At 34.0% G+C, this 56,075-nt stretch overlaps 2 protein-coding genes across 2 annotated transcripts in view; one reads left to right on the plus strand and one right to left on the minus strand.

The window, feature by feature from the left end:
- Positions 1 to 7,654: 7,654 nt before the first annotated feature.
- Positions 7,655 to 36,655, minus strand: Smp_139600 (zinc finger protein, putative). The gene is made up of 13 exons (XM_018790359.1): positions 36,589 to 36,655; positions 33,797 to 33,948; positions 30,824 to 30,935; positions 22,466 to 22,552; positions 16,862 to 16,948; positions 16,317 to 16,403; positions 15,279 to 15,365; positions 14,321 to 14,407; positions 12,446 to 12,691; positions 11,434 to 11,742; positions 10,801 to 10,914; positions 9,581 to 9,667; positions 7,655 to 8,483 (listed from the first exon to the last, which is right to left on the minus strand). The coding sequence occupies exons 1-13, from the start codon at positions 36,644 to 36,646 to the stop codon at positions 8,239 to 8,241; spliced, it is 1,758 nt and encodes a 585-aa protein (XP_018646366.1). The 5' UTR covers positions 36,647 to 36,655; the 3' UTR covers positions 7,655 to 8,238.
- A 9,459-nt stretch (positions 36,656 to 46,114) lies between these two features.
- The window catches only part of Smp_139610 (hypothetical protein), a gene marked incomplete at its 3' end in the record, with an annotated part of 11,030 nt that continues 1,069 nt past the window's right edge, over positions 46,115 to 56,075 (plus strand). The window contains exons 1-6 of the mRNA XM_018790360.1: positions 46,115 to 46,202; positions 46,239 to 46,862; positions 46,906 to 47,118; positions 48,993 to 49,133; positions 51,242 to 51,269; positions 54,564 to 54,877. Coding sequence (XP_018646367.1) covers positions 46,503 to 46,862; positions 46,906 to 47,118; positions 48,993 to 49,133; positions 51,242 to 51,269; positions 54,564 to 54,877 — 1,056 coding nt within the window. The 5' untranslated portion in view covers positions 46,115 to 46,202; positions 46,239 to 46,502. The remainder of the gene's footprint in view (positions 46,203 to 46,238; positions 46,863 to 46,905; positions 47,119 to 48,992; positions 49,134 to 51,241; positions 51,270 to 54,563; positions 54,878 to 56,075) is intronic.

Below are 56,075 nucleotides of genomic sequence, written 5' to 3' on the forward strand. Positions count from 1 at the left end.
GACCCAGGTTTTCTATGGTGGTCTAGATTCAATTGACTCATGATTTCAACTATAAAATTACTAAAATCTCCACAAAAAACCCCTTCTGATAATAATCATATGCTCACTAGTGACTGGTTTCAAGAGATATTTCCTGGGGTCCTAGTAAGAAGCAGTGACCAGTGGAGTTCAACCAGGTCTATTCATATTTTGTCATCTTTAGATTTATTACGTATGGACTAGTGTGAGTTATTTTGTATTTGTTACAACAAGATTGTAGTTGTAAATGAAGTGCATAATCTAATGAATTTAGATCTAGTCGTAATACATATACAGAGATAATCATTATTTTCATGATAGCAATCATCCGTGGTTTAGAAAAACTAGCATGGACTAGATAAGTCATAAAAGAGTTACTATATTTATTATATGTCACTGTTATAGCTAAATCATTAAAAAGAACTTCTAAACCGTTATACTAGATTGATAAGAGTTAACTGACTGAAACACTGTGCTGAGACTTTACTTGATATTTCAATAGAGTACTTTGTATCTGACTGGGCGTACTAAATAAATACAAAGAATGAAGTCCATAATCTTATATAGAATAAAATAAAAGATTAGACGCCTTTGTCTTTTTGTGGAAATATTTTATCTTAGTTGACGTTATGAATGATTAATAACCACTAAAGCAACTCATTTTCCAAGTACAGGTTTATTCACTTAACTATGATTTATACTTTATATTTGGGGGCTAGTGATACTATGAGACTGCTTAAACCAAAGTAGGTGAAAAGAAGTTTGGACCTGATATCTAGTGGTTTAGTCAATAGTCAATTCGACCTATCAGTCAAACCATTCAAGCAAATATACAAGTATCCGTAACATTCATTTGATTTAAAAATCTTGGTCACTATTACGATATGGAAAGTATTTCAAAGAATTGTTTTATTTTCTAAACCGATAAATTATATATAAACCTATCATAAAATGCTTCTAATCGAAGATATTTAGTCAGATGATCTGACCTATCTATTGAAGTTACGTCGTCTTAGGATAGTTTTATTTAATGGATAAAAAATATAATCATCTGACTTCAATATGTAAGCAATTAAGGTAAAGTGTTTATAGTAAATGAATACCAAACATTTAACTAGATTCTTGCGTACTCAAATTTCCTTCATCAATAAAACTGTAATATCATTTCAGATTTGTATTAATGAATGTAAGCATATAACTATGTTCACTGAAATCAATAATATTTTCATCAAATTGTATTCTAATTAACAGTTTCTATTCAAATTCTTTAGAAAATAAAAGATATAAGAAACCAATAAATTCCAATCAGTATTTATGCATTTATACTATAGGGCTGATAACTAAATTCGTAGTATAGAAGGTCCGATCTTGCAGGTCAAAATTATGCATATATATCATATGTTTACTTCGAGAATAAGACCACATTATTGTTATATATAGAGAACCCTACTTTTATGTCTGGCGTGTCGTGATTGTTGTGTACGTATTGACTGTTGGATCCACAGTCTCACTGTTTATAATAAGTCAGGAAACAATCGAATTCCTTGATACTACTAGTTATGCTTTAAAATGAGAACTGTTGAAATTCCCATGACGTAAGTAAGAACACCAAACACTGGTTCAGTGGAGATTTATTAACTCTCCAAACATCACGTCACCTTTAGACAAAAAAATAATCATTTACATGCTAATTTTTGCACATTATAATGATATATACAGCGAGAAATACATGGGGTTACTGTAAAAACACTAAATATATTTCACCTGAACGGTTACAGGGAATGCAGTTGTCATTCTGAACAAAGTTCACACCTTCCATATTAAACAAAGTTTATACTAAATTGATCCGAAAAATATTGACCTTAAAGCGTTACACTGAACGAAGTTCACATCTGTCACTCGGGTTAAAATTCATAATGAATTAATATAAAATAATATTTAAATAAATAAGGTAGTCTTTTTATTACGTTATGTCAGTTGTCAAGTTCTTTACCATTAGTATTCAGGATTAACGAAGTTGTTTGATATGTATTGACAGTGATCATCGTTACTTCAATTTATGATGCACTATAGTTATTCAGTCAGAATTTTAGGAAAGTAAGTTGAGCCAAATGATCTAAGCACAGAAATTATTGTGTACTACTTAACTGATCAGTGAGCATTGTACTTGCTAGAACACCGAACAGTGTATTAGTGGAAAAATGAGGTTTTACACTACCGACGTGAAATTAATCTACTTTTCTCTTAAAATAAGTAAACAATGAAATCATATTATATGTTATGATGGTAACCATATCATAAAGGAATATCAGTTGTTCAATCCGTGTCGGGTTTAAGACAGTTATCCACCTCGGACAATGGATGATAAGTTGCGCAGAATTATGGATCGATTGAAGTTAGACATTAACATCGCCGGATGCCGACTCAGTGGTCTAGCGGTTAAGCGTTCGCACACGAGACAGGAGGTCCCGGGTTCGAGTCCTGCATGCAGGGTCGTGTATGCGCACTTCTGGGGAGTCCCATACGAGGACAAAATGGCGTACATTGCTTCTGGGTTCCTAATAATGTTTTAGCGTAGATCGACTAGTGATTTCAACTGTGAACACATCAAAATATTTGATGGGAAGTTTTGATTAATGAACTCTGTATAATAAAATTTAAGGAGAAACCGATTTTTTGAAATTCACTCACACAGTAGCTTCCATAAATTTAGTTGAGTAATAAAATAAACACAAATTATGGAAGATTTAAAATGCAATTAAAAAGTTAGCATGCACATCAAATAGCTGTTTATGAACATTAGAAACAAATCACTCTAACTTTGATGAATTATTCTTAACGTTACGTAACCAAAGAATTTTGTTATAAAGGTGTTTTCCAACAACTTGTTGTTGAGAGAAAAAAATGTCTTTAACGAAGTATGTCAGCTAGGGAGTTCTGTTTTAAAAATTACATATTGTTCATTCTAACATAAAATTCTAAAGAATATCATAATAAATGATATTCTTATAAATAAATTCACTTGTCTTTTTAGAGTAAATCACTGACAGGATTTGTCTGAGGAATTGAAGTAATAGTTTCGTAAATTTTGACAGTCATCACAATGTTACTTAATCAGTGTGAATATCCAAACACTCATTTTATTTCATCGATATGAGTAGAGAAATCCAAATTCAAAATACTTGTGGCGGACCAAAATAAATGGCAGTAAAGTTATTACGTCCAAAAGTTAATATAATAATATGCAACTTATAAGTTATGAACACAAATAAAAGTCAAGAGACGTTACTTAAATCTGCTGGCTGGTGCGTGTTCTGTTGAGATTGGTACCAGAATCCACAATTATAGGTAAATAATAATTCCCGTGAGATTGATATAGCTCCAGTAGTATAACCGAACGTAGAACGTAATGGGAATGTTATAACAGTATATAAATATAGATGATAGTTAATTAATAGTTCAGTTATCATATCCACAAGCATTGTAGAACTAGAGGCGTGTGTATAAGAGTGTATTTACTTATGAGCAGTTAACAATGTCTTGCTATACGGAATTACCAAAGGGAAGGAAGTGTTCAAGGTCATACACTCAAACAACAAGTACAACCGTTTAGTGATAAATGTACAGATTGTGGAAATTAACGAAATAAATGCTAAAGATATTAAAAACTATTTACAAAGTAGGTTTATTAAGCCTATCTCCATATACTTAAGTGTACTTTGTTGAAACATATTGATAAAATAGTATTTTGAATAGAAATACCACACAAAGATTTTATGTATTTTAATGGAATTACTGTCAAAATTAAATCTGAATTCGATCAGTGAATTTTCAAGATGTAAAAATGCTCTAATATGAATTGAACAAAAGATTTTCCCCTCAATTATTTACATAGAAAGAGAATTTAGATGATCGATTTCCTGATGATAAATAGGTTTCATAGTTCTTTCAGTGTCACAATCTTAGACAATAATAACAACAAAGAATTTCTTCTCCGTGCTTTCTTTTAGTTTTAACTGAGTATAAAATAATCTTCAATTTCTCGATTGTTTAAAATCTTGAAATTTTGAGTAATTACAAAAGTTTCCATAAAAAGAAACGGAATGAATATAACTAATTGAATAAATGACATTACAAAATCATTTTTTAAACTTAACAAGATCATGCTTCACAGTAAGTGAGCTTTATGTGATATAAGAAATGACAGACTTTTAAGGTTTTTCCACTTGGAAATGACAATTATTTCTTCTTTTTTTTTTTACGAAAATCCACATTTTATCTAAATGAATCATTTCAATAATACATTTTTGTTGTTAATTAACATTTTTAGTAGTATATAAATATATTGCAAATAAATGTTTGTAAGGATGCAATTAATGGACAATTATATTCTGCAACATTTTGACATTATTTCGGATAATAAAGAGAACAATGCCAAAGATAAGTATGAAGTATTTAAGTAGAGAAATTCGAAGATCCATAAAGATTTCATCATATCGAGGAAAATATTGAGAGAAATACACTGAGTGATGAAGGCCTATCATGCCAAGCAGTGAAGATTTCTATAACCCTAAAGCACCTACTTCCTTACTCACAATAATGTTATCCCTTTTTGGAGCATGAGCCATCGATCAGGGATCTCCAGCAAACTTCGTCTTGATCTCTTTTTCCTAATCGTTGCTGAGTCCTACCCATGGTTTTGATGTCTTTTTTCAATTACTGAGGCTATATGTATCACGCCTCGTGATGCGTTCATACTGATTGTTGGCCATGCTGACTTTCGCGTTTAGGCCCTTATCAAAATCGTTAGTCTTTTCCCGGACATTTCGCCACGACAAACTACAGGATCTCATACAACTAGTTATCATCAATGCTGCTATTATTGCTGTGAACGTAGCACTGGATGAGATTCGTTGTAATCTTCTCCTTTATTTTGAAAAAAACGAGCCATAAAATTATTATCCTACCAGTGCTTTTTGTGTTTCTCTGGATAACACCAATGCAACTCTTTGTGTGTGTGGGGGATTTTCTTCTTCGTGAACAGAATACAGTAAGTTCTTCTGAAGTTAGTCATTCTTATCCTGTTTCTCTTACTACAAGCGCTGCCAAGTTTTATATTCTAATTTCTGTGGTTATTCAAATGATCTGCGCTGTCTCCAGAATTGTCCAGGTTTTCTATGTCCCTATGCTTATCACTGTTCTGTTCTTTCAGCAATGCCATTAGCCTCACGGCTCTCTAAGAATCGAGGGTTTTACTGAAGCATCTTAACTACGTTACGAAAGCCATGAGGCTATTGGCATTGCTGAAAAAACAGAACAGTGATAAGCATAAGGACATAGAAAATCTGGACAATTCTGGAGACAGCGTAGGTCATTTGAACAGCCACAGAAATTAGAATATAAGACCTGGCAGCGCTTGTAGTAAGAGAAACCAATTGCACACAAACTCTCATTTTCCTCAAAATTACAGACAAACCTTGCTAATGAGTTAATGATATCCTAGGCTTTTTGTTTATTGCTTTAGTCTACATGACATTATTGAGATAGTTTGAATTTTCATGTTATAGGTATAAAAGTATGTAATGATTATGAAAACCAAGAAAAAGACAAAGAATGAATCCAAATGATGATTATGATTCATATAACTCAGCGTATTTAACAAAAATTTATGATAACCGAACTGATCTTAATCTGTTAGTTTACAAATACCATCAAGGTTTAATTCAAAAGTTAATAGCTTCATTAACCTAGCCCACACATCCTTGTTGGACTAACATACATAAATCTGACAATCACTAACTGGAAAGTGGTTTGATCTACAGCATTCTAAACACCATTCAAACAACTATACAGTTTTCCTAATTTGGATCCTTTCTTTAGGGCTATGAAAGTCTTGAGTTTTGTCTAAGAAAGCGGATCTTGCTTCCATTCGATATTACGCATCCATCTTAGGATGTCAATAACATTAAATTATTAGCCTACAGATTAAACGGATAGAGTGATCATCTATGAACGTTTATTTTTATTTTGAACTTGTTAAATGCACGCTATATAATAATTTATAGAACCCATTTCTTATTCAACAGATGTTATGTATAAGAGTATTTATTTGCTCTCTCTTGACAAACAAACTGCTTATTTGTTTATGTTAGTATATTAACATTTAAAACAAATAGTACTAGTGAATGTTAATTTAATTGCTAAACCGACTTATATTTACTGTCAGTCTGTACAAAAACAATTTAAATCTGAACGGTATAGCACTATCGTTACTATTGTGTGGCTTCAAAATCAGAGGATCATCAACATTTATTCGTTCTTGTGAAGTAACAAGGAAGCAACTATAATACATAATATTATATATCCAACGTAAATTTGCCACATAATTTCTCGTCATACGTAATGGTTTTTCAGAAATAAACCTACAAACGGTTTGAATTTTCTTTAGAATTTTGAGTTACTAGTTGCATAATAGTAAGTAGTCAGTTAATTCACACTCTCGATGACTAAAATTTGAACAAGATGTAAATTCTAGGAAATCTCGAATATATTGACGAAATAAATGGTCACTAACGATGTGGAACCTTCTGACCGTAGACGGATCCTAATTTACTTAATCATTATACCCCTGGAAACACATTTAATATTTACTTCAGTAAAATACACAAGACATTTCGGTAAAAGTATAATATACTGACGACCTTGTACGACATATCAGCCAGTAAGGAAACCTTGCCTTGTTTTGAACCAAGTAACAATTAAGAAAATAAAATAACAACTTTCATTGTAATAATTAAACATCACAAATCAAATTACCCCTTGTAGTAAAGAAACAAAGGCAAGTTTACATACATACATGCATAATAAGTCAGACTAGTGTTGTGAGTTACGTTTATCCCCCCATACAGTTTTCATTACCAACTGACGTCAGTTACAATGCATAAAGGTAGAGGTTAAGCATTAAGAGCTAAACTAGAGTTTTGAGTTTTCAACACGAACTGACATCAGCAATAATGCAATGCCTTGCCATCTTCCCGTTTACAAACCTCTGATACTTGGAGTAAGAGTAAAAAAAAGGGAGAATACTATCTAGCTTCACTAAACACTTGATTACGCAATGAACAATAATACGTGCTTTGATACAAATCCGCCTTAGGAGCAGGTATGTTATGTAATTTAGCCTAAGCACCATCTAAAATTCACTTTTTGGTTAGATCGTAGATATTTTCATTGATTTCAAACATTTTAAGAACCAAATACTGCCAATTTTCACTTGGTTGATTATGTCAGACACTTTATCTATCAGTGCACTTTAAACTCGGCGCAAAATACATGAGGCATTATTTTAATCATGACGGATAAACTCAAGGCCGTCAGTAAATTATACTTTCACCGATATTACTCCTGTTGTGATAAGAAAAAATGTAGATAATCCATGCAAATTTGGGCACTAATCAAATTTTACACTCACAAAATATTATTCAGCTGCTCCAGCAATTAATGATGCTGAAGCAAAGCAGTGAATATATATATATATATATAATATGAAAAAAGTCGGATAAAAATTTAATTAGATCGCAGGTAGTATGAGGTAAAATATTTTTTTCAGGAGAAGGGAGCATAGGAAATAATAGTTACAATACGAACTATTTATTGATACATAACAAAAAGAAATTTAACTTGTAGTGATGAACATGATGAGACGAAAAAAAAGAACAATGAATTATCATAACTACATGATTGTAAAATAATGCTCATTAGCAGTAATACTAGCAATATGAAAACCTTTGGAAAATTTCAGTGAGATAAAGATTGTTATTTGGTTTGAATAAAGAGTAGTCTGTAATACTGCTGCTAATTTAATGTTAAACGCTTAACAAAACAATGTTAAGCAATAATAATAGTAATAATAACAATAAGAATTAACGCAAATTTGCTTAAATATGCAAAATTTTTAGGGATACGAACGAGAATATTCACTTGATGAATATTATGGAACAATGCATGATCACAGTAGGGCTATTGCACCTAAGGAAAAAAAAGGAAACCAAACAGTAGACGACTCTTGATAAACAAAGATTAGCCTAATGAAAAAAAGAAGAAAAAATCAACCACATTATTGTATCGATTTTATCGACAAACTAATGAATAAAAGAATTAATTCATTTACATAATTATATACAGAAAGTAACAGTATTGATATTATTTGTTTATATGTTATCATAAATTATTTATATCTGATGTATCAACAGCTGTAACATCTGATCCTATTAGATAATGATTCATTTGTTCTGCTTTCGGTGTCATTTGTGAAGTTTGCGGTTGTCCTTCTATTTTTACTCTTGTTAAATCAGGTCGAACAGCATTTAAACATTCCCAGCTGATATCCAACGACGATCGACGTCCACGCATCCATGCTACATATTCTTCTAATTTATCATTGCCAATAGCAGTTGTTGCATTATCTTGAAGAAATAAATCATAATAGAAGATTAGTGCGGAAACAAATACGACCAAATAAAAATGTTAAATGTACCGGAGGATATTTAGAAAAAACCCAGTAGTTTGAGTTACATCTAATAGAAGTGTTCAGTTTGTTTAGAAATTACTAATGATTTTATTTGCTTAGATTTTTGTGCAGTTGTTTTTCTGGTTACTATTATGATAACTATAATGTGAAAGTGTATTAACACCTTAGAAGCTGTAAAGATGACACGCAACGAAGCTGTCTTTAGTTCAACCAATTGTCTATATCAATTATGAAAAAGAACAAAAGCTGCTATGTTCTCTGTTGTTACAACCTAGCTACGATTATTGATCAGTATTCATTGGACACTTTGCTTCAATCGACGAGTCCCCGAACAAGAACAGGAACGTAATTATGTTCTAAATAAACAAGATTGAATGAAAGTAGGAATCACAATAAGAAAAAGGTTAGTATATTTATGGTTTTACACAAGATTCTGGAGTCTTCTCCAAGTATCCGCCAGTGCTGATTGGCTAGGAAATGGCCAATCAGTGTGCTCCAATACAATCCTGCACAGGGCATGCTTTAATCCTATCTATATCACGCTAACAAAAGCATAGTACGAAAGTAGATTATGATATTTGTATACATAAAGATATTAAAGTCACTAGATCAAGCACAGACATTTTAGTACTTCATAGCAAAGAATAAAAAAAGAATGCTTTCTAATGTGATATTGTTTCAGACTTTAGTTAATGAACTCAGAGCTGTTGAAAAATTTCTAGACACTTATGATGATAACTAAGTATAAACAAAATATGACAAAGGAAAATTGGAACAGAGCATATAACAACTAAAATATTTGACCTACCGATGAAGGAATTAACTTAACCATGTACAAGACAACCTTCAGGAAAATAACAACACCCAGTAGTAACTAGGACGATGAACACAATACAGATTTTACTGCACGCAAACATAGCATTATCTTTATCGATATACTTGTATATTATCTGTGTTATTTTGATCAGAATTTTATCGTCATTTGAATATATATATATATCAAAAAATACAGTAACAAACAACTGAACTTACCATGATGAACAGAGTTCACATGACGATAAAAGTCCCAACGACGAACAAAACCCTTATGACATACATTACATTCATATGGTTTTTTATCTAAAATTGCAAATGACAATGTTACCATTAATATTACCATTTTAACAACAACAATAGAGAAAGCCGTTTGACAAAAAAACCTGTCATTCTTTTAAACATGACAAGACAGAAATGGAAAATAAAGATATTTCGTTGAATTTCATATTTATTTGTTTGCTCGGCTTGTCTTTCTAAATACCTTAGTACTCTGTTACATGATTATTTATTTTATTTTAACGAAGCTTATATTACTACTTGAATTTTATCTTGTGCAATAAATTGGCATGTTGCAAGTTTTGGTTTGAGTGAATATATCTGTGTTTTTTTTTAAGTTGTCGCTTACAAGGATTTTTGATGTAGAGGTCGTCAATTCACACCGTATTTTAGAAACATCTAAGAAAGATTCCACTGATTAGTAGTAAACAGATTTCCGATCTGTCAATTCAAGTACATTTTGAGTACGTTTATGCTAAACCATAATGGGATCAGTAATCCGACTTATTTTAATATTTCATTATTTATGCTATGTACAAAAAAAATGCAAAGATCGATTAAAAGTGTACTTTGTATTAGTTCGTTGTGATAATATACAGACGAGGTACAGAAAGATTACAATATATACTATGATCATTAATCTACGAGAGAGTAGAAGTAAATTTTAGCCTAACGCAATCACTTGTTGTACAGATGGATCTTATAATGAACAGAAAATGGCAATTTGGACTAGCTTTAAAAAGCTTGGGGTAAATAATTAGGATTTTTAAGAATATAATTAACTTATAACTCGGCGTACTAAGCTGTGGACCATATCTATTCTACGTAACCATGTAAACTGAATTAAAACATCAAACTGTGAGATTCAAACCAATAAATAACTGATCAAATGACTACATTACCATGTAAAAATCGTGCTCTATTGGCTTGTGTAGAACTCATCAAAATAGTTCTTTTTAAAGTAATAAATAAAATAACTGTATGTAAACATATTAGTAGTTTAATAATTCTAAGGTGCAATAAAGTTTACGATCAAGGGATGACATTATTTTGAACGATACAATTATTTGTGACAAGAAACAGTGTGATAAACATGAAAAACACCTTACAACGAGGGAATAAAGACGGTAATTCAAGTTCACTTTACAACAACTACTCACCTGTATGTACTTGTATTATATGAGCTTGTAAACTTTGACGTCGAGGATACACTTTGGAGCAAGTTGCACATTGATATTCTTTTGATGGTCTAGAAGGCGACGGAGTTGAAGGAGCTGTATGCAACAGAATAAAACTCCGTAGTGAATATGATTTTAAATAATCTAGATAGTAAGTTAATGACTAGAATATGTTGAGAATATTACTAAGTTGTATGATCATCATACTACCTAATATATATACAGATATACATTGGTTAATCAAACGTTTTTTATATTTACTGAAAAAATAATCGAATATGGATAAAATGACAAAAAAAATTTTAGGACAATAAATTATCCCCATAGCAAATCTTTGAGAAGATTAAACGAATAATTCTGAATTCACTTGAAACTGCAGTACAAAAATCTTATTCAGCAAACTCTGCATAATTATACTGTGCTCGACGGGTGTAAGCTAACATATTATTAGTCGATTCATTATCGTAGTGAATTATCACTGAAATGAGAACATTGGTTTTTATCATTCATTAAATTTAATAAAAACTTTTATAAAGTTATGAAAAAGGACTGAATCGTTTTATTAAAACATAAATATGTAAGATAAATGAAATTTATGGGCAAAACAAAAATTACCAGTAACAGCTATTTGTGTTGAATTAAAGGTTATCGGTTTCACAGGTAAATGACTAACACCAAAAGGAGAGGTGATGAATGTTGCTGAGGTTGTAGCACAATTGGAACGAAATAGTGAATTAGTACTTGTCGGGAGAACTGCTGTATGTGGATTCATAGTAATAGTATTTGCGAATGGAGCAGCTTGTTGTGGTTGAAAGAAAAATGCTGGCATAGGCATATTTACTCCAGGAGCAACCATCATTACCTGTGTACCAGAAGGCATTGCATTTTGAACAGAGCCAGGTGTAGCAATTATAGTGCCCATAGCTAAAATCAAAATAATAATGAACTAATTATCTTTTTTATTTTAAGCGATATAAATAACTAAAACATAAATTTATGAATAAAAAAATAAGATTTTTCAGGATAATTTAACATATGACAACAGTACAAGTAATTTTTTTGAATTTGAAATCAAATATTCCATTTGTTGAACTAAATCTCCTAATTATACGAACCAATATTTTATACACTCAAATAATATAGAAGTAATAGTAATGATCCTGTCAAATTACCTTACAGTATACATAGAAAACTAATAATTCAAAATTATTGCTGAACACATCAATAAGTAGAAATGTTTAGTTGTATTATTTTCTTCTTCTTTTCTTGACTTGAATGAGACAGCATCAAAGATTCTTCTGTATTAACATACTTTACACTGACGATTAAATAAAAATTGAATACAAAAATTTTGTAATAATACGAAAAGACAACTAAGTGATCAGTGACTTAAATAGTTCAACTAATTATCCATAAAACCAATACAAAAAGTTGTATGGAAATGAACGTTGATTTTCTAGTTCTTGACTTAAGATATATAAGTACAATTCAATTATTAAATCGAGGCTTTTCAAATCTGTAAATAATTGGAAACAAGTTATTCGTATAAAAAAAACAATACCAAACACATGAAATTCAATGTAATCATTAACTTAACCAGTTAATATATGCTAATGGCCAAACTTACGTAAGTTGACTTGTTGAGAATGAGGTTGAGTTTGAAGAACTGTCAGCTGTTGTTGTTGTTCCTGCTGATGATGAATTAATTGATGCTGCTGCTGTTGTTGTTGATGTTGTTCTTGTTGCTGCTGCTGTTGTTGTTGTAACATTTCTTGTATTTGTTGTTGTTCTTGTTGAGTTTGTAAAGTTTGGTGTTGTTGTTGTTGTTGGGTTTGTTGTCGTGGCACCATAAAAGATATTGGAAAAGGAGTCTCTATAATAACAGTTGAAATGACGAATAAATAAAAATTTAAAGTTATTTAAGGAAAACGAAACAAAACAATAACAACCTCTATGGACTAGGATTTTATTTATAATATATATGACTAGATGATTTACGAATGGAGAACTATTCACAGAGTTGTATCAAACTATATAATTTAAAGATAAATGATTGAGAAGTAAAAGCCATTGATTACAAATAATAACTGATGAGAGAATATTTCCAAAGAAAATTAGAAACGTTGTAATACTTCTCAAATTTCTCATTTCGATGTAAATAGTCTAATGACATTCAAAAGCCTAAAGTAGATTAACCACATATAATGCTTACGTAGGTTCCATGTTAAGTACATTATACAAAACGTCTCTAAATAAAGAAAAAACAAATCACATCGAATTCGGATGGTAGATCGATGACGTGTAAGGATGAAAAGAACGATGTACTGAAATAAAGGTCAATGTATCCACTATTTCCACAACAATAAATTGTCGTTCAGAAATGGACTATCATGAATAACTATTTCCACATTTAGATGAATAAAATCAGGAAACCTTAGATTTACTCATTGTAAAACGTCTGGGCATAAAACACATTACGAGTAACCACTTTAACATAAGCAGTTGTTGCCAACGTTGTTAGAGCTATTTATTACAAAATAAACTGACAAGTATCAATTAATCACTGAAATTTATTTATTACTGACATTTCAGAAAATGTGTGGATGAATAACAGGATATTCTGGAGAATACTTAACATCCAACTGATAAAATTGGTAGACAGAAAATTTTGTCGTATAACCAGCTGTTGAGGACCTTAGATCCCCAGAACTCATTTGGAAAAGGTCCTAATTTTGTAATTTTATTCTGAAAATTTGAATTTAATGTTCTCGCGTCAAGACCCGCTTAGTTGACCTACAGCTCACATTTCCCACTCGGAATTCCTTGACTGCCACTGGTTGATGGATTATTTTAGTACGCTATTTTGTGGCTCTCCCAAGGACGTTTCTATCATTATATAAATAAGCTTGATTTGTGTTCTTAGTGACCTCGTATGTTCTGGGTGCTTGTAGAATACATTCTTTGAGCTTCATCAAGACTTCTTGATCTGGTTAGCAGGGCCGGGGACAACGAATTGGAATAGCCTATTGTTAGCGGGAAATAAACCGGATTATGGCACATTATGTGCATGATCGAGATGGCGCACGCTGATTGGCTAATTCTGAACCAATCAGCTCTGACAAATTATTGGAGAAACATCTAGAGGCTTCTTATGCATATACTTTAAATATATGGACGTTTTTCTAACCATTGATTGTTGTTCATCTACCCTTGTTATTTTGAATACATTTTCGTTCCTGTTCAACGTGTTCTGATTCGAGGTCTTGTCGAGTGTCATTGTATAAGAATACTAAGCAATAGGAATAGCTGGGTCGTTTAGTAGCAAAACAATTATAACACCTATCGTGTCACTGTGTCTTTGACCTTCGTTCTGTTTACCGAATAAGGTGAACTCGTAATAGCATCAAGCATATCACCAGCTTAACACCGAAAAATAATTACGAAATACATGCGATTGAATGTAATGCACTCGAGTTAACTATATACATTAAGTTACACTTACTTTTATGGACAGAAGCCACATGACGCTCAAAATACCATTTCTGTGGAAACCCTTTATTACATAATGGGCACATGTAAGGTTTGGAATCTATGGCATACAAATAGATAAAATTCAATGATATACAAAGAAAAGAAACTAATGATAAAAATCGTATCGTACAAATAAACATTTGATAACGATGTTGATTAAAAATGGGCAGGCATATAGCTAACGATGTCCACAGCTTAACTAGTCATAGTATCACTGATGAGAAGACAGTGGTATCGCTATAAGAGGTTTATTTATGGGAATGATACTAATAAATTTGCTTTAGCATCAATTTTTCCACTCTGATACGTTAGATGCAACTTGACAAAGTGCCTCATTACCAATCTTGACACAATCATTTAAGAATAATTTGCAAACAACTGATAAATACGTGTACAAGTACAACGTCAAAAAGTGAACTGAATAAGCACACGTTTTGTTTTGACACTTATTATTTAGGTACTTTCCACACTGTAGTGAATGTTATAAATATAAGAACCCAAAAGACCGAATACATAAAAGGTGCAGAATGTGACTTAATTAATTCAGTATATTTGAAATAACAATAACATTTAATCATCTGTTTTTAAACCTGAACCCTGAATCTGATGCCTTTATTCCATAGTCATCCTGTTAACTCCTGTATCTGTCGGTATCTCTAGATAAAATATCAAATATAAAAAATATTCATTTTGATTATGGTCAGTACGCTGGTTCACAGAGTGGTACACCATTATGATTAAAGGCCTCTGTAATCTGTAAGATGTCAGAAGAGTAATAATAAATTTCGGTAGTCCATGTTATGGTAAAATCAAGTCTCATAAATCATCATACTGACAGTCGTAATAAGCTTTATCTGAAAGGTTATAATAATAAACGTTATAGCAAAACTGTTGCAGAATGCAAATGAAATTTGCAGTAGCTAACTTACCACGATGAACTGAATTTGAATGTCTTAACAAATCGCACTTCCGAGCAAACTCTTTAAGACAATCATCACATTGATGGGGTCGTAGACCTAACAAATAAAAACAACGCCATCATGACAGTAAAGCAGATTTTGATGATAAAAAAGAGTTTACATTTCATAATGTAGTGAAGACCTCAATGTTTAGTAACTCAGCTGTATTATCGTATTGCAAAACTTGTCGAAAAAATCTAACAGTATTGTGAACTCTATTAGATCGTAACATATTCAAAAAAGTCAATAAGAAAGTTTCCCCTTAAAAACCTCAACTTGTACTGAAAGTGATTTACGTTGAAAGGACATTGGGATTCCTAAATAATTTCCTCTAAATATCTACATCCATGTCTGGCATGAGGCAGTTACTCACCGAAAACAATGAAAGATGGTCACCCAACATAGTGGATCGATTGAAGTTAGAAATTAATGCGGTTGGATTCCGCCCCACAGCGAGACCAAAGGTCCTGGGGTTCGAATCCCGCGTGGGGATTGTGGATATGCAATGCTGAGGAGTCTTATACCAGGCACCAAGTGCTTCCAGGTTTTCAGTGATGGACTAATTTAGATTGTATTATAATTTCAGTGGAATCCTTTACATTCGTTCAGTAAAATAAAATGTAATGCCGCAATGTACTACGTACTTCAAACTATATTAGAGATGATTACAAGTCAACTGAAATGTAAAGCTCTAGTCCCTCCAAGATAAAAATCCGACAGTAACGCTTACCAGTCTAAAGGCAGCAAATGTAACATGTTAGTCAGATTTCTTCAACACAATTCCAAGAAACTGATATTCACAAGTAAATACATAGAAAAGAGTGGTAAAAAGATAAGAAACTTGACAAGGTGCAAAAGATGAGGGTAGTACTAATTTTTATTTAAGATTTTCCATAGTAAGACTTGGGAAGAATAAACTGAATTTGATGTTTTTTTCTAAAGAAAATGGACAACCACTGACAAAATATAGTGCTGAAACATTTAAAAGTAAAAGTTTTTAAAACCTACCTTTATGCAATGCATTTATATGCATCTGAAGATTCTTTTTTTCTGTAAACTGTTTTTGACATAGATTACAATGGAAATCTTTTTTCTCTATTTAAGAAAAATATAAAAGTATGCAAATAAATCTTAAAACAAGTTAAAGAAGGATCTATAAACTTAATGGTCTTATCATTTGGAAATAAATAAATTTTGACCAAATAAAAAAAACGCTAATAATTTCTTGACTTTTGCTGGTAAATGGCTTTTTTGAGCTATTATCATAAACTACTGAAGTGAGAAATACTTTGAGAAACATTAGGAAATAAACAGTTAACTTGACTACAATCAATCAATTAAATAATTACGTACTATACGGAGTAGGCTGAATTATAAATACAATCAGATTAATTATCCTATTATTGTAGTTCATTATTAGGTAGGAAAACTGCTTAAAATCGTCGTCAAACGCATCAACTTCATTTCCATTTCGTATAGACTTTGAATAATCTACCTATATGACTAAGACCAAAGTTAAACTAATATACATGAAGGAGATATTTTTAACTCACCTGCATGAACTGATTTCATATGCCTGCGCATCACAGACCGCTTAGAAAAAGCCTTTTGACATATAGTGCATGTCACATCACGAATATCTAACAAAGTAGAAAATCATTAAAAAAAATTAGACTTAAAACTAAAAGTTGGTGGTTGAGAAACTTTGAACTAATCGAAAATCTAAAAGATAAAAGGCATTATTAGATTTATGACTCGGTTCAGAAAATGAGTATTACGTTAGGGAAAACGTCTATCGAATATGAGTAGAAAGATAAGGACATGAACACTGAAGTAAATGGAGTATTGTTTTGCTATGAAGTAAGGGAAGACGCTGGGGTAAATGTACTAAATTAGAAAGATATTAGTCCAATAATCTCAGTCATATCAGTATTTGAGGAATTGAGTGGATCAGCAAAACAGAACTAAACACATAATCAGATAACTTAAAGTTGAGAGTAAAGACCACCAAAGTAAACACTCAAGTCTCTGAAAAAGTAAAATCACAAGAACAATGCTTATTAGATGATTGTTGCCAAGAGATTAATAAAGAGGTAATCGCTCTGAAGACTGATAAGAGGATAAAACAGTAGCTCGAATAAAATTTAGCATAATTCCAACCACTAATATTTGCGTAGTTTGATGTGTAACTATGCCAAATATTTACCACCTCAGTAACTGTTTGCACATCGCCCTACAAGCTCGGTTTAAAATAGCTGGGTAGAAACCAAAATACAACCTTATATAAAGAAGCTAAAATCTTACATTAATAATCTATCTACACGCCTATCAGTATTATTAACAGCGAATAACTACAACAAGCGTAACTTCCATACAAAAATTTGGGAAAATTAAAGCGTTTAAATCTTGTGAACTCTACCAATTATGGAACATCTCATTCTATGAATGGAACAGGTTTACGTCTGTCTATATCAAAAGAATCCTCTCAGGTGCGACACTGCATAGAAACAACAATGAAGACCTAAAAATACGAAACTACTACTCGATTAGTCATTTACTACGTACTAATATAAAGCTTGAACTTAGAATGATAGTATTTATAAGAAAACTTAAGAGATACACGTTACTATTCTACTTTGACGATTTAAACAAATTTATGGAACAAACTGACTGAAGTTTTCCACGTTTTCAATGTTTACCGTATTGTATTTAGTACTTGCAGCTATTTTCCCATCCATTTAGTGAGTGTTGCATATTAGTGCGATTCTCAACAGAAACTTCATTTTAAGCCCTAACTTTTACCATATATATGTCTTTCATCCTGGATTTTAGGCTGTGCTACTTTGAAATATTCAACAACTTGAATCGCTTGAAATAAGATCTTTCATGAAAGTTGCACTCTAGGATTTAGCACTCACCTACTAAATAAACAAAAAATGGATAGAATACATTCAGTGAAGATTGAAACCATTGCAGATACTCTCAGCTAACAAATTCGCTATATGATAAATTAAAACTTATTTGAAAATAAACTTGTACATTTTAGGAATTTCACTAATTAATAAACTGTAAGGAAGTTGGTTTTTGTGTGGTTAATACGCTAATACTGCTATAACAATTTTGAGATTATTCAAAAACTTCCATTCATTCGATAAGTGGTAGTTTTGATGAAACTCAAAAGATGAGCAATTATTTATTATATTTGTGGACTTATATTTTTAAAATGCTAAAGATAAGGATTAGAGAAATAGAAAATACTTAGCCTACAAATTTTATCTATAAAAAACTTTCAGAAAACTCTGCGGAGTGTAAAATATGATTTTAAAAAGGAGAAGGGAAAGTATAGAAAAAAACAAAAGCAGGTGTCAAATTGTGTAGAATTCAGCCTGACTACATGACGCAAACCAACTAATGAAAACGGCTACCGTAGATATAACCATAAATATGTGAAATTATCATACAACCTCTCGATTGAACTTTCTCATGTTCCCTTCCCGACGACTCTTGAGTCAGATCTCAGCAATTAAGACAAAGGTTTATCCCTTGCTTAAACCGAAGATTAGAAATTAGGAAATACATCAATATTTAAACATTTTTAGAATGTCCTGGGTAATTGACCATTCAGGTTGTACGTTTAGGCAGCCGGATTTTAGACTACATGTGCAATTACTACTGAAAAATCCTTTATTGGTTGGTCAATCGAACTTTTTAAAAATAATCCACTTCCAAACGATTTTGCCTCTGAAGTTAACCATATCACGATTTGCGCGGATTAAGCTGCAGAGGTATAATTGGCTGTCTATTACCATCTGTCCATCTTCGTCGTGAAAAGGATTTCCTTAGACGTAGGCACTTTGTTGGTCATTGAGTTATTTATCTCTATTTAGAAGATATGAAGTATACCCAGGGGTAATTGTAGTAGTTGTGCTTGTGCGTCGATGTATTGGACACGAAATTGCATATTTTACAGAATCTCATTAATAGGGGGTTGGCAAACAGTGAAGCATTATCCGAAATGACTATGTTCGGAGTGTCATGATGGCTGAAGATCCTGTCGACATTATGAGCAGTGGGAGAATTTATATCACAAGTCATTAGGATTACTTCATGCCAATTTCACTTCTATAAACTACGATCATATACATGATGCTGGTAACTAGGGCGCGAAGTTTCTACAAATGCGTTACCACGGCTTGCTTGGTTACTTTCAGAATAGTAGAGGTGTAATTCAGTATGATTAGCAGCTTAGTGATATCCACAGCAATTTCCAACTACATTCGTGACTTTCCAGTCTACCCTCAGCCAGTTTACATAACTTCCTGCTATTACTTTTCGTCCCCCCCCCAGTCCCAGGATGTCCAGAATGAATTAATGTACAGAAGAACGAAAGGATAAATTTACTACACGACTCGAAGACTACAGGCATTAAGTCTATGACAAAAGAACCGTCTCTTAGTTGATAATAGTTGGATAATTAGCCTTTAAGTAGTTCTGATGACCATAAGTGGTTAACATATTTGATTAATCTTTGCAATCGCTAATCATGTCTTGGCTCATTTTGATATCTGTAACATTTGCTAGTGTGGCTCGAACAGTGTCTATTAAGGAAATTTAGATTTCTTAATTAAATGAACTATATGACAACCATTTCTACTCACAACCGCCCGTGTTCATGAGGCATGCGTGACACCGCATCCACTTGATTGAAATACTGGATATGTCGGTAGTGAATCTCAAGGACGGAATTTAATAGGAAGGTAATCGCCTTGTTGAATAAACTAGGATTCCTATCTTGGAGCCCATGATAGTTAGCGTAGGATTGTAATCTGTCACTAAGCAGAAGTGTCTAGCACATACCATTTTATGAAGCTATTTATTGCAAACGCTAGAGTTAGTACCTCTTTTTTATTTCTCCGTAGCTATCTCGGTAGTAGATAGTCAACGGAAGACATGCAATGTGAGATCATAGCAGTAAAGCCTTTGCCAGAGAGTTGATGGAGATGATCATTCGTTGTGCATCAAAGATAGTTTGAAAATGAGTAGTTTTCTAACAGTTGTTGAAGAGCATGGTTTAATTCTGATGGCCAGTTAGTCAATCATAAGCAACGCAGAACCTGACACGTATGTACATCGATTCAAGTTGTCATACGCCATTAACAAAGAAAGATGAAATTGTCAGGCCAAATCTCAGAATAGTACAGGCAGTAACAGAATCAAAAGTGACAAAAATGATTAGGCGTCGAAGATACGATTTAAGAAAATATGAATTAATGGAATAAAATATAAAAAGTTATGAGGAATCCAGCATCTCATGGGAGACAAGGAACGGATGCACCTGAACCGTTGCAAACGATTTTGAGCCACATAGTTCAAAGTCACTAGCAACTCGTTACGATGATCACGCCGACCCCAATCAGGTAGTCTACATTCATCTATATGGCAAAGTGAAATTGCCAACTTCCCTTCAGCCTACTTCTACACCAGGAAACATCACCCGTCGAGTTAGGTGGTGGTTTGGCATATGTAACGCATGTCCCAAACACTTCAGTTGATCTGGATTTACTACCGCATCAAAAGACTTCCAGCGTTACCTAGTACACTATTCCTAACCCAAACATTGCTTATTTCGTGGTCCCAAAATACACAAGCAATGCTTTGAAGACACTTATGATCAAACACCAGTATACTACGAATATCCTTTAACTCTAAATGACCATGTTTTCCATTCATAAGGTGGGACAGGGGGAATTACTGAGCAGTAAACTCGTCCATTAGTTGGGAGGTGGATATCTCGCCTACACCACAAGTGGTGCAAGTTGGCAAAAGCCAATCGAGGCCTCTGAATCCGTGCCGAGATTTCGTCAGAAACCAAAATATCAAGATTGATCAGACTCCCAAGACAATTGAAGTGATCGATGCGTTCAATTACTCCATTCCCTGTTATTAATTCAGGCGATGAACTAAGAAAGTACTGAAGTAACATTTTGCATCCTTAATTTGCTAGTATTGTTGCTTATTGCGATTAAAAGACTCTGGGTTTTGTCAGCAACTTCATTAAACAGTACTGTTATTTGAGTATTCCAGATCAACAAGTAAAACCACCAACTCTAAAAAACTTTCTGTGACAGTAATATACGAGTAGAGCCTATACAAGTTTAATGTAATCCTTTGGTATGCCCCATATTGGAATAGTCCCTTGTGAATAATGGTGATACGGAGCCCGTGGTTTTTTTATGACACTTCTACCCGTAAATATGCTTTAGTGAAGTCTGATTTAGAAAAGGTTTACCATTAATGAGCATGGTAGAGATTTCTTCTGATACACGTAGAAAATGATGATGAATCTCTAAAGTAGTATTTAGTGCCGTTGATTAGTCAACAAATGAAATTGACCAGTTGATTTTTCTAACAGGTGGTTACAAATTCTTTGTAAACAAAATTCCTTAGTTAGATTTATTTGTCTATTAATAAGAAACCGTGTTAAGTGTAATACACATACATATCATTTTAGATAAACGGTATTATGCAATTTGCTTGCAAAATCATATTTGTGCTAGTTTCCTATCATTAAATGAATATTTGTAACTTAAGAACCAATGGAACAATACAGTTCATGGACAGGTCAAATCAATATTTTACAGTGGACACGACAAGAGTAGTTCTGTAAGATCATGCTGAAAACAGTTGACTAGACTTAAGCAGTGGATAAGCAAATAGTGAGAGTGAAAACTACTCATACAAAGAAAGCAATAACAAACAATCTGCTGGGTTACCTTACAACATACCACAAGATTAAGAAATATTTTGATTCACTGTTTAGGAATATTGGTATATTTATTAATTGTCTGAGCTACGAGTAATGTGTAAGAAATGAAATTCGATAAAATGGACAAGATCGCAAGTTATTGTAATCCCTAGGCTGATAAATTACAATGAAATCATGATTTATAAACCACACGATATAGACATAAAGTCTACAAATGATTGCTATTATACAACGAAGTTTTCCAGACTTGTTTAAAGAAACTAATTTATTCTTTACAGTGACAAGATTAAGACATTTTATTTAAAAAAGATAAGGGAAATTTTGAAAAGTAATGTCATATATTAGTAAAGGACAGAGAAATCACCTAAATGTGGGAAAATAATTAACTCACTTTCATGAACACTTTTCACATGAGCTTTTAGAAGGAAACCTTTAGCATAAGTTTTGCCGCAAAAGTTACACTGAAAACGACGTAAACCTGAAATGTATGTATATATACAATAAGAAGTATATTTCAGAATAAATTCTCGTCAGAAGAAGTGTTTTAATTTAGAAAAGCAAGTTTTATGTGATGAAAGTTATAAATCAGGTATCCATATGCATGAGATTTCCTGATATAATAACTGATTCTTTTATATCTATAATACAGAATCGATGTTAATTATCAATCATCAAAAAGGTGATGCAATAATGAGAAGCTAATTAGTCTTCAAATGTTCAGATATGGAAATCGAAGTGTCTATTTGCACACAGACTATTTTTATTTATTTTATTTCCATATCAACTTATACATTATTCAGAATCATATCTAACGAATAGGGATAAAAATAACTCTGAAACAAAAGATTTCTAAGGATAAATCTAGGCACCGAAAACAAAATGCTTAGAATAATAAATCAGGCTTACAATGAATGAAGGCTGCATGTTTAATACAATTTTAGTCTTCTGCATGAGTATCTCTTAATCCAAACAGTGAGTAATGCTGATCTTTTCAGATACACGACACTAGTATGCGTTAATAAAAATGAAACAGATTAGAAATTTTTTTGTCAGTTACACTTAAACACATACAACTCGGACCAGTGATATTATTCGATCGTTTAGGCGAAAATAGATAAAGCAGAACTCAAACCTAAGACCTAGTAGTTGAAAATCTGATGCTTCCCCACTAAGTCTTCGCTCCAATGAAAAAAGTATGACTTAGTATCCACTAATTAAACAAGCCATAGAATTATAAACTTATTTCTCCTAAGATTAATAACAAGTATACAACTAATGTAGAAAAAATAACAGGCACATTCGAATTTCAAGACTGAAATAAACGCAATACGCAGGAACCCGTGGCCAACAGTCGGAGATGAATACCAGTGAATTACAAATCTTATTTTTTGTCGTGCTAAATTTTTCTATAAATCAACGGAAACAGTGGTAACATTGCACATATAAAAATGCAAGCAGTTAAACACCTTAAGGACGATGGATGAAATTTCAAGATTAACTACATAAACAAAAGTGAACATGATGCCGATAATAATAATAATAATAATAATAATAATGATAAAAACAACCCTAACAAAATTCCAAAAGAAAAAAGTCGATAAAATCAATAAAGATAAATATGATCACCTTCATTGTTCTTAAGTGCAATTTATGATTAGACATACAGACAGGCAGGCAGACAGACAAAAAAAAGAGATGAATAGAGACTAAGGCTTATTGGAGAATTTAAGAAAGAAAAGAGTAGTATAAAATACCATAGAAAGATATGAAAAAAAACATTCACACAAAAAAGATCGATGTCGAAAATTTATTTGATTGGCTTATAAAAATTTGTATTCGAAAATTTAGAGAAGAAATAGATGAATGCAGTTAACGAAATTTTTTTTTAAAATAGCACACAATGTAGGCAACATGATTTGATGAGAAAAGTAGCACAACTAAATGATTTTAGCTCAGATTTACAGCTGATCAGTTTTGAAATAGCCAATTAAATCGAGGTCAATGTAAAGTGTAAATCTAAAGGACAGTATGTTACCATGCACGAATCATTATAGATAGATATCATTAATGAAAAAAAAACTAGAATTAAAATAAATCCAGATTTGATATGCCTACAGTCATACATTGACTATCTATTTGTATGTTAGGAGTTATAATTCAATATTGCCTCATATTATAATCATAAATAAAACTCAATAAAAATAATCTTTGAAACTCATTTTCCTACGCTTAAAAAGTGGAGAAATGAAACATCTGCAAACGTTAAACCCACATGTTTACATAGTAGTAGTAAGGTTGTTTTAATAGACTATAAATAAGTTGGGGATTATTGAAAAATATCGATAAGAAAAGAGGAACTGTTTTTAAATGACGCAATTCAAAATCATTTGCAATGGAGCATATGCATCCTGTCTTGGCATGGGGTGTTAAAGCTTAGTCCTTACATCCTTGAAAAGTGAAGCGTTTAGATTGAATACTGCCTGTGTTATGCTTGTTTTTCTTAAAATCAAGGTATTGTTAGTATAGATTTTTTGAAAAGGACATTCAGTAAAATAGAAGATACAAATAAAAATTTGCAATTGATTACAAATTGACTTTACTGTTACCTTTCATCTGTAAAGAATATAATAACAAAACGGTGTGTTGAAAGATAGCTTGTAATTGGGGCCGTTGTTATGTAGAACTCGTAAAATAAAAATAAACTAGCTGACAAATCAATACTCTTTAGAAATCCCCAACTTATTTATAGCCTATTAAGATAGCCTTGCTACTGCTGTGTAAATACATGGGTTGTTTGACGTTTGTCTATCGCCGGATTCTAAGATTCTGAATTCTACATAATTATTATCTTTTATTTCACTAATTTATATTTTCTTGAATCGTGTCTTCGATCCCTACTCTTTCTTATTACCTCTAATACTGTTACTACCTTTACTATTCTAGGATTTGGCCTAAGTATTTCATCTCGTTGTGCTAACGGAGTGTGGCAATTCGAACCAATGTATATACGTATCAGATTCTACGTGTTTGACTGACCGACCGACCTATGCTAAGCTTTAACATTGAGAATAAGTCAGTGAGTACAGCTAAAAACTCTGAAACCTCGAAGAGAGAACATCCATTTAACATACATTCAACCAAATATAAATCTCATCCTACTTGACTAAGGGTTTTATTCTTCCAGTTGCAGTCAGGTATATATACTGAGTATCAATCAAATAAAATTAGAATTCGGATTAGTTACGTAGAATTGTTCATTTCTTTATGAATTATATTCATTATTATTCAAGACCACGTTGGGCAGAACAGTTTTGATTTACATACTCCCATTAATAAATTATATCGATTTGACCAGTATCCTTCGAAGATCAGTCAACGAAAGCTGATGAAATTTACTGATTTTAAGACCAATTTAGATTCGACAGTTACCGTTAATGACGAATGGAGACCCAGACAATAATAATAATAATATGCTTCGTGAATTAATTATAGCCAAGTTAACAAAAATGTTCCTTATGTCCTTAGATCCTCCACTTTGGGAATTTATTGATGACTTGCTTTACTAACTTGATTTTTCACACCGACATCAGGAATAATTTTGAACTCCTTATCAAAGATGATGTGTCTTTTATCTCCAGCTTTTGTTATTCGCTGGATGTCAGTAAAAACGGTTTTAGTTAGTGAATTTTTCTGTTCTTTCCCTTTCTATTGTGATTACACTCAGCTGGAATGAGTGGTATGGTTTAAATTCAGAAGAAATTCGAGTGACCTGACTCTGACAGTCACTGATTATTACATCTAGAATGTGACGCAGATTATAACAGAGTGAAAATACATAATAGATGTTAATAGCTTCAAAGCAAAAATTTAAACCCACATTATTACAATCTTCGGAATTATGTTCGAAACAGACTCTAGTTCACGATCCTGATCAGAATATTCTTATTAGATAAATCACTCTATTGTTGGGCCAATCAGTCTACACCATTTACTTATTTTCTTACTGAAATCTTATGCTTACAATGCACATACACAAATATTATTGCTAAATACTAATTCTTCACTGTCGCAAGTTCAGCGTTATCAAGTGATTTTTTCGCGGCTGTGTGAGGTATGGGGTATTGTTCAGAGACAATCGTGTTTATTATCGATTCATGTGTCATAAGCATAAACCGCTTCGATCACTTCATGGTCATGAAGAAAATTGTTGATCCACATAATATGGACACAGAAAATCAAGCAGTACAAAATATAACATTTTCCAAAGATGTCATGTTTTTCACAGAGTTTTAAAAGCCCTATATGATTGAAATTGTCAATATACCAGTTGTTTTAGACATAGCTGCTGTAGGTAAAAATAACAATTCGACTTCTCAATAGATTAAATTTAGCTTAATACTTATTTACATCACATAAACACAAATTTATATGCAAAACTTATTAAAAACTTCAAATTCCCACCAAAATGTTATCGTTTCCTTTAAATATATATATCGCTATTGTTACTGTGCAGGAAAATAATGAGTATTACAGCGTAAAAAGAAATGGGTTACATGATTATGTACTGGTATCAGAGCGAGTATTTCTAGTAGAAACAAGGATTCCTTACTGCAACGAAATGCATAAGCTCCCAGCACGAAGTAACTGGATATTTTTAAAACAATTCTTTAAAAAAAGCATGTGTAAAACGTTGAAAAGCTATGAAAGTGAATAACATTTAATTATGCCGCATAAACTCAAGTGAATAAACTGTTTTGGTCACTCTGGCCATTAAATATTTGGTACGGACACGTGAGGTGAGTCTGGAAAACTTTTGGAAATTCCAATGAAACTACAAATTCTTAATACATGAAGTTGTTTACTAACTGAAATTAAAAAAGACTGTCGTCATGAATTATACTAAAACAGTATAGTGTATGCAGAACAAACCACGATACAAGGTTTTTGATAGTTATATGAATATTTCATACCACGTCTTAAACTATTTTAAACCAGTCCGATAATATTTACTTTCAAAAAGTAAATGAGTTGTTATCAAATACAACGTAAGTCAAATACGACTTCCAAATTAGAAAATATTTAACCGCTACCATGAAGCAGAAGATACACAGGAGATTTGAGCATGCGACCCTAAACGGTGAGAAGCCCAGCACAACTCAATAATTTGTAACTTGTTAGCTTGTTATGGTTAAAACATCACCCTAAGGGGAAAAACTTACATATGAAAGGTGAAGTATGATCTGATTTACTAGTGACACTCTATTATCAAAGTAAGGCGATAGATCAAGGAACGTAAAACATAACATGAAAATGTATACCGTTATAGGAACTGAAACAAATAATTTTATAAAATTATGAACTATTAGCTAGAACAATGCGGCGAAATCGTGTGTATCATTTTTTATGTACGTTCTGTGATACCATTATAATAATATTTATGTGCTTTGCTGTGGACTATGATCTTATTTTGACCTTAAAATTAGGAAAACGAATATAGCTTAATTGGATAAAATAATATATTTGTAACATCCCAATAAGTAGAAAATTAGGTTTTCTGACGTTTTGTGACTCAGCGTAAGCCACTTACTCAGAGAATAAACAACCAGATCAAAATTAATCCAAGTTTAAATAGTACAAAGGAACAGCGCAAAAATATTATGTGCACACCACACAAATTTACATACATGTAGCTTATAAATCACCTTGACTGAAACGACATGACACTGACTTTTTCAGACCTGTTTTTTTATTGATCGCTCATAATATTCGTGTAATGTTCCTTTGTACTATTTAAACTTGGATTAATTTTGATCTGGTTGTTTATTCTCTGAAGAAGTGGCTTACGCTGAGTCAAGAAACGTCAGAAAATCTAATTTTCTACTCATCGGGATATTACAAATATACTATTTTATTCATAACAATCTACCCGATGCTCAATTTACTCGAAATTATCAAGTCAAACCTTGGTAATGATACCTAAAAATAGCTTAGTTGGATACACTTAGTTGTTTGAAGTTTCCTGAGGTTGGAAAGCATTGGGAATTACCCTTTTCAACACTAGACAAAACGATCAATATCAACTGGAATTGATTTATTTATCAATCAAGTTAGAAGAGAATAAGAAAAATGATTAAGATATAACTTGTATTCTCGAAATCTAGATAATGTGAAGGAATAAGCTGACACAGTAAGCAAAGAGCCATCAAATGAGTTTTGAATAGGCTCTTTAAATCTAACAACAATGGAGAGAACCGAAATGGCGAAAAGTACAGAAACTCATAGGAAAGTAGAACTAATGTTAAGCATTCTGGTTCTCACTGGGAACCAATATAAACCGGTCAAGTCCGTTGTGTGGACATTGAGATATTTTATTTGACTTTTATTACAGTTTGGTATTAACGAGTAGAAGGTTGTTAAAAGGAAATTGTCAACTGAGTTTTCTGACATATTATTTCCATTGACGATTGAACGCATAGTATTACCAAAGTGCATTGACAGTGATAGATAAATAAAACATTTCAAAAACATTTTCATTTCAATTACAAACCATTGTAAAAATATTAGTTACGGGAAAATTAAATAGAAAAGCTTAAACAAGAATAATTTAGGACGTATCACTTTAGGTAACAGATTGGATAACGAGGTTACACTACTGACATCAATAACAGTAAAAAATAACAATACATCGTCCCTAAAATTAAAAAAACAGCTATTGTGGATCAAGTTTATCCAATCAGATGTTTTCTACACGTAAGTGAATAACGTTCACCAAAACAGCTACTCTGTTGTTCTACCCAATAACCACTATGTTCAAATAAACCTTTAAGTGCTTTCTTATCAAAAATCGTGTAAATTACAATACTAAAGCAAAAAAATGATTTCTGATATTTGAAAAGGAAAAAATAGGCATGACGTTAAATTTTTAGGTATAAACAGTTATTAATTAATCAGTTGATTGTGGGAGTCCTCGCATAGGAAATGTTAGAAAAGTGTGACATGCAAAACCTTCCATATGGTCTTTTGAGATTAAAGTTTCAACAGAACCGAAGCAATTTACTTCATATAGTATGGTTCTGTTGGAGAACAAAATTTTAGATGGATCCTTTTACATCTAAATTTCAGATAAAAGAAACGAGGTTGTGACTTTATTTAAGTTACAAGATCTGTTTACTTCTTCCAAGCTTCAAAAAATAATAAAAAGGTTTCTTAATCCACTAAAAAGCAGTCAATATAACCATCCCTCTTTTCATAAGAACCATTCCTTCAATAGCACCGCCAATAAAATGATCGTTAGCGAAAAAATCTCAATATGAACACACAACCCAATCCACGATAATCAGTCAGTAATAGGCAACGTAGGAACTGATGCAAATATCCATCGGCCCAAGTTGTCACAACACATCAACACAGACTTAAAATCAATACAATGAATACAATGATGGTGGACGAATAAAAAATATTAGAGATGGAAAACACCGTTCGAGAAAGAATGAGTTCATGGAATAAGGTATATGAAACAATATTGAAACTCAGGATCTAAAATTAGACAAAGGATAGATGCATATATTGATGAGGCCGATTTAAAGCCGTATTATCCGATGTCTCCAACCTTCGGTTACGACCCCCAACCAGGCAGTCCTTATTTACTGAGAAGACTAAAAACAACAGTCAGTAACTTCATCGAATGATGCCCTATATTTATTTGATAGCTATTAGCTTTCGAAAATCCTACCTTCCAACAACTCCCAGGATTTCATGTTAAGGTAGATGATGGGTGAGCACACATAACACATGCTCAACAACGAAAACAAAGACGTAAAAATGACAGGACAAATAGAATTAAGGAAAAATAAAAATTGGTTAACATTTCTTAATTCCTCATACAATTTACCTTGTTCGCAAAAGCTGTTGGACACATATAAACTACGGTTATCGACCGTATTAATGACGCAAACTATTATTATCGAAAGCATATAACCTCTCAAATGTGGTCATTTATTATACAATCAGAAAATGAACAGAATAGCTTAGTGTCACTGTCAAACATAAACTTAAACATTATTGAACAAACATAAAATAACCAGAAACTGAAAGAAGAGTGAATAGGCAGCAATAAGACAACAGGTTAGCATTAAGTAACATTGAAGACAATGATTAAAGTATAGTTAAACACTTTCTCCACAAACAGTAACTTATATCTAGGATAGTAAAAGCCCTTATGGAATAAAATGAATGAACAAGTACTTTCTTAATTTACTCGCTCAACGAATAACTGGAAAGTTAATTTAAATCTTTTTGGCCAGATATATATGTTAGTAAGCTTTTGGTTGTGTTTTATAATGTACGAAAGTCAAACTATCACATCACTTGTAAATATGGATCCATATCAAAAACACGTAATACGTTATATCACGATTCCCAGCTTTCGGAATGAAGTTGGAAATCATTACTTTTCGTTTGTCTTTTTACTATCCTTCAGAAAAATAGTTCAATTTCATTTTCAAAATAGGATTTTAACGAACTCGCATTACCAATCAGTCGTATGAAGAAAATCTATATTATTGTGATTTGTTTAGTAGACAATGATTTGTATTCAACAAAATACCATAAATAAAATGAAACAAGCACATATATATTGACGTAGAATAGTTATAAATTTAGAAATCATTTTTATGAGTTATGTAGAGACTACCTTAATACTCTTAATAAATAGAACGAAACAATGAAATCGTGAACAAATATTACTTACCACGATGAGCAACATCCAAATGAAGTTGGAGATTGGATTCAGAGAAGTAATTCTTATGGCAGTAGTTACATTCGAAACGTCCCACCGGACCAGAAGAAATAGATTCAGATACCTAAAAAAATCAAGATGAGTATATTTCCAGATGGATATAGAAAGATAAGTGTTGTCCATTATTATGAACAGCTTGACTATTTTACCCCCAGCGACTGTCACCACTATTAGAAATAAAAGTTTTCTCAAAATTTTTGGAGCAACAAAGATATCCAGTATACGCTAAAAGTAATCGTCATTTATGAAAAATTCTACTGTCTGTACGACGAGTCCACTTCTTCTTAGTGCAACAAATAAAAAGCTATTAATCTTGGCAGCCTTCCTAGAACATCAAAAATGTCGTTTGTAGTCATATGAATGAATCCCTTTGTGAACAAAAATTTTAGTTTAAATACTACTTCATTCCTATTGTCTGGTTTTTCTCTATACTGGAGCTTCAGCATATACTGGTTATAAGAATTGAGAAGTAATGTATGAATTTTATATCAAATTTCAGCATAGCACACTTTCCATCAATTTGCGAATAGTTAGAGGATTGTTTTACTATTTTTAATCCTTACAAAGTATCTGTCTGATCAGCTCGGCTTCAGTCGCTACATCAGTTTGATCTTGAGGAGACGAAACAGTCATTTTTGATGTTATTTGATATAAGTGATATTTACCAACCAGTACAGGTGGTCTAATTACTTATGTTCTTCCATAACATGCACGCTTACTGTACTTAGAAAACTAAATTATTATACATGATGACTTTACCTATCTTTAAACGTGATATCAAACTCGAATTGATGGATAAGTTTAGTAGCATGGGATGTCGCACATTTCAGTGATGAATTTTGGAACTTATTTACTACAGAAAGTGACAATTATAACAAAAGTATGCGACAAATTTACATTGATAAGTTGGTTTTTTAATTCACTTCATGTCTTTGTGATAAGATGTGTCGACTTGAATCAATGCACATGTCAGATTGTATATTGCTTATGACTGATCACAGTATAATGGGAAGTAAAACGTTTCAGAACTGAATTCAAACGAAATAACATTATCATAATGTAAAACGACAAAAGAACAGTTTTCTTAAGATACTTTTAAAGAGATAAACTTTGGTGAGTTTTATTCAGTTCAATAAAAAACTTTTCACCTAGTGGAAATCCACAGCCACTTCCAATATTTTTCAAGCAATTTCATCCAAACATTAATAAATTTATTCCATAAAACATACTTCATTAAGGCTTTATCGTTTTTAGTCGCTTTTCTGTTAATTACTATGGAGTTTAACTTGTCTATCAATGAGGCCTGCTTACGAAGCAGATGAAAAAGAAATACACTATCACGTTAAGTGGAAGATAGTCACATGACAAAACCATGACCCACACCGTTAACTAACGAATAAGTTAATGAAGTCTAGTGAAATTATTTTTCGTTCCGAATAGCTTACTACATTCTGACTTTCCATTAACTAATTAGTTGGTGTATTCCTCTTTTGTGCAAACACATCTCGAAAGTGTAGGAAATACCTGTGACACTTATAAAGACATCGTATATTTTTTCTCTTTTCCTGCAGTGAACTCAGAGTTACCACAAATGTTACCACATTATCTCAGTTTATCCAAATACGTAGTATTATTCTATCTTATAAAAAGTGTGATTTAAAACCAAATAAAAATCTGTACTTAGTTACTAAGGTACAATGAAAAGCGTCGTCACGTCGTTACTACGTATGATAGCTATAATGAAACCAACTATGAAAGTTAGCTTGTCAACAACCTTTTATGAATATCCTTTCATACCAGTCAGAATTATTCTGCAACTCCAAAGTTTGTTTTAAATGGAATCCGCTGTTTAATCTTGGTAATCTGCAATTTTTAGATTCAGAATGAAGTGCACTCAAGAGCTCGTACTGTTGGATATAATAAAATTAAAGCAACTATTTATAGAAGTTATCTTATGTGTAGGTCGTTACGAATAGAGGAAGCTCAAAACTTATAGTAGATACTTTATGAGATAGTTCTGTTGTGAAAGATACTGGTGGGATAGAATCAGTTAACAACGATACACCTAACTGAAAAACTGATTGTTTCTGTGAAACGTTAAAGTGATAAAAACTGAAATAAAATATTTTCGGAACGTCTGGTTTCATCTTTTATTTCTGTATTACTAGTATCTTGAAATTAACTGAATTCATTTTAAGAAAAATATTCTACGACTGTCATAGCCCTACAAAATAATTTCTTAACAAATGGACATAGGTACGGATCACGGAAAAAATTACCGGGAGTTAATAAATGTTCTGCAAGTAAAATACTACACTCTTATAGGATGAAAAATAGTCAATGTGCAAAACAAAATGGGGTAATAAAACATCAGTAGTGAATTTGATTGCTGGATTAACAACACGGGAATCAATGTTTCTAATATTTAAAAAAACACAACACAATAAGATATCCAAAGAGTAGGCCTGACAGTCAGGTTTTAATTGATTGGAGAATGAGTGGTCTACAAGTTAGTTTCTTCCAATCGACAATAACATGTTTACCATGTTTACTTTGTGTTTATATTCTGAATATAAGCGTGTTATTCTATGACATGAAAAACCATTAATCTGTCTATTGATCTTGTCGTTGGTTTCTAATCATTCTGGGGCCTAAGTTAATAAATAAGGTCTCGCGAGTAATCATTACTCAACCACATTATATCATTGCGTTTATCCATCGATTAGCATCCTATTTATTGGTTTTAACAGTCGAAAATTCCGTCTAACCAAATCACAGGAAACCTCCCTCAAAACATTAACGCTTGATACTACTTTGTTAAGTCCAACGATCCTCATTTACCAAAACGGCGGTCATATAGTATAATGTGTTCAAGCAATACTAGTATTTCGATTAAAGCATGAGTTGTAGTTATATTATACGAACCTTAAGTTCACTTTGTACTTCAGAAGTAATCGGATTTTCTTGGCTAATAACAACAGAGCAAACTTGTTGAACATATGAGTCCGCTCCTGGATTTTCATGTGCATTAGAAATGTCCAGATTCATGAGGACCTCACCACTTGAGTTTGTATAAACTACAAAAAATGAGTAGATTGATTTTAAATGTAGAATAAACGATAAGATAAGTACAAGATAGAATAACGACAAACACAACATTTAATGTTTTAGCGTACAACCCATTTGATATATTTAACTCAGAAAAACAGTGAATACTTACACCTAGAAGCTATAACTAGCGTAAAAACGCTTATAAAGCAGCTAATGTAGATACATAATGAGAGGATGAATCTTATTGATCAGTTTTTATGTATAAAGAAGTTAAAACCTTAAAACGTGATGAAATGAAGAACCGATCGATACTACTGTTGGTCAGAAAAAAACACAAAATCAGAAAAGAATGATATACGAAGACAAAAGTTAGTTTTAAACAACTGTATCAAGACAATGAGTAAACGATAGGTGAGAATTTCAGTGTTTTGCTACTACAAATACATTAATTTCCGGAAAAATGTTCCATTATCAAACTTCATTATATCTTTGATTCTAAAAACTGAAATGTTGGATACACAAATTATTTCACGAAGAACAGAGCGTTGGATAAACCTATGTATTTTAGCCACAGTGTGACCTACAAAATCGGCAAATCCTTCTAATAAACATGGTACAACAAAATGTGAAACTGTCCATTTGCAATTAATCCGCCAGATATTTATCACGAGTTACCGTAAATCATACATGTGACCAAATACTTTGAAAATCTTTCAAAACGCGTCCTTTTTTTAGATATTATGCTTGAGAAAAGTCTATAGTGCTAAAAACTGAATTTAAACAACCCCAAATCTTAACCGTTTTGTATGTATCGTGGAGCAAAAAAATGACCAGTAATGAGGTGGAAAGGTACTACAGAGAGATGGTAAGTCAGTTAGTGGGGTGGTGGATTCATACCGAACGAGGTGTCCAGGATATGTATTAGGTATGCGCAACTAATGTATACCTCGATCCCAAATGCTGGTTGAATTAACAGATAGAGAGAAAACTACAAGTGCCCAGATAAAGAAACACCATCAGCCTCCCCCCAAATGCCCTGGTAAGGCCGAGGGTGAGGGAGAGTCCGCTCTCTCGAAATGCTTTCATATGGCCACGCATATACAGTTACTTCCAGGGAAGTCCTACTCACTGTCTTCTCGTGGCGGGGTGTTATTTACGAAATTGAGAAGACGAAAACAAAATGTCCGACACTTTAAGCGGTTCGGTGGATACAGAGGATCCACCTAGGGGAGTAGGAAAACCCTGATTTCGAACCGATGGTGCACATTGGCTCCAGGATATTGAAGGAGGCAAATGGCGTACGAACGTATTCCTGGTCACCAGCTACCATGGGTTGTCTCTCCTAACGTTGCTCTACTGCCTTGTAGATTAGACTTTTAGGTCGAAGGCTCCAGGCGTGACCTCCTAAGAAAACTACCTGCTCCGGTTCGGGCATCCGGGCAGTATCATAGCCCACACATAAATTAATGATAATTACCACTGGAAAAATTACTATTGCTTCAACGCTTACTCAGACAAATCAAATCCAAAATTATATGACAAGATTCTTTTTTAAACGACGCCACTTATGTATTCCCCTTTATTCTTATACAGCAGCCCACGTATGGTGGAGACCCTGTCCTATCTAGAAGGTTTCAAGGTTGTAAAAAGCGGAGAGGTGATCAGTGTATGGCATGGTGCCGTGGTATGAAAGAAGGCTGTACAGGACTGGCTTCTGTTGGTCCTTCAAGAATCCACGGTTGGGATCCTAGAGATGATGTAACACAATAGCTGGAGACGTTAACAGATATCATTCAGAATAGAAGCCAATGGTGATCCTACTGTAGCTTTTGTTTACTTTCTTCATTAAAGTGAACGTAACTTTCCTAACTGAAAGAATTCTTCCTGGTTGTATTTTTGCTGAGCTATTTCTCCCATTATCATTATTATTTCACTCTCATACACTAATTTCTGTACGTTGTTCTTTCTATTGTACGCACTTTATATTCTCTATCTCTTTACCTATTTGTTATTGTGTGGCGCATATGTATTTGATGCCCCCTTGTATCAATGTTTGTGTTCAAATAAACGAATAAGCATCAGTCTCTGTAATCACTGACTGCTAGTTTGGGCCATGTTAATAAATGGAAACCACCTGGTTGGAATTCCAGCAATAATTATAATACACAGTTGGGATTATGGGATGATGTAGCTGAAAAGTGATTGCAAAGGAGAATTCGCATTCATTCTCAATCTTATAATATATATTGGGTGGAGTCTCATTCCCGACTTTTCGTTTTTTGATCTCCTTTATACCCTTTGAACTATATTTCTTATGTTTAGATTTTCATGGGAGTTGATAATATTCCCTCTCTTTTGCTTCTTGTTTCGTTAAGTTGTAATCTCGCTGTGCTGACTTGTATAGAAACTTAAATAGATATATGTGTACCAGGTCCTGTATTGGCCGATTAACTAGAAAGATAGATGGTGAAATATCGGATGTTTAACCTTGGGAATTTCTCATTTTTATTCCCAAGACCGGAGAAAAGAAGTAACTGTCTCGTGCAGGCACATATATGTACCCGAATAAAATGTTCAATACATAACGCTATTAAGTAAAATTGCAAATAATGTTGGCAAAACAGAAAATTAGGAAACGATACCAAAAAAATGAACTGCAAACTAACCTTGGTTTTGTCCAGTAAACAGAGTCTGGTATACACTGTTTGGAGCAAGAGTCGTCATGAGCTGAACAATAAAGTAGACCGATAAAAAGCTGATAGTAAATTAGTGATGCAAAATAACTTTAATAATCAATAACATGGATCGTTCCCCCCAAAAAAGCCAAATGAGCTGGACTGTTATCACATCGTTGATTTCTTTACGAAAACAATACATATCGCAACAGTGATATGTACTGCAAATAAGGAAAATGGTCTTATCTACTTTCTTGAGCATCAGATGTAAAGCTGATTTGATAACATCCTGGTAGTACTATGAATCTCCGATAGTAAAAAAACGCTTATTTCAATAATCTACCAACACATAAATAAAACGAAGGACAGGGAACAATTTTATCTACTCAGATTTGAGACACACCTTTTTTATGGCTGGTAGTATGTTTGCCTAAATCAAAGCAGATGTAGAGGAGTCCTAATCTGCAAACCAGTAGTTGAAATTCGGATGATCTAACCTTGTCGCCTCTCAGATACAGTATCAAAAGTATCTAACAAGCACACACAACAAAATGATTTATAATGGAAGTCAGTGACCCTATGAACTTGTGTAAAAGTATTAGAGTAGTTGCTTATACCTGATTTTCAAAAGGATTTTAGTTGAACCCAGACCTCATATCTGAACAGATCATGGTGTACCATGCAATACACACGACATAACCAACCAAACTAGTTGCCATATGTTCAAATGTTTGTCGCCTGAATAAAATTCCTTACATGTTTTCCCGACGTAACAATCCTAGGGCAGAATAGGGCAAGTTGAGTGCAATTCGTTAGTCCTCTGATATAAAGTTCGGTGTTCCAGTGTTCTATGTGGAGTAACACCTATCTTTGAACTATCACACGCCATATACTGGCACCAAACCAATGGATCCTCCAGATCAGCAGGCAAATAAATAAATATCCGTCTTCCAAATTCAAATTACTTGTAGGAGGGCCATAACTGAGGGGGCAGTTTTTATGTCATAAAAGACGATTAGATTCCCAACGTGAGTGAATAGATCTATGTGAAACTTATTGAGGTGTGGACCTACACACTTATCGTTAAGTCATACAAATTTCATGTGCCTGGTGATTTTATTGGAGTACCCGGACCGAGTTAGAGCAGCGCACAACCATTGAAAGTCAAACCCTTTACCCTTCGAAATACCTCTACAAATGGATACAGAAAAGGTCCATGAAGACAAAGAGAATCAACAAGCTGAGCGCATATATTGATAGGTGTTTTTAAAGCATATAGTGTGCATGTAGCAACTATATTTGCGCTACATTTCAAGTTGAGTTAACTTTTCTGAAACAGTCACTTGGACCGTTACGGAAATTACCCGAACCCTTAGGAGCCAAGAGATTAAAATAAACTCAGACGTGGATTCGAAAGCCTAAAAAAGATGAGTATAGCTCAATGAGTCAAACTATTTATGAGTAATAACAATAAGAGGTAGTGGATATCTATTTCGCGATAGCAGACGCGAATGCACGTATAACTGGCAGTAAGATATACGGACAAGAATGTAACAAGTTTGTAGTATTCCTGAGATCTGAGTAGAATCACTTTATACAGAAAAAAAGAATAAACATGATTATGTTCCAATAACATGAAGTATTCGGATTTCAGATTTCTAAAAAAGCAATAAAGGTTCTAAAATACCACCAAAGCATTAGTAAGTGATGATGACTCATAATCGTTAATAGCTCAAAGGAAAGAAAATGCAATACATATTTCGAGTAATTTGCATATAATTCATAAGGTAAGCCAGAAATTCACGAATATGAGTCGTCTAATACCCACCGTTTCAATCAGTTGTACCGTGTAGTATTCTACTGGCAAAAAAGGCTAAAAAAGAACGTGCGTCTACAGAACTAACAAGAAAGTAAACTTCAAATTTCCTGAGAATTAGCGAACGACTTATGTGATAATTCAGAATAAAGTAAGTACTAATTACCAGAACCGCCACCCTTGGAATTTGCGCCTTTAGTAATCAACAAAACAATATTTCGATGACTTGCCTCTTGATTTAATATTACCGATAAAAACTGTGAAGATCACGGTTAGCTTTAATTCATCATTGACTTTCAAACACTTATTTTCTTTCATACGTTACTCCCAGATTAGTTATCGCGCCCTACTTAAAAGGACGGTGGTATTCTTTCTCGCTGCGTAAATTCTATTGTTTCGATCGTTTATAACGTCTCAAGACTACTGTTCGCACTTTGATTGAATGTCTTTCAGTTTAAGTATTCGGTTAGAGCATCATTCCTGTTTCTAAAGTACTTAATCGTCGGTACTTTAGAGTACTTTGTTTTTTCTATTGTATCTATTAGTACTTTCGTCCTAACAATTTATAGTTTTCCGCCTTTCTGGCCACCGGTCATTTTTGTCTTTGAGTATTATTTTGTCTAGTTCTCTTTTTTGAAAAAGATCTTTGATGACTGGAAAGTGCAAAAAAGCAATTGCTAATGTCCCGACTATCCATATCCCTGTAGTGACCGGCCAGTCTCGATAAGAACACGATTGGAATAACAGAAACAATTATTATTGTTGTAACCAATTGTACCAGAGATTGTTTTACTGTATTTGTTTAACTGTATCAGACTCACTTCTTGTTCCGCTATCCGCCTTGTTTGGTTCGAACTTTCTTACGCTCTGCCCATTTCGCCTGTACTCTTTGGTACGTCTCGGTATTATTTCGATACCACGAGATCGCCAATAAATATACTTGACCTGGATTAATAAAGCCTTCTGATTTACGATTTATCAAAGGAACCAAGTCGTTTTTGGCCGCGTAATCGAATAGTAGTGGTGATAATAGTCCGTCCTCGACTCGACACCCACTACATCCCGTTGACAGTGGCATGGCGGTTCAGTAAAAATGTTTGCGCATGGCTTTGCCAACGGTGTTGTTTTGATGCAAACAGCTTGTTAACTGAGGCCATCTAAATGGTAAATGCTGCTGCAAAGTGTCTTGGCAAGCGCGATCGGACACATCGGACAGAACTCGCTAAGTCGACACGTAAATTGGTGTGAGGCAAGCTCAGGTGAGTTCGAAAAGTGCTGTCTCACATCGACCAAAGAAGGAAATACAGTCTCCAAAGAGGTCTGTCTTAACCAAAAACTCAAGAAAAGAAGTTTCTTCTGTCCCCCGTCTTCTAAGTGGCATCCAGCAGGAATCATCTAGAAGCCTCAATTGCAAGGCTCGATCTGTTTCTAGGGCGAAACATGACCCCACTTTTCAAGTCTTCAACAACCCTAAGGAATCCCATAGTTTTCTTGACGCGACTGTGGTTACTACTCCAAACAACGTTGACGAATGGGCAGCGGTTGTAAGCGAAAGACGACATAACGATATAGAAGGAAATCCTGCCCCCACCAAAGTAGTCGGGAAATTGAGGACTGATCACAGTGACAGATCAGTTGTTTTTCATAGAATCATGGAGAGTGGAAGCTCTGAACCGAAAACTTGTTTTGAACATGAGATTGTGTTGATAAAACAGCTACTTAATCAACTTAATCCTCATAATATCTCCGGAGTCACCTTCCTAGAGGGGTATAGACTAGTTATTCTAGCGAATTTGAAGCCTAATCAATCCGGTTTGCCTAAAGTAGTATTCAAATCTCCTGATGAATGCAACCTCATTTTACAAAATGGACAGAAATTAAAGGGTTCATTAGTTTTTGTCCGTAAGGACTTGTTGCTGGCGGACCGTGTTAAAGGATAGGAAGCCAAAAAAGAACTACAACTTAGCTTAGACGCTGGCGAAAAAGACCTAAAAATTGTAAATGTTTGTTTTGAGAAGCACGAAGCCATTTAGAATGACTTTGGATCTGTTACACCAATGCCCGGAGCTTGCTCAATAAACGATCAGAACTAGGTGTACAGATTGACTCTGCTGAGCCAGACATAGTCGCAGTCACAGACAAATGGCTGACACAGTCTATAGATAGTAGGGAACTTGGTCTCGAGGGCTCTACATTAGTAAGGGCCGACAGAATACAAAAGCGTAAAGAAGGGAGAATAGCTCTATTCATTAGGAATGCTATCCCATTTGCCATTACTTACAGTGTATCTCATGAGAGTGGGACGTGTGAATTATTTAGTTGCCGCTTGAAATGCAAGGGACAAGAGCTGCTGATTGGTTTGGTCTATCGCAGTCCAAGTTGTGAGGTAAATGAAGTCCAGCTAAGCAGTCCCAATACTTGGTCACAAATTGGTCGATGTCTAATCCTGGGGGACTTTAATACACCCATGGTAGACTGGGAAAACCTGCGAACTGAATCGTCAGATAATTCCTTTGAACAGGAACTAGTTGATGCGGTTATCACATGTGCCCTAGTGCAACATGTGAAAGAAGCGACTAGGTACGATCCGGGCTCTGAATGATCTTTACTAGATCTTATGTTTACTCACTATGTGGATAGCGTTGTGAACCTCGATTACGCGCCACCCCTAGGTAAAAGCGATCATGCGGTTTTAACCTTTGACTTCCATATAACTGTCAATCATGAGCACACGTCAGCTCAATGCAGACCTAACGTCTGGGAAAAAACAAACACGACATCACGCACTCAGCATTGTCAACGAATTGGACAATAGACCCTGAGTCCTCAATTGAAACGGCTTGGAACGTATTTCGATAGTTACCGCCCCCCACATCCCTTGGACTACACCTAAGAGACCGAGAAACTCCCCCACCATGGTTCAGTAGGGAGGTTCGCATCGTTCTCCGTAAAAGAAAGAAAATGTGGGATAGATTTAAGTTACTGGGGACTGATGAGACGAAATCAAAGAATCAAAAAGCTCGGAATACCTGTGCCTCGACCCTCCGTAAGTCCAGAAAGCTGTACGAAGAGAAAATTGTTAAGAAATCCATAGAATGCCCTAAACGCTTGTACTCGTATATAAACCAAAGGACAAAAAGAAGAAATGTCCCTTCACTATGGGGAGACAGTACTGCATCATCACTAGTGGAGGACGACTTTGGCAAAGCTCAAGTATTCTCTAAATACTTTAGCAATGTATACACCATAGAAACACCCTTCCCACCAGTTCATGAAAATCCCCCCACACAAGCACTGGACAGCGTGACCATTAAAGAACTCGATGTCTTTGGTCTGCTAGTTAAGCTTGACATAGGCAAATCCACTGGACCCGATGAACTGCATCCTCGGTTACTAAGTGAATTAGCTAACTTTGTTGCGAACCCTTTAAGTATATTCTTTAATCTGTCCGTAACACAGGGTTGTTTGCCAAAAGACTGGAAGAACACCATAGTAAGTCCAGTCTTCAAAACAGGTACAAAACATAAGCCTGAGAATTACCGACCCATTAGCCTAACCAGTGTGGTTGTTAAAATCTTAGAAAAAAAAATATTCGGAAGGAGCTGTTTAAGTATCTCTATGAAAACCCGACCCTTTAGGAGAAGCAGCATGGTTTCAGAATAGGTTATTCTTGCCTCACTAATTTATTAGTCGCTCGTGAAAGCTGGTGAGCTCTTAAGGACCAAAAGTTACCTGTAGACGTAGCTTACATCGACTTCAGCAAAGCTTTCGACAAAGTTCCGCACTACCGGCTGTTATATAAGCTAAGGAATGTCGGGATTGGAGGCAATCTATTGATGTGGATAAAAGACTTCGTAGTTAGCGCCAACAAAAAGTACGGGTGAACTCCAAGTTGTCTATCTGGGAAACGGTGCTTCGTGAAGTCCCCTAGGGTACATTTTTGGGGCCAGTGTTATTCCTCCTGTACGTAAATGATCTCCCTCGTCTACTATCGTCATCGGTCTTACTCTATGCTGATGATGTCAAGATATGGAGAGCGATACAAAGCAAGAGCGATAGCTTAGAACTTCAAAATGACCTGGAGAGATTATCTGAATGGTCACAAACCTGGCAATTGCCGATAAACACTTTCAAGTGTATTGTGATGCATATTGGCCATCAGGGTACAGATACATACACGATGAATAACACTGAGTTACCTATTGTTCAGGCACACAATGACTTAGGCGTCATCGTTAGTCAAGACTTAAAGACTACTGCACACTGCCGTGCAATAGCCGCCAAAGGTTTTAGGACTTTATGGTCCATACGCAGGGCTTTTAGGCATCTTGACGCTAAAACGTTTCTGACTTTGTATACAGTGTTCGTACGCCCTAAACTTGAGTACTGTATACAAGCAGCTAACCCCTGCCTAAAAAAAGACAGTGAACTCTTGGAAAGAGTTCAGAGAACAGCAACTAGGCTGATTCCCGGAATAGCGAAGCTCCCGTATGGTACTAGACTGACCAAGCTAAACCTATTCCCGCTGTCATATAGAAGAATCAGAGGTGACTTGATTATAGTTTTCAAATTGCTAAATGACAAATTTGCACCTGATATGCCCTCATTTTTCTTGTCTTCCAAAACAGAAAATCTACGAGGACACTCCAAAAAAGTTCACAAGCCCAGAACGAATTACTTGTCAGCTGACTACCGACTTTCCCATCGAATAATCAACGAGTGGAATTCATTACCTCAGCACGTGGTTGAGGCTCCATCCGTCGACTCCTTCAAAAGAAAGTTGGATCAGCTGTAAGCTTGATAGATGCACGAATACCTGGATAAGGACGTTTGTTCAAGCCTGTCCTTTCCAAACTGAAACTGAAACTGAAAACTTTATCAACTGTATACGTATATGAGAGGTTTCCTTACCTGTTCCCATCTGCTTAATACTTAGTTTAAGAGTTGTCGAGGATAACTCGTGCTGAAGATCACTGCCTTCTTTTTGAAGCTGAGCGAGTTTAAGAAGGTCGATTCCTTGGAAACTATTCAAGGAAGTTATACGAGACAAGGCGTCTGCAACTACTTTTTTGCTCCAGAAATGTGTTGTATATCTGAAGTAAACTGCGAAGTATGGTCCAGTTGTTGAGACTCTCCAGGTGAGTACTTGTCTGAAGATGAGCCCACAGGGAAAGTAAGGAGTTTACCATCAGTAAAAAGGATGAATTCTCGGCCTTCGATAGAGTGCCGTACAGCACAATACATTGCCAGGAGTTCCCTACCGAAAGTGCTGTACCTCGATTCAGTGTCTAGCAACCGTCTCCAGAAAAATGCCAAAGGTTGCCGGTAGTGGTCAACCCATTGTTGTAAGACTCCTCCGACTGCTGAGTTGGATACGCCTACTGCGATATTAATGGGCGCTTGAGTGTCCTGATATGCCAGCATGGTTGATAGATTTCGCATTTCCACGAAGTTGGTTGGTTAGCGGTTTCATAAGGGATGTGCATTTTGGTATGAACCGTCTATAGAAACTTACAAGACCGTTAGCTGTGTCCAACTACTTAATTGTGGTCGGTTCTGGGTAATCCAGAATGACCGCCACTTTGCTTCTCAGAGGTCTGATGACTTGAGCATCAGTAGTGTGTCCTGGGAAATCCAACAAGTCGGTTCCGATTTGGCATTTTTTAATGTTTACAGTAATGCCATGTTTTTGTAGTCCTTCTAAAACAATGTCCAGATGCTGGAGATGGGATTCTCTTTCCAGATTTGCAATCAAGCAGTCATCAACAAACACATGTACGAAGTTGAGACCTCGCAAAGCGTCATTTATTAATCTTTGGAAAGGGAGTCATGATAGCGGTTTTCGGAATATCGTCAGTAGCCATAGGGATTCGGTTACAGGCTTTAACCAAGTCGATTTTCGAAACGACTGTTGTACCTTTTAGGGTAGCTGTCAAATCGTGAATGTAAGGCAACGGTAACGATCAAGATTCAATAGCCGATAGTCACCAGTTGGACGCCGATCGCTTCTGTCATTTTTAGGGACCATGTGCAAGGGAGATGCCCATGGGCTGCTTGACGGTCAAATGATTCCTAACTCTATCATGTGATCGAATACTTTTTTGGCCAACCTCAGTTTTTTCAAGAGCCAGTCGGCGCGCATTGAAGAATGCAGGTGGTCCTGTAGTCATGATGTGATGTGTAGGATTGTTGGTTACGCACGGGAATTTCGGTTGCGTTTGGTATACCGCAGAGTACTTATCGAGTAACGGTTGATAGAATGGGTCTATTGTGTGCCTAATTGTGACTGGGGATAATTTGCAACCACAAAAAAAGATACGCAAACACATAACTTAGTGTTTCCGTCTATTAACCTCCGTTTGCGCGTATGGATGAATAGATTGTGGTGTTGTAAGAAGTCTATACCAATGATTGGCATAGAAACATCTGCCACAACGAAAATCCAGTGGATAGCTCGGCGTAAGCCCACGTAAAGAAAGACGTATCGCTTACCATATGTGGCGATATGCTTTCCGTTTGCCGCCTGTAAGTTTAAAACCGGTTCATGAAGCCGGTTGTTAGAGATTGCTGGAAGAACTCAAACATCTGCGCCAGTATCGACGAGGTAGCGAACTTTCGTTGTCACATCTGTGACGAATAACAGACGGCTATTTTCGCCGGCTACGTTTGCCGTTAACGCGTGCCAGATGGGAAGTTTCCCGAATTGTTTTTTCTGTTGGTCGGTTTTGAGTTTGGATGATTGCAGGGTTTTCTGCAATTTCGGGAAGACTTTCCATACTGATTATGAAACCAGAACCAGTCGGGGTTATCCGTCTCTCGTGGTCTAGAGACAGATCGCCTACGTGAAGTGCTTCTTCGAGGAGTACGTGACCGTTTACGGTCATTACGAAATCTAAGATAACGTGTAAGTATATGACATAGTTCTGTAATGTCATTATGGGTCGTTTGAGGTTTTGATTTGACTGAAAGAAACTCGGCATTAGATTTCGTGATTTCTAGGGTGCGGTCGGCAGACGCAGCCAGCTTGCCTACGGCGTTGTTCAGAAACGAGACGAGAACTGTTTGCACCTGTTGAGGAAGTTCGGATAAGAAGAGTTGTCTGAATAGGCCATCAACGAAAGTTCTTTGACCAATTACCTCTGTTATTCGTAAGAACATATCTGTCGCAGAATCATATTGTAGGTCGATGTTATTAAGCAGGTTATCCGCGTTTCAGAATAGACCGTTATAGAGTTTCGTAAGGTTCTGAAACATCACTAGTAAACATACTAAATGTGACGTACCTGTTGAATTCAGGCGGTAGGTTATCAATATATCGTGGATCGACTGATCTAATCTGGCTAGCGATTGCAGGGGATGTTAAGCATGGCGTTTCCATTCGTGATCTAGTGCGGATACATGACCGAACGCCTTCAGCTAGGTGAGTTCATTAAGATTAACGTGGTCAGCATCCAATATCGAACACCTACAGAGCTATTGATTTTGAGGATTTATTTACCGCTACAAGTTTATGAGCCGGAATTCCAGTGTACCATTACTTTGATAAGACTATTAGCACTGAATGGTGAAATCTTGGTGAAAACGATTTCGCCTCATTTCTCATTCATTAGGAGATACGAATTTTTGTCAATGCTAAATAAAAGATAATATACTGAAAATTTGTGTGCATTGAAGAACTAATTCAGGATTGGCGCGATATTTCATGATGTAACGAGTGTGGCCTATTTTAAAACCGATCGTTAGACTATAACTAATAGTCTTACTACTGGCTACTCTTATTATATATCAAGTTAGAACATTTAGTACTTTAAGTTTAACATCCTAGTTTATTTGTGGTCTGCTTAAATCAGCTGTTATTTGTTTGGCAGTGATATTTTCCTGGTTGGTAATAAACTGAGGATGATTCTTATAGTATATTTTCTGTCAGCCTTAAAATGATATCTTTTCAAAGTTTGGGGTTCTAATAAGAAAAATAACGTGTCGGAAAATACTTTTCGAGTAATTCACTAATAGTTTGTATATCCTCAATCTCAACATCATATATATATATATATATATATATATATATAAATCACCAAAAGTTTATATCATGTCTTATGAGTCATCACCGGACGATACATGTCCTCCTAATAGTGACACTTTTACCTGGAAGGTGCTGAAATATTGGGGGGATTATAAATATGCACGCAAAACATTTTGCAATATATCTAACGATGAAGATCACTTAGACGCTGTGACAAAATTCGCTGAAAATGAATTTTCTGAACTAATCAGCGTGACACTTGACCGTTTTATGGCGTCATCTAGAACAACGCTCGTAAATTCTGACGGGATAATAGCTTACTATTTCTTCAAAGCACTACTCAATTCGCATAAAGATATCGAGGGTGAATCTGAAAAGGATATAATAACTGATGAACGAAACAGTCTGGCACAAAATGCTCTTAAGGTAAATAGATATCTACGTAATTATAAGTAAAACTATGTTTCAGATGTTTTTTTCTCAGTTCTTTTTTAAGATTGGTTGCATTCTGGATACAGCTTTAGAAGATTCTGAAACCGCCAAGGCATTTTCAGTCTGCATTTGCATTGAATTTATTTCGGATGTACTAAGGGAAAACTCATCAACTGTGGCAATACTTTGTCATCTTAGCGAATTATGGAACAAATTAGGAAACATAATCAAGAAACTTGTTGAGCATATCGTGAGTGCAAACAGATTATTGTGTAGTTTTTAATAAGTGTATCATTTTTTCCCTATTCTTAGTGCACACCATTGGTTGATAAATTTTTACGAAAAACTATCACTATGGCAATCAAATTAACTTGTCTAATAAAATGTTACAAAACCTATCTCCCCATTATGCCGACATGAACAAAAATAGATACGTAGTGATGCGACCTATCTTATAAACCCATTTTCTTACATAAGGTATATTATTAAACCACTCCTCCACCAGACCTTGATCTGAATTTCGCCTATGTCTTCACTAGCGTTTAAAATATCTCTGGATAAAGTTGATATGTCCCTCAAAATAATAAGTAGTACATTTTGAGCTTCTAGTTGCCTTTAAACTGGCGTTTTCGCCCTTGTCTTGTAAGCATTTGGCAAGATGGTTAGGCGATAATTTTCTGACAAGATGGTGACTACATATTTCATCTTTTCTCACAAGGCATAATTCGGACTTTTCTCTGTTTATTTTGATTTTAGTGAAGGAATCCCTTTAAATTAGTTCTCAAAACTACAAGATGGTGTATACTTATTACAGTGGTATAAAAGTGGTCTGTATATGTAAGAATATCTAAAAAATGATAAGAACATTGACTACATGGTTTTCTTCCCCGTATTAGTTTATTATTATTGATATACGGTTGTACAACCTTAAGAATAAACTCATTGGAAGAGATTACTTCACCGAACTGTTTATCCAATCACTTATATGATATTTTCAAATTAATGTTTAAAATCCTTATGAAAGTTTGGTGCGGAATTTCATTCAGAAAGTATATTTAAATCATCCAGGGTGGTTAGTGTTTAGTTATTTGGTTTTAGTGCGGACAAATACTATACTTAAATTTCAATAATACTAGTTTCACTACTGAGGTATAAGTGAAGCTAAATAAGAATTTCTAAGGTAGCGCTAAAGTATGTTTTATAACCCTTTACCAATCAGATGTAGCCTGTTACCCCTCGTAGAGCATAGCACACCGACCAGGATTTTCCAACTATTTCCTGAGCTCCTTCCCAGTTGTTGCAAAATATTGTTCATTCTTTGGATGTCTGCTTCCAGTTTCCGACGCCATGTGTTGTTGGATCTTCCCCTTTTTTACCTTCAGAATTAAAAGTTAGGGCTTACCTCGTGACGCATTTTGATGATGTCTTCAATGTGTGTCCTATTCAACTCCGGCGTCTTTTCTTGATTTAATCTTCAGCTAGAAGTTGGTTTGTTCCCTGCCACAGTTGCCAATTACTCGTGCATGTATTCGACTTTAAGCCACAATTTCTTTGATATCTGACTATTCAGATCAAAGTAAAATGCTGTTTGTATCTGTTACTCAATTCTGGTGACGTAAGTTCTTAAAACATTGAACTAATAGTGATGTTATGATGTCTGTAGGCTCAGCTTACTTGTCAGGAGTGTATCATAAATAGCAATGCTATTCCAATATCTTACGCAGGGGGTGTTGTATCACTAATTGAAACTGAAAAAAAGTTATGTAATAAATTCGCCAAAACATTCTACTTTGGTTCTGACTATCTGAATCCACAAAAAGAATGATTCTATTAATATTCACTATCTCAAAAATTGTATGATTGCTGAACGTTTTGGAACTGCAGCCATCATAATAAATAGCTTGAAAACTTTGAATAGCTAGAACACATGATCAAAGTTGAAAACGGATGTATACCGTTAGTTGTTATAAATAAAAAGGGACCATCTCCTACACTTCGAAAACTAACACTCAAGATGACTCGTAAATTGTGAATCCGACCTTACAAAATAAAGCGACCCATTCTGTTTATTTGTGAACATGGAACTGTTATTTCCTAAGCAGATATATCTTTTCATTATTGTAGATAATCGACCAAAGTGGTAAAGCTAATGATGATCAAGAAGTTTTTCTTTTCGAAATTTTTCGTCTTTGGAGATCCGCTCTAAAAGCATACACGACGGTTGATGATAAAAAGATGGATAATACGCGTGATTGTGCATTTACTGTAAGTGATCTGATTATACCACAAAATATTTTTCTAAGGAACACTATTGTCACTTGAAATTCTAATCTGACTCACAAACTTTCATGATGACAGAAAAGACTACATGTCTTGGTCATAACTCTTACAAACTTTTTACAACTTAGTAGTAGTGGCTAGGTCATGCATACTAGGTCATCAACCACCGTAGGACTTTAAGGTGATCATTCTAAAACATTAAGTCGTTAGCTGTCCGTTCAGTTCGTGTAAATAAGTGCACAACTTTGGTTGCAGTCCTTAAACTGAGAGAAATTAATGACTGAAAGTCGTGGCTGATGGTTTAAAATCGAGCGTAGTAATTCATATCCATTTATCGTTTATCCAGCTCTCAATCTTAGAATTCTTACTACTCACCGTTACTGTTTTTTGGTTCATTTCCATTCAGTAAATTTTAATATATTTCCACTTTTCCTGTATTTTTTGTAGTTTTGCGGAAATAAACACCTTGGACATGTGAGCCTTGTCGGGGGGTTTTGTTAATCCCTATTTGTCTAACATTAGAATAACTTTAACTGTTTCTTTACATAGGCAGGTGTTTGACTCTATATCATAATCATATCTATTTTCGAATTTGATATTTAGCTAATGTATTGTTAGTATTAAACAACAGGTGGAAAATTATACCTATACCATCGAATCATCATAATAGACTTTAAGTTCATTTAGTGTACTTATAAATATTTTCTTAATATTTAGTAGATTATTACAGAAAACCAGTAGGCTGGAATCAAAACATGATCAGAACACGTTAACTGAAGTGAAAAATAGTACATGAAAAGGAGTTTGTTCGACTTTTTAAATCATACTACTGAATCATTGCAGGTAGTTCTTAATAAGTTAGATTTGCTGAAATAATTGTAAATAATAAATCTAACGACTCACAGAATCAGTGAGGTTATAAATATAATAAGGAATTCAATTCGACTTTGATTATTCTTGTCAATGTGTAGTATCTCCATAATTTTATTTTACTTCCTTCAAACTTCGGGGGTGCGTTCCTTCGTAGTTAGCTTATTTATTTGAACACATAAGCATTGGTACTGGGGGGCACCAAATACATATGCGCAACGCAAGAGCAATCAGTTTGTTTTCTACGAGATAGGGTTGCTGACCCCATACCCAATCCTCTTCCTTTATCCGGGCTTGGAACTGGCAGAAACATCAGAACAGTTTCAGGGGGAATGACTAGATGTTAATTGGTGAGAAAAGACCTTGACCATAGTAAAGTTTGAATGAGATTATCAAAGATATATCCGAACCTTGTGACTATTCCCAAAGTTTACAATTTGTGGAAGATTCTGCAGCAAAGATTTCGTGAAATAAAATATACGGTAAGATTGAACTGAACCACTGAAACTACAAGTTTGAAATGAGTCGCAAATATAAAAATAAATTAATTCTACTTCGAATTAAAGTTGACTTCAACATATGGGCCTACAAAATCAAAGCACCTCTGAGCATATAGCTTTCACTCCACTTGTTTTATTATAATAAATATGATTGGATTTATCTATCTTGGTAACCTGTTAAAAGTTTTTTTACTTAGTCTGAAATCACATTTTCAGAGTAGAAACTGGTGATTCCATACCAGGTCTTATGGTGTAGTATCTGGTGGTTAAAGGTCAGATGCTTTAACCCCCAAGGCACCTCAACATTCTGTTGTGTCATAATTTCTCATTTTATTGGAGATTAATATTAATCAATGAAAAGTCTAATTTTTCACATGATTTCTGTCAGAATAGTTTATTTATCACATAACTTGAGAGTTTAAGGCTTAAATTATATGAAGAGTTCATAAACTTTCTTCTCAGTTGTTATTCATTATACGCTTGCATTTTAGTTCGTTTATGGAGTTATAGAAAACATCAAGTTTATAACCTCACTATTACAATATTTCAACCAACCAATATATAGTACTTTATCAAATAATATAATAAATTCCAAATTTACGGTTTAAATATGTCGTGATCGAATATATTTGTACCGGGCATCACAAACGACTACTCGGTTTTAATTTATCAAACTTTAATCTCAATTCTCTCCTTTGGAAAACTTTCATTTTACCACATTAGGCCTCTATTAAGGTTGTAAAATATATTGGTAAGAACATACCACCAGATTCTGTAGTCATATTTATTTAGAGACCTATTGTTATATCTTGTGGCCGAGTGGATTCCTTGTTAATGTGTGACTTGATAAGACCGCCAAACAGGGAGCAGCGAATTATCGACTGGAACGGTGACACACGAAGCCGTACGAGCAGTCTAGAGTGCTAAGCGGTCCTGCGATCTGCCTAGCCCAACCAGTTAAGTCCAAACACCAATAACAGCCTCAGTGGTATAAATCATTGTATTTCAAACATACTGAGTTTATATACCAACCAAACAAACCATATCGACCCATAAAATAGATAATAACATTTGTACAATATTTAGCCGAATGTGGCTGTGAATAGTAATCAATAAACTGATGATAACTCAAGGATCTTATAATAATAGTTCAAAGGTCAAAATAAAGTTAGTGATAAGAGGAAACGAATATGATTAGGTTAATTACAATAGGAAATATACATATTATATTGACCAATAAATAGTCCTCAAAAGTTACCATTCGTAATTCTCTTCGGGATACAACACCTATCCATCTAATTTATACGTCCTCATTAATTGCATCATGTATTTAAGTGGTTGTAACAGTCGCCTATCAACTAGATCTCAAGCCGTTAGTAACTGTTGTAGTTTTTTTCATCAGAAGTCGTATTATGTTAAATTACCGCTGTTTTTAATTTGGAGTAAAATTTTCCTTCAGACACCTGATCAATTAGGTTCCAAACTCCCCCGACTGTCTTTATGGGATGCAGACTAACCATGTATGGATAGTGTCTGGCTTAAGGACGTAAACAATGTGCAAGGAGGAGTGCATCAACCCGAGCAAACTATATTCTTTCTCTGTTGAGACCGTAAGTAGGGTGTCGGATTTCTGATATTGAATAGACTCTTATTACACTGATCATTACATTTATGTAGTTCGATAAAGTGACTTCCTTTTAATGTCCATAATATTAGCGTTTAGAGTTATCGATTTACATGTGAAAATATCAGCAAAGAATAAATAAATATATATGTAAATGCGAGTGTAACTGAAAAAATGTTCAACTTATGTAAATTAGATAAACCTACAAGTACACAAATAACAACAATTTTATATAGATGATTGTGCACAAAATCAGTTAATATTAGTAAATATAAACAGATTACACAGAGAGTTACTTGTTGATAAGTGCGTGGTTGCGTGTTTACAAAGGTGCAGTAGTTGACTCACCAATTATAGAGTAAAATTAGTAGATACACGACAATAGGTACAGTTGATTATTGTAATGGATAATTGGCCAAACTAATGATTTAAGCACTGGTTAAAATGCAAGCAACAGGTATGTTATAAACCTGATTATGTGACAACGGCTATCGAGAAAGAACAAGAGTATGCAAGACTGCAAGTATATTGAGTGGAGACTAATCAATATATTAATCAAAGTGTACAAGAAAGTTTTGTATGACGACTTAATGTATTATTAGTCAATAACCATAATTGAACGATTCAAGTGAAATTATGAAAGATATAAGTAACAACAAAAATCTCTTGCAAATCAGATCTAAATTATCCATATTTACAAGTTTTGTTAGCTTGTTTCCGAAGTTTTTCTCCCCTATTAACTGTCAGATATATGGAAAACAACTTTTTAATCCAGAGGGAGTATCTCATCTGTATTAAATATAATATTTATATTTAATACCAATGATCCCACTAATAATCTACTCCAAATGGGTATTTACTTAGTATTCAGTTATGATAATTATTTCCCAGTTAATGAATGCTTAAAATATAATATACGAATATTTTGCGTTTGTGTTATCTTCTATGAAAATATGAGTATTGTAATGAAAGATCTAGGTCGATCTGCACAGAATAATTTGTTTATCCAATACACAGAACAACTTGATTATGCATTTGCTGATCAATATGCTTTGTAGGAAAATAAAGAAATATTACATATATATCTATAAATGGATTTATAAAAGGGGGAAAGAATATGATTCAGAAGTACCATATTTTCACACCTTTTTGGCATTAAGTATGGATTAAAGATAGTCGGCATAAGTTGAGTGTAAAAACAAAATACGCTTCAAACACAAAGAATAATTAAATTTATAATACGCATCATCTTTTACGTTTCCAGTAATGACTATTTATTTAACCTTCGTCTCCATATATTTCTACAAACTGTCATTCTAAGGTAGAAGAAAACGTGGTCAGAAATAATAGATCTTCAGCATAATATATTTAAACCAACCATTATTTATACACATTCAAATTTACTTCCAGGTCACAATTCAAAAGCTTGTTCATATATATTTTTGCATTTCAATAACTCACAGTTATATATATGGTGGTAGTTCTTCTATCTCTGTTATCATTATATTGTGTATTTTAAAATTATTTCAGTTGAGTTAGGAATGAGGGCTAAATTCATTTTCATGGTTTTAACGATTTTTATGACAAGTAACTCTAAATAACTTGTGTAATTATTTTTCAAACATCAAATCTCTGTCTAAAATACCATATATATAATTTACAATTCTGATTCAATGCTTAGTATATGAACTCACACAGAGTTTAGGAGCGTTGAACAGTAAAAAGTATGCGAAATAATCTGATTAACATCAAATTTTACCATAATGTAGAACAGCGTTATTGGTAGTTGATAATCACTTCAAAAAGCAAATTAAAATTGTTCGAATCCAAAACGTAACTGTATATTTTCTACGAATTCCTCAGATAGTTTAATAATTACTTATTATAAATGAATAGTGTTGATATAGTCTGTGAACAGGGTGTCATGTGATTATCGAGAAACAATTCGACGTATTATTCTTGTTAACAGTCAGTTTTACTACTGGATCGTAAGCTCTCAGCATCAACTTCACTCTTCTGTTTTTTGGTTAATTCGATCATGGCTTCAAAAGAAAAGTCTGAAAAATCTTGATAGCCGCATCTATTACAGGGTATATGCTTCATACTTCACTATTTCAATTATTATTTAGGGTTATCCCGTTACTGTTAATGTACTATTTTACAATTCGTGCCTACTATGTGATCGCGAACGACATCACATCATTGCTTAAACTAAAACTATGTATAATGTGCTAATTATTCTATCTCATAGCTAATTATTTATTTAAAGGAAAACAGCAGTTAAAACTGGAATAGTTTCGTCTTTGTAAATGGAAGTCTTGTTATTTAAAATAATTCTATGGTAAAAATTTTATTTTGTCGCTTGATTTATCTCGTTTGGTGTGGATACAAATTACTTTTTTCTGTTCTACTAGGTTTTAGTTGATGTTCTACACGTCTGCTTAACTGAATACTTCACAAAATATTCAAAATTTCTCGTTGATGTTTCTTTATCCATTTGGCCAGTCTATTTTGTACGCAGTTTGCGCACTCTGTATAAACTTGTGTATAAATCTGATCATTTATGGGCCAATAATTTACATCCTATCGTTAACAAACTTATATACGAATTACTGTGCTCACACTCCCGTTCACAAAGGTCTACAATAGAAATATCTGATTCCAACGCTTTTTGTGGTTGTTTAACTACTCATATAGCGCGCACTATAAAAACTCAAAAGATTAAATGCGACGAAGTATCTTTGCTTGAACCAGATATTTGTTTATCTCTGCGCATTATTATTATATGTGGTCTCGAAAATGCTTTAAAATTAGGTAAGTTTGTTAGTTTTAGATAATCAAATACCCTTCTGCTTCGTTGGTATACTATATGGCATTAGGTTATATTATGTATAATCATGTATATAAACGTAGATCAAAATTTTAGGTTATTTTCTCTCTCCCTTAATTACTTTGGTTATTATCATCCAACTTAAGTCTTTTAATTTACATTCTCAGTCCATCATTGGTCACTGCGGGTTCAGGTGGCTTTATAGTTTCCATCAGATAGATAGCATCTCTTACTCACGGACGTTTCTGTTACTTCCTGACGAGTACTATTCACTTAGCCAAGTTAATATACAGAAGTTTGCAGTATTTTATAGATATCATTACCAAGTTTTGATTTGATGATTTCGAATAAATTGAGCATTGGGTAGATTTGGTTATTTATCCTCTGAAGAAGTGGCTTGCACTGAGTTACGAAACGTCAGAAAATCTAATTTTTCTACTCATTAGGATATTACAAATATATTATTTATTTGCAGTATTTTGCCCTATTCAGTATAAATAAGATAATCATAGTTTGTTTTCTGACGAGTCTTAACACGAATATATCACACTACCCATGATACTCATCAGCAGAAATCTATTCTTGCTATCTAAATAGTGAGGATCTCAGCTTAGAACACTGGCAGTATAGTAATCAAAAACTTTCAAGCCAGAATCACATTTCAACCACACATATACTGAATGTATGATACAATCGATGAGAACAAACACCATTTGGAACCTGATAAGTTACGTTTGTACTTGATAATGCGTATTTGGATTTTAGGAAATTCTCGTTTAGTAAAACTTGTACGATTTCATGTCTTTACATCCGCTTGTTGAGTTCTTAAAGGTTATTAAACTAAAGTACCTGAACTTTCCTACTATCTCGATCTTTTCTATTCCATTATAGACACTTCTTGCTCCCTTGGTTGAATAGCAATAACTACCTGATAAAAAATATCGATTAGGTTTATTTCTTTATTTGTCAATACTCTGATTAGTCTATGTTTTGTTCATTTGGCAAACGACTTTTGACTAATTTACTGTACTATTAAAAGCTGACTAATCGTGTCTAAATATTTTTCTCGTTAAAACATTTCTTCATTCCAAGTGAACTGTCAC

The sequence above is a fragment of the Schistosoma mansoni genome (assembly GCF_000237925.1).
Source record: "Schistosoma mansoni, WGS project CABG00000000 data, supercontig 0125, strain Puerto Rico, whole genome shotgun sequence".
Taxonomy (NCBI): Eukaryota; Metazoa; Platyhelminthes; class Trematoda; order Strigeidida; family Schistosomatidae; genus Schistosoma; species Schistosoma mansoni.

Excerpts from the sequence above, each read along its gene's own strand:
- Smp_139600 (XM_018790359.1), bottom strand. The coding sequence starts at position 36,646 with ATGACGACTCTTGCTCCAAACAGTGTATACCAGACTCTGTTTACTGGA. Across the intron at positions 30,936-33,796 it reads AAGTACAAAGTGAACTTAAG|GTATCTGAATCTATTTCTTC; the intron begins GTTCGTATAATA and ends TGATTTTTTTAG. Across the intron at positions 16,949-22,465 it reads TGTGAAAAGTGTTCATGAAA|ATATTCGTGATGTGACATGC; the intron begins GTGAGTTAATTA and ends CTACTTTGTTAG.